This window comes from Arachis ipaensis, chromosome B3 (assembly GCF_059453495.1).
Source record: "Arachis ipaensis isolate K30076 ecotype BB chromosome B3, ASM5945349v1, whole genome shotgun sequence".
NCBI classification, from domain to species: Eukaryota; Viridiplantae; Streptophyta; class Magnoliopsida; order Fabales; family Fabaceae; genus Arachis; species Arachis ipaensis.
This window is the reverse complement of record NC_142438.1, coordinates 7,112,161-7,184,249: the sequence shown is the minus strand read 5'-3', so window position 1 is coordinate 7,184,249 and position 72,089 is coordinate 7,112,161. Positions and strand designations below refer to the sequence as shown.

Sequence of the window (72,089 nt, the reverse complement as noted above, 5' to 3'; positions counted from 1 at the left end):
CAGGTTTCGGAAAAGAAGGCTCGGGCTTGGTGTGCATCAAAAGGAAATATCCCATATTTTGAGACATCTGCCAAGGAAGGTATTAACGTTGAAGAAGCATTCCAGTGCATAGCCAAGAATGCCCTGAAAAGTGGGGAAGAAGAGGAATTGTAAGTTCTCAAATGTTATCTCTCTTCTTCTTTAGTGTATGTGAACAAATGCAGGCACAAATACATTTAGAATCTCTGATTATAGAATCAGTTGATTGGTTGGGGGAACATACTATAATTCCGTTGGTGTTTTAGCTCACAAGAGCCATGTTTGTCTCTCACTCTCTTCAAAGGGGAAGATCTATAAATGATGATTATGGAAACAATTACAAACCATTACTGACATAATAATAATAATAAGGCGGGGGCATCCTTGAATAGTTGACTACTCATTATTACACCTTGAAGTTACATTAGATAGTACCACCGCACTTTAAAGTTACATTGGATATAGTGGTTCCAGTTTATATAATCATACCCTGCAAATGAGTATAACCGATTTTTTTAAGTTAGCTCTTCGTTTCATTTTTTTCTTGATTTAGTTACCAGATATTAGGCTGCGTTCAGTTCTGAGAACAGAACAAGACAGGATAATGAGAACAAGACACAGATGACAAGGACACAAAAATGAGTGTTGTATTTTGTTTGATGATAAATTAAATATAAGAAAGAAGAAATTATGAAAGTCTAATTTAATCATTTTTTTCTTGCAAAAAATTTTAGGAAGAATAATATAAAGATAAAAAATATAATTATGTAAAGTTGATAGATAATAAAAGAAGAAATGAAAAAATAAATTGTCGTTTTTTAGTATCTTAGTGTCTTTCTTGTCAGGAAGGAAACAAAATATACTAAATTTGGAAAATATGATTGTGTCCATGTCTCTGTGTTTGGAAAATATAATAAATTGTTTTGGTGACTCTAAACACAATGTTTGTGTCCATGTCTCATTTGCCAAATATGATTGTGTCTTTATCTCGGTATCCCGTGCCTGGAAACAAATACAGCCTTATAGATCTCATATATAATTTGGAAAAACTGAGATAATCCGATATGTTATTGATTCCGCGTCTTGACCGAAGCTCTGATTGTGGTAACTTTGTTTTATTGTAGATACCTACCCGACACAATTGATGTTGGAACCAGCAGTCAGCAACGGGCAACAGGTTGTGAATGCTGAGATATAGACTTGTTTTCAATACAATAAAATTTGTCTGTGTTAGCTATTTCTGGTGTCTGAGGCTTCATTGTACATTGGTGTTTGCTCAAAAACATATTGGTCAAGACCTATTTGCATGGTGCCTGTTTGATCGGATTAATTTTTCACCTTGTATGTCATTCCATTATTGTGACAGGCTTGCACGGCTAAGATAATCCTCCAGTTATGAATACTTGATTGCTTATTTTTCTTATTAGATACAATCGCCCAGAGTTCAACGAATCAAGGATAATAATACGATTTTTCTTCGATCACTAGTTGATAATTGTTATTTCATTTAGTTTAAACATTGTTCAAATTAGATGGGTAAAGACATGGTTTGTAGAAAAAATAAATTGTCGTTGTGACTCGGTTGAGGCATGATCAGTAATTACCGTTGATTGAAAGTCGCCAAGCATGATTTTGGCACCAGGATTCCGGCTGAATCATAATTAGCTATCAGAATGAATAAATGTGAGGACACACACACATGTATAAGGTGCGCCTTAGGATTCGATAAAATTTTTACACACATCTACGAACATAATCTAAATTTGGTTCGCTCTATCATGTTTGAGCTTTGGCAATTCCACTAAACTTAGGTCAAGGAAAAACATAACCTAATGTTTGCCCGTCTGAGTAACCAAAATATTTAAGTACACCCTTTAAAAGGGAGTGGATCCTCTCTAGTGAATAAAAAACTGGATGGTGTGAATAAAATACGTCTTCAAAACCGCTTAAAGGGGAGATTCCTTAATTTTCAAAGTTCGGTTGGGAAGCGGATTTGGATAAAAGAGAATGGTAAAACAAGCAGCATTGCCTTGCTAACTTGTTGACATATTCTTTAATAAAGTCGCCCAAATTTCCATATGCTGCTCCTACCCAATAATGAAATAGTAAATACCATTTTTAAGTTACAGGGATTGAACGCACCAGTTTTGCACAACTATCCACTTGTTCAAGTTATCAAACCATCCTCAAAACTACAAAACCAATTGCCCTCTACAAATTCAAATATATATCATATCACTAAATATTTCATCCTCTCATTTCTAGCCACTCATTATATATAGAAAAGATGAGCCTACAACAATGCACTATTGTGGTCACTGAGCTCCCAATAGCTGTCAATTTAGAGTTAGTCCTCACCAGCACTTGACCTTCGTCAAATTGACTGCATCAAATACTGATCATTAGTTAATAATGCAAGCAACTAATCTATAGAAAGTAGCAAGATTAGAACCAAATAAGCAACTAGAGCAGCAAACAAGCCATTTGGGGATGTCAAATAAATTAACAAGCACAGAATGATAAATCAACCAGTTGCTCTGGCATTTTATAAGGATAAACTAAACCAGCACAGAAGGTGGAGGGAGAATGGATCAAACACATTTTTTACAATAAAGAAAAAGTAGTTTGCAATGAAGCACTGGTTAACCATTCATTCCTCTCCTAGTCTATCATAATCAGATTTATTAAATGGAATCATACTTAGAAGAATGGGGAGCTGAGGACAGTGCTGGGCAAAGAAAACAAAATCTGGTTGTAAATATCCCCAATATACCAGAGTGAAAAACAGGTTGAAAGAAGAGCAATCTACATGAAAAGGCATGATTTCTATCAATTGAAATAGGATTTTATGTATTCTTAACTAGGAATATTTGATTTCATGTATATTCTCAAGTTGTTTTGCATATGTTCATTCTAATTCCATTGCAGTTCCTAGTTCTGGTCTGTCTGCTTAACTATACACACAATTTATCTTAATATATGTCATCATTCATTTGATGAAGGAAATGAACCACGACAAAATCAAAATGTTTACTCACATTGTCAAAGTGGTGGCAGGTGATCAGTAAGTAAGACGACTATAACTATTTTCTTCCATATGTAGTCTACATTTATTTTGTCCCAACAGACGAAAGTTTTTCCTGGCTCGGTGGCCGAACTGCGTTTCCTGCTGCAGTTGCAGATGCTAATGGGTTTGGAATGGTAGCAGCTGCCGTGCTAAAAGGTCGAGGAATTGGTGGTCTTTGGGGATTCATCATCATTTGTGGTCTTGGGAGCGAGTTTGCAAAATTCATAGGAATTCTATTGGCTGGCAAGTTTGGTGGTGCACCTCTAGATGAGGAAGGTGGTATACCAAGCCGAGAAGCAATTATCATAGCACGCTCATGGAAAAGCTTATGCCGTGACCGCTCCAAATGTTCCCTTACCCTCATTACTAAGTTCTCCATATCGCTGAAAAAAGCCAACTTTGCTTGCAACTTATGCAACTGCAAGTTGATAAAATTCACCAACAAAGTCAACGAATCAGCACATATAAATACAATGCAATGAACCTTACAAGCTAAGAGATTACCTGCTTTTCTATCAATGAAGAAGCAAGTTCTCGGATTTGGTCCTCTTCCTCATTTGCTAGAATTTTTGCCTTTACTGCTGCTGCAGCAAGTGTTGTGACTGCAGCACATTTTACTTTCTCAAAATTGTTATCATCTTTCTTCTCCGTCCTATCGTCTTCTCCTTTTGCACCATTCTCTGTTTGATCTTTGCCTGTCATCATATGAAGGTTATATTCGTTTTCATTAACTGATATATTTATGACGCACCCAAAATAAAAATTAAAGAGACAAAAAACTCATACTGAATTAGACTTTTGTTTCTACATACACCCCTTATTAGTTTACAAATAACCACTGCATTCGTTTTTCTTCTAAATGTGTCTGGATGTTGGGAAAAAAGGACAGACCTGCTTTTGTGCCATTTTCAGCACCAGAAATTGATCCAACTGGATGCGAAGGAGACATCATATCCACATCATTTTCTTTCCCATTATGTTCGGTTGAAACTGAAGCACATGGTGGCTGAGATTCACTTTTCTCTGGCAGCTCAACATCCATTACGGAGTCTTTCTTTTGCAGAGTGTCACCAGCAGAACTTGAAGATAGCGTTTGTGACTTGTCCTTGTCTGAGGGCACAGAATCAGACACAACATCAGTATTCTTTGTTTTCTCTACTGGTTCTGGATGGTTTCCTGCAAGATTAGCTTTAACAGACTGCCGAAGACCATTCTTGTCCGACAGACACAAGTCCGAAGCAGGCATGTCCTTTGTTTCCACTTCTGAATGGGACAGTTCTTTATTCAAACTTCGCTCTTGTAGCTCCTCAGAACTAGGTGGATTTTCAGCCTTGGATGTTGAACCACCAGAATCATGCAGAGTGGATGGTGCTTGATCATTGGGTAGCTTCGAATTGCTGGAGCCATTACCATTGTCAAGCCCACCCTCATGGTTGATAATAGCTTGCTCCTTTGAAGTATTTGATTTTTCCAAGTCTCCATTTTCAGAAGCTAGCTGTTTCTTATCTTCTGGAACATTATCTTCAATTTCCATGTTGTTGTGATCATTCGGTAAATCTTTGTCCTCTGAGATTGGTTTATCCTGCTTTGCATTTATCCCATCCTGGCCTTCCTCATTTTTAGAATCCCTATGACAATATTGGGTACAAAGTTGTAAGTCCCAACCAATCATAAATGGAATAGTTATGGAATTTTCAAAAGTGCACACTTTCCATAACATCACATACCTCGTAGTTGGTTCCTTATTATCTGGTTGATCTCCCAGAATAAAAGAATTCCTCGCAGCAAGCTCGGTGCCAGGAGAATTTCCCAAAATGGATTTTAAGGCGGTATGAGCTGAAGCAACAGCCACATCAGGACCCACCAAGCGTGCGAGGAAAGCTGCCTGTAGAAAGAAAAGCATGACATCAATGCATAAGACTGAACATTGACAAGGAGACATATACATGACAGGAAGGAAAGGAAGTAGAAGCATAGTATTAGTTAAGCAGTAACAAATAGTATATAAGAAAAAAAATTAAATACTAGCAAGTTAGTTGTTACTTATCATGCAAGCAATAGATATAACAGTATAAAACAAGATGATAACAACAACATATACAGAAAACTATAAAAATTAATTTTAAATCATTTTTGAACTGATAAGACTTTAAATAAATAATTCAGACTAAGTTCTTGTTGACTGTCCAAAAACATGGAATTGGAAATGCAATTGTTCATACACCCAAGCATTTAACTTACCAATGCCATGACAGGATTACCAACTTCAGCAAATGAAGATGGGCCTTCGGGTTCAGGAGAATAACCAACAGCTACAAATGCTTCCTTGAGAGCAATCAGGGCACAGTCATTGCCTCCTTCTGGACAAATTTTGACTTTATCGGCATCTTCTGATTTAGAAGTTCCCTCACAGGTTTTCTCACCCACACCATCCTCTTGATTCGGAATCTCCTGATCTACTTTTGCCTTAACCTCTTCAGACTTAGAAGCTTCACCATGGCCTTCGGTATTATCACCAGTGTTATTCTCATTACATTCAGAAGCATCTTTATTTGCAGATGCATCATTGTTAGTTGCAGCTGGATCTGCTGTTTCTTTACAACTGGTTTCAACATCATCTTTACAATCCATAAAGGCATCCTCAATAGGCATTTGAACAAAGTGCAAAATGCATTGAGCTTTTGATTTTGTGCCAACGTGCTCTGCAATTTCGTTCCAATTTTCTTTATACAGTTCTAGTGCTTCAAGAAGCAAGAGGGTTTCCTGATCAGTCCATTTTCCACCACTAACTCCTGCAACTTCAGCTGGTTCCATGAGTATAAAATCCGATGAGGACATCCCGGAGCCAAACTTTCTATTACTAAAGCAGTCGGAACATAGATCAAAATCTGCCTGTCAGACACATCACACAACTGATGAAATATATAACATGAAACAAAGATGCGAATAAATAATCATCAATGGAACAAGCATTCCAACAATGCATGTTTGATAAATCAACTAAAAGTTAAAATAGTTAACCAACTAGTTGCAAACTAAACGAAAATCATTATGCCAACAAAAAACCTACATGAATAAGGACATTCTAAATCTGCAAACACCAGGCCTAATGCATTCTCTTCTAAGTTAGCCAGTATTTGAACAGGTCACTGAGTTGATTTTTCAGAACTATTGAATATGATGTTGTTCATAACATATTAACTTCTGCTTATGCTTCCGCCACTGACAGATGTTACTATAGGGCACTTAATGAACAAATATTTTGAGAGATCTAATTCAATTCAGGTAAGATTAAAATTGGTTCTGTACCATAAACCCACAAGGTATCTGAAATCTGACACAATATATCTGCTGCAGAGATGACAAATAGAAGTTACCAAATAAGATTTCTAGAAGCAAAACATGTTAAAATTTTTACTCAGATGGTAGGAAATGCAACTACACTAAACAATGTACATTACCCTGTGTTTCTACAAGAACATCAAGCTTCGAATAACACCATATTTGAGAAGTACAGTAGGAACTATAAATTAAATATATGTAGTTAAGGTTAGGCAAATGAAAAAGTCCTTCATGAACCACTTAATTACAAACTTCAATGACTAACTCAAAGTCAGATAACAACCTGCTTCTGGCAATGGTAACGCTTGCGGGAACAATCAGCCGAACAAGAGTTGCAATGATACTCAAGCATCTCAACTGCTGGCCCCTCTTGTTTCACCAATTCTTCAGCAATTGCAGACTCCGGAAACAAGCCAGAGGTCGTAGCTTGAGTCATTAGGCTAGCCTTTTGAACAACAGGCGGACGCAATTGGTGCATTCCAAAATAGTACAATTTTTCAAGCAAGGAATTCCTTTCCGCCTCCCCATCATCACTTGTACTGGCATCAGCAGAACCCATAGATGGGAAAGGGTGGTAATTAATTAGACCCCAATAGTCCAAAAACTCCATTATCTCTTGCCTAGAATCCAAGTCTCCAACATTAATCTCTGACAAATCTTTCACTTCGATTTGTGTGTTGGGATTTGCATGAAACTTCTTCATTACCCAATTCCTTATCTCCATGTATATATCAGGAGTACGACTTTCAGTTTTGCCATTAAAGAAAGAAGGCATCATAAACTTTTCAATTGGATGAATATCAGTCCATGAAAACCAACCTGAAACTCAATGCCAATTGTGAAAGGATAAATCATAAGTCAATAACTAAACATTGAAAATTTATTTTGAGAAGAAACCCGCTCAGCTTGCCTAACTCAAATTTCTGAATTCAGAATAACACATTCAATTTCCTCGCCTTCTTCAACCAAATATACAAACTAAGGGTAACATAATACAACAATTGCAGATACCAATAGAACTAAAGAAAAAAAAATCAAAATGCAAAATGGTTGAAAGTAAAATGCCAATTGACAGAGTCTATCATATCTTCAAACGCCAGTTAAGCTGAATCACTCATTTCAAGAGACCGAAGTGAACAATTATCACATGAAGTAAAATAAAGAATGTGTCATGTACAATTCACAACATTGAAACCATAAAATTTAAGTCCCAAAGCTAAACAAGAACAAATTAGGAACAAATCCTCACCGCAATGACTCGGAACGACATGAGAATCAGTTCCACGAGATCTGATAGCTTCGAACGCAGCTTCCATCGAAGCTTCCAGAGACTCCCGCTCGCTCGCCTTCCTGATCTCCTCAGCCAGCGCCACCGCGTCCGCGCCTAAACCGCGCTCCGAGTGCTTCACAGCCGGCGGAGCAGAAGCAGAAGCAGCGGCAGAACCGGGCGCGGAAGACGACGCAGCGGCGGCGGAGGCGGGGATTTGACGCGCCCTAGTGAGAGGACCATTGTGGTGAAGGGGAGGAGTGTGGTGGTGGAGAGGTGAGGGCTTGTCGCGAGTGACGCGCTTAGAAGGCGTGGAGGAGGAGGAATTTCCGGAGAGGGAGCTGGCCTTGCGCTTCTGAGCTCCGGCACGGCGGCGCGTGGATGTAGGCTCAGATGCGGGTGAATCGGCGGTGGCGGAAGGAGGTGGAGGTGCGGCATCGCGACGTTTCTCCTCCATTGGAAGCGAGAAATTGGGGGTTTGGGTTGGTTTGTGTTGTCTTCTTGAGTGTTCTCAATCTCGAGAGATATACGTCATCGCATCAAACGAAAATTTGATATTTCCACTTTTCTCCGTATTGCCTGCCCCTAACCGCTTCTCCCCTTTGCCCTTTCTTTCTCTCCCTCCCTCCTCGCTCAAAGCTAGGAGTTTATATTAAATGACTTTATTATTACAATGTAAAATCATTTTTTATATATATCTAATTTATTGCATAAAATTATATCAATAAAAATAATTATATTGAGTAAAGTATCGTTTTTGTCCCTAACATTTGAGATAAGTACCAAAGTTGTTCCTAACGTTTCAATCGTCCTATTTAAATCCTTAACATTTCAAAACTAACTCAATGTTGTCCTATCGTTAGGGATCCGTTAACAAAATTGACGGCGGGGACAAAATTGAGACGATTTTGAAACGTTAGGGACTTAAATAGGACGAAAATGTTGGGGACAAAAATGATACATAGAAATAAATTTTAATTTTATCCTTCAATAATATCAATTTTTTACTATACAGAATATTCAATTATTTTTTAATCACGTCTAAGTAAATTACATTTAATCATATTACTTTTATTTTAAATAAATAAATTTTTTTTAATTTCACTCTTAAAGATTTTTAGTTATCATGAAATGTTTGTAGAATGACTAGTATATAAATTTGCAGAAAAGAAAAAAATAATATATATATATATATATATATATATATATATACAATAAAATATAAATTATACTTTTTGTCTCTAATGTATCAAAATTTTTTAAAATTATAAAAAAATAAATTTATTTAAAATGAAAGTAATGTGACTATGTATAATTTATTTAGATGTAATTAAAAAATAATTGAATATTATGTACAGTAAAAAAATAATATTATTGAAAGATAAAATTAAATTAAAATTTATTTTTATGTATCATTTTTGTCCCTAACGTTTTCGTCCTATTTAAGTTCCTAACGTTTCAAAATCATCTCAATTTTGTCCTGCCGTCAATTCTGTTAACGGATCCCTAACGGCATGATAACATTGAGTCAATTTTGAAACTTTAGAGATTTAAATAGGACGATTAAAACGTTAGGAACAACTTTGAGACTTACCCCAAACGTTATGGACAAAAACGATACTTTACTCAATTATATTTTATATTGGCAATGTGAATTATAGATGAATATTATTTCGAGGATTACTTGAAATGTTGATTTGGGTCTGAACGTGAGGTCCATATCCCTTTGTATGGCAACGTCTGACTTATTGATGCCGATGTGTCGCATGTCCGAGTTCCTCGTGAAGAGGTCAGGTGTTTCCTGCAAGAAACTCCGATGCTTAAATTAGCAAGGACTTTAGGCAGAAATTTTTTTAGTAGATTAGAACGTGTCTTATACTTAAGGGGTGTCAGTGTATTTATAGTAGTGTCAGTAACCATATTTGTTGGAGTAGTTCCATTTTTATGGATAAATGTTTCCTTTCTTTTAGAAGTCTGTTAAGATCTCCCTTTTGGATGTAGCGGAAGGATATCCAAAAGCAGTTACTTATTTGGACAAATAGAGTTGGATCCCTCTGTCAGTGTCCGACCTCTAGAGGTCGGATATGGAATAGAGACCACCTTCTAAGGTTAGGCCATTTATTCATATTGGGCCTGACTTTATGTTTTGAGTAAGGATACGAATAAATATAATTCGGTCATATTCGAAGACTTATAATTAGTTTGGTAAAAAAAATTTCTATGCTTTGTCTCATCATTATTTCTGTTCTGCTTTACCTTGTTAAATTTTTATTCTGTATTATCTCGTGGCGCTTTTATTCTATGTCTTTATTTTTGGAACTCACGTCATTTTAGATTTATTCTTATACCTCGTTCTTCTTCTTTTTGTGACTAAATTTGACATCATTATGGACAAAATTTTCAATTTATTTCTTTTATACGAATGATTGTTGATTCTATTAGAGGTTATTTACACAAAATTAAAGAAATTTGAATATATGCAATCTGTTGTGGTGTTGATGATATTGTTTAATTTGTTATTTTGTTTGTTATGTTATTCCACATCTTTTTCAATTTAGATTCAAATTTAAATCTAGTATAGACCCAATAAAAAATTGGCCTGAATTATTGAAGTTTTGTCGAATTTAGAATCAAGTAAAAGTTTAAAAAATTGACATAGATATCGTTTGGAATTAAGTATGGGCTAAGTTAAATTCGATTTCTTCAACCTATATATGAACATCTCCTAAAATAATCTAAAAGAATAAATATAAGTAGATAATTTGATAAAATATTTTATATTATCAATATATTAAAATTAAACTCTTATTATTATATTTTTTGAAATAATATTTGTGTTTGGTAAAATTTATACTTATCAAAATAAAATATTTAATATTATTTCATGTATTAATGACTATTCAAATTTAATTACTCTTATATTTACATATATTATGATATTTTTAGATTTTAAAATTATTTTACTAAATATAATTATTATTTATTTATTAAAAATACTTTTAATTTAATTTATCAAATATAATATTAAAATATTTAAAATACTATATTTTAAAATTTAATTTTAATAAACTACCTTTAAAAAATAAGAATGTTATCAAATCACTCTAAAGATAAAGAAACTTTAATGTTCTATTATTAAAGTTGAAGCTCTAGTAAAACCATTGAAGTGTTTATGTGTTTGAACTCTCTACCTGCTAACTCTAAAAGGAAATTATCATAAAAACGGAAGAAAAACAAATTGTTATGCACTTCTAGATACATAACTAGATCTAAAATTGAATACTTGAATTTTGAGGAGAGTTTCACCTAATTCCATTATGAATTATCATCATATATCATATATACCAACTAAATTTATATTTTAATCATTTTATAGATCACTTTTAAAAGAATGTTATTTATAATATTTAAAAAGAGTTAATACTTAATTTGACTTTTAGAAGATTTTAATTTTAACAAAATGATTTTTATAAAATAATAACAAAATAATCTCTAAAAAATATGTTTTGTTTGATTAAATAATCTAAATATTTAGTCAATGGTTATTTTATTTAGTCAACCGTTCAAATTTTTACAAAAGGGTAAAGTATACTTTTTGTCCTTAAAGTTTGACAAAAATTTTAAAAATATTCCTAAATTTTATTTTGTTTCAATTTTGTCCTAGAAGATTTTGATTTGCATCAAATATACCCCTGACGGCTAATTTTTCAAAAAATTTAAGACTAATTCAATAATAACTTCATAAGAATAACCCTCAATAAAAGTAAATCAAGCATAATATTCATGTATTATTGTTAGATTGGTTTTAATTTTTTTGAAAATTTAGTCGTTGAGGGTATATGTGATACAAATTAAAAACTTTTGGGACAAAATTGAAACAAAATAAAACTTATGGGTATTTTTGAAACTTTTGTCAAACTTTAGGGACAAAAAATATACTTTATCCTTTACAAAATTATCAGTTTATCCTTACTTTCTCTTGTAAAATTCTTATCCTATTTTTTCTCTCTTTCTAAATTCCCCTCCTCTTTTTCATCATCATCAACTCGTCATCAATTCCTTTTCTCCTTTTTTTATAAAAATTACCATCATCAATCTTCATTCTTCTTCTCTTTTTCATCACCATTACTCATCACCAATTTTTTCATCCCTAACTTATTTTATTCTACTGCTACCATCTCATTGTCATTGCTTTGCACCCATTAACATCATCCTACAATTCTATCATTGTCACACTTTCTCAATCGTTGCTATTATTCTCATTGACTATTACATCCACCTCTACTTTTTAAAAATTTTCTCTTGATATATTTTTCTATTTTCTCTATCATTTTTTTTCTCTCTTAATTTTCAATTTGTTTCTTCCTCCCAGTTTCTTTTTTTTATTTATTATTATTGATGATGATAATAATTTTAAGTATATGACGGCGATAAAAGAGTTACGGTTAAGTATTTGATAATAGAGATTGGAAGTGACGATAATGGTAAGTGAGAAGCTGTAAGAAGTGAGGTGTTGATGAAGACAATAATATTACCAATGAGTGACAGGTGAGGTGGATTGGTGGCAATAGGATGGGATATGATAGTATTTTCGGTAATAATGATGATGATTTCAACCATGGGTGAGTAGTGATGGATGGGGTATAATGCGAAGTGGCAGTGAGATTGTGTGGGATAGAAGTTGATGGTGATAAAAATGGATGAAGACAATAATATAAGGTGGTAATAATAGAATAGAATAAGAGAAAATAAGAGTGATATTGATGATATTTGAGAAAAAAAAAAAGATAAATGTAAATTAAGAATATCAAAACAAATTTAATAGTTGATTAAAAAAATGAACCATAAACTAACATTTAGATTATTTTGTCAAACAGAATATATTTTTTGAGATAATTTTATCATTATCATTTTATAAGAATTATTTTGTCAAAATTAAGATTTTTTCAAAATCAAAATAATTATTTATTCTAAAAAAGTAAATTTTCCTAAATAATTATTTACTCTAAAAAAATAATTGTACGATTGTTGTGTTAATAATTTATTCGATCGAATAATAAGATTATGAACTAAACCAATATTTATAAGATGGGAATAATGGTGATTATATTATGAAAAATTGAAATAATTGAAGGAACTAGTGTACTCAAATAATAAGTTAAGGATTAATAGTATAAGCCAAAAGGAGGAGCTAATTGTCACAGCCTTGGACACACTTTAACGCTACCGTGTCGACACTCGAACTTACTCAACCTCTTGAACTAAGACCAAGTCAGTCTAACCCTCAATATTTAGCAAGAAAGCTAATAACACAAGAGAACACAAGAGAAATGAAGTTTTGGTGGAAAGAACACTTTATTACTCAAGTGTTGGTTACAAATCACTCACACATGACTCACACTAACTCTCACCTCCTATTTATAGCCATCCACCTCCTCAATAGATAGTTAGGATTAAATATAATCAACAGTCTATATTAATCATCTAGAACCTTCATTACAAATATCTGCCCTACCACAACTTTCTAAATACTTCTAGAGTATTCCATACTACTCTTCATACTTCTATATACATTCATACTCTTCTAGAATACTCTATGACCTTCTAGAGTCTTTTAGAACCTTCTAGAGTATTCCGGGACCTTTTAGGATATTCTAGAACGTTCCGGAATCATCTAGAGCATTCTCAAACACTCCAGAAAATTATACAAACACGGTTAAATTTAACTTTCTAAAATTTAATGTGACATTCTCCCCCACCTAATGCGCAAACGTCCTCGTTGTGTTCTGTTCATGATAGCGCTCTAGGCGTTCTTGGAATTGTCACAGATCTTCACGAGCTTCCCCACTAGCTTCAGTTATCAGGAGCCCTTTCCACTTGATCAAGTATTGGATACTTGGTGGTACTCCTCTTCGTCGCACGACGCGATTAGCTAAGATCTCTTCGATTTCTTTATCAAAGGATCTAATCACCACGGGTGGAGCACGACTCGAGTCACCTCTACTCGGTTCGTCTTGGTCTCCATGATATGGTTTAAGCATACTCACATGGAAGATCGGGTAGATCTTCATAGAGGGAGGGAGTTGTACTTTGTAAGCAACCTCCCCAACACGTCCAATGATCTCAAATGGCCCTTCGTATTTGTGGATTAAGCCCTTATGAACCTTGCGAAAGGCTTTGAATTATTGTGAAAAAAGTTTAATCATTACCTTGTCTCCCACTTGATAACTTGCATGCCTCCTCTTCTTATCTGCCTATTTCTTCATCCTCTTTACAGCTTTGTCGAGATAAGAATGAGTGACATCTGCTTGTTCTTCCCATGACTTAATCATATGATAAGCTCCAGGGCTCTTCCCTGAGTAAGAGGAAGAAAGAGAGTGAGGTATAAGCGGCTGTTATCCAGTCACAATCTCGAACGGACTCTTCCCTGTAGACTCACTTCTTTGCAGATTGTATGAGAATTGAGCAATGTTTAGGAGTTTTGTCCAATCTTTCTGATTAGCACTTACGAAATGTCTCAAGTAATACTCGAGTAAGGCATTCACTCTCTCAGCCTGCCCATCGGTTTGAGGATGGAAGCTTGTTGAAAAATGAAGTTCCGACCCAAGGAGTTTGAACAGCTGTGTCCATAGTCGTCCTGTGAAGCGTGGATCTCGATCACTAATGATGCTCTTAGGCAATCCCCAATATTTCACCACATTCTTGAAGAATAGTCGTGCTGCCTCCTCTGCAATGCAGTCAGTAGGGGCAGGTATAAAGGTAGCATACTTCAAAAATCGATCCACTACCACGAGAATAGATCCAAACCCCTCAGACTTCGGTAAGGCAGAGATAAAATCTAGAGAGACACTTTCCCACAGTCGCCCTGATGGAGGCAAAGGTTCCAACAACCCACTTGGTGCCTTATTTTCAATCTTATTTTGTTGGCACACAAAACAAGTCTTCACATAGTTCTCCACTTCATCTCTCATTTGAGACTAATAATAGGAAGATTCAATGAGTGCTAAGGTCCTTCGTTGACCTTGGTGACCAACCCACTTGGTGTCGTGGCATTCTCTTACCAACTTCCTTCTTAGATTTTTCCACTTAGGGACGTATAGTCTTCTCCCTTTAGTGTAGAGAAGGTCGTCTTCTAGCCAAAATCTGTTGGTCTTACCTTCTCTAGCCAACTCCACCAACTTCTTGACTAATGGATCATGGTGCAACCCTTCTTTGATGGTATGCACAATATCTCCTTCGACTATGAAAATGGCTGCCATCTCAACCTTGCGGCTCAGTGCATCAGCTACCACATTAGTCTTGCTAGGCTTGTATTCAAATTCGAAATCAAACTCAACTAAGAAATCTTGCCACCTAACTTGTTTGGGACTTAACTTCTTCTGAGTTTGGAAGTAGCTTGTAGCCACATTGTCTGTCTTGACGATGAAGTGTGAACCAAGCAAGTAGTGACGCCAAGTTCTCAGACAAAGCACCACCGCGGTCATCTCCTTCTCTTGGACAGTGTATCGCCTCTCAGTATCATTCAACTTGCGACTCTCATAGGCAATCAGATGTCCTTCTTGCATCAGAACCCCTCCAATAGTGTAGTCAGAAGCATCAGTGTAGACTTCAAACACCTTTGAGTAGTTAGATAGTGCTAGTACTGGTCCTTCTATGATGGCAATTTTCAACTCATCAAAGGCCTTTTGACACTCCTTTGAACATTCCTAAGAGTGATTCTTCTTGAGAAGATCAGTTAATGGTGCAGCCTTGGAGGAGTATCCCTTGATAAACCTCTGATAGTAATTAGCTAACCCAAGGAATGACCTCAATTCAGATACCTTGTTTGGCAGCTCCCACTCTTTGATAGCCTTCACCTTTCCTTGATCTATGCAGAGAGTTCCACCTTTAATGATGTGTCCCAAGAAGTAGACTTCCTCCCTTGCAAAGGAACACTTTTCCTTCTTCACATATAGGTTATTCTCTCGCAAGATCTTGAACACGGTTCATAAGTGTTTTACATGTTCCTCCAAGGTATTGCTATAGACAACAATGTCATCCAAGTAGACTACTACAAACTGATCAAGGTAAGGTCGAAAGATCTCGTTCATCAAGGTACAGAAAGTCGCAGGAGCATTGGTCAAGCCAAAAGGCATCACCAACCACTCATACGATCCATACCTCGTGACACACGTGATCTTAGGCTCATCACCATCAGCAATTCTCACTTGGTGATATCCTGATCTCAAGTCCAGTTTTGAGAACCACTTGGCTCTACCAAATTGATCAAACAAATTGGCTATCAAAGGAATATGATATTTGTTCTTAATGGTTACCTTGTTAAGTGCTCGATAGTCGATGCATAGTCTCAACAAACCATCATGCTTCTTTTGGAATAAGAATGGTGCGCCATAAGATGCCTTCGATGGACGGATAAATCCAGCATCTAGCAAATCCTTGAGTTATTTATTCAACTCCTCAAGTTCTGGCGGTGCCATCCTATAAGGTGTTGAAGCAGGCGGCTTTGCTCCTGACTCCAATTTGATCTTGTGGTCCACCTTCCTCCTAGGTGGTAGTTGTTTTGGCAACTCAGGAGGCATCACATCCTTATTTTCTTCAAAGACTTTCTTGATTTTCAGAAGGAACGTCTTCTCTTTCAGATGTTAACTCCTCTTGTAATAGAGCCAAATATGTAATCTCTCCTTTCTTGAACCCTTTCTTGAGTTGCATAGTAGAGAGTATCGGTGGTCCTCCAACTTTAGAGACTGTATAGACCATGCATGGAGACCCTTTTTCCATGACGCATACTATGTCATAATATGGCATAGGTATTATATTTGCCTTCCTTTGCAAATCAAGCCCGATGACTATTTTAAAATCATCTATGGGTGCTATTGAGAAATCCACAAGGCCCTTCCAAGAACCAAGAGTCATCTCAACCCCTTTTGTTACTTTCTTAAGGGATTCACCCTTGGTATTCACGGGTTTGAACCAACCATTCTTTTCGGTGATCTTCAACACAAGCCTCTTTGCTTCATCAGGCATGATGAAGTTGTGTGTAGCACCAGTGTCGATCATAGCCATGACGGGTTTTTCATTGATAAAGGCTTTGACATACATCAAGCCTTTCTTTTCTGCAGTGCTTGCCTCTTTGCCCTTCACAACATTCATGTGTTGGATCTTACTTGCGATTGAACCTCTCGTTCCTTGGCGATAGATGCCAGATACCTTAACTTGGGACAGTCCTTCATTTGGTGTGGTCCCTTACACACGAAACATCCTCCTTTGGTCACGAAAGCCTTCTTCTTTTCCTCGTACTCTTTCTTTGAAGAGTATTTTTCTTTCTTCTTGGTTGAGAAACTCTTCCCCTTGTCTTTCTCCACCTTTAGTAGAACTAGGCTTGGAGGAAGACTTAGGTTTAGAATCTCCCCTATGATATTCATTGAGTGATTCAGCCACTACGATGGCCTCATCGACATCCTTAACATTCCTTCTTTGTAGTTCTTGCTTTGCTCAAGGTTGGAGTCCATCACTGAAGAAGAACAATGCATCCTCTGATGCTAAGTTGGGGATTTGAAGCGTGAGAATAGTGAACTCTTTTACGTAGTCGCTAATCGTACTCTTGTGCTTCAATTCTCTCAACTTCTTCCTTGCTTCATAAACCACATTCTCAGGAAAGAATTGTCTTTTCAACTCCCTTTTGAAATCTTCCCATGTGGCTATGTTGCAAGTACCATTTTTCATATCTATACACTTTCTCCACCACCACAAAGTAGCATTATCAGAAAGGTAGAGAGCTACAATGCGTACCTTTATTGCTTCTTTGACCACCCCTTGGCCTTCAAAGTACCTCTCCATTTTCCATAGGAAGTTCTCCACCTCTCGAGCGTCCCTCACGCCCTTGAACTCCTTTGGCTTGGGGAGATCAATCTTTGTCGTCTCCCTTATAATGGTTGGTCGAGATTTTGCCTCTTCGAACCAAACTCGAACTTCCTCAAATAGCTTCAAGGAATTCTCAAGTTTCTCTTCGATTTGGAGCATGCTTTCTTTGAAAGCATCTAGTTCTCCTAACACGTGAGCCTCGAGGGTCTCATTTTGGAAGTGCTCATCCATAGATGATAGAACATTCTCTAACATAGAAACTCTCTCTTTAAGAAGTTAAAGTTCTTACCTCTAGGCTCACTTGAAGAGCGCACCTTCTTGCTTTCCCATTGAGAAGGAATAGTATCCCTTCCCCTTTGAAGCTCAAGATGCTCCATGGTTACACTAGAAGCCATACCCACAAACCACTTATACTCCCTCTCGAACCTTGCTCTGATGCCAAATTGTCACGGCCTTGGACACACTCCAATGCTACCGTGCCAGCACTCGGACTTACTCAACCTCTTGAGCTAAGACCAAGTAAGCCTAACCCTCAATACTTAGCAAGAAAGCTAAGAACACAAGAGAATACAAGAGAAAGGATGCTTTGGTGGAAAGAACACTTTATTACTCAAGTGTTGGTTACAAATCACTCACACATGACTCACACTAACTCTCACCTCCTATTTATAGCTATTCACCTCCTCAATGGATGGTTAGGATTAAATCTAATTAACGGTCTAGATTAATTATCTCGAATCTTCATTACAAATATCTATCCTACCACAATTTTCTAAATACTTCTAGATTATTCCATACTACTCTTCATACTTCTATATACATTCATACTCTTCTAGAATACTCTATAACCTTCTAGAGTCTTCTAGAACCTTTTAGAGTATTACGAGACCTTTTAGGACATTCTAGAACGTTCCGCAATCATCTAGAACATTCTCAAATATTTCAGAAAATTATACAAATACCATTAAATTTAACTTTTTAAGATTTATCGTGACATAATGGTGTATATATATATTGAGATGTAATTACGGATAGCCCAAACCCCAAATAATGCTATGCAAGCCATCTTCGTATATATAATCAACTAATATTATCAAAAAATTATTTATATACTCATTCTGTTCCTTTGTTATTACTTGTGAGAACTATTGAGTAATGATTTCACGTGCAAATGTATGTGGCTGAAAAACAACACTTTGGAATTTGGATTCTAGTTCCACTCAAACCAAGGGACAGTCAAAGATTCGATATTTAATGTTGTTAGGCCATGGCAGTTGCCACTTTTGCAACTGAAAAAAACCGAAACAGTGAAGTGTATATATGTGCGTGTGTGTGTGTTAGTTTGTTGTCAATTCTCAACTGTCCCTTGTGAAATGTAAAGCTTCCACAAATCACAATAATGATAATGATAATATATATTGATAGGTCAAATTATTGCAAGTGCTATTGGTCTCAACAAGTGATTGGATAATGCAAAGTTTAATTTATTCTTACTTTAACTTACTACCATGCTCTAAGTGTATATAAAAATAGTTTCTTGGAAAAGATGTTGGTTTTGAAAATTAGAAAGTAAAATCTTTACAAATATATCATTCTATTCCATGTGTAGCCAACATCTAAAAAAAAAAAAAGTAAAAAAATAAATAAATGAATGAAACGTAAGCAATTTTTTTTAAATAACCTAATATATAGATGCAAAAGGCTATAATTGTTAATGTAATAACATTAAATAAGTTTACATGCTAGCTAATTGAGTAAGTTTCTTCTTTGTTTAATTTGTATGCTTCAATTTTTTTAATATATATAATATATATTCTTGAGTTTATAGTTTTGGGTGATTTTTGTATTTGTATTTTGTGGACTAGACATAGGAAGATATAAATAACTTAATGTTAGTGTATAATAAATGTAAAGTTATCATGATTCATAATATATTTTTATGATTATTAAATTTAACAAATTTATCAAAAAATTTCAACACCCTTAATTAAGGGTACCAATATTTTTTTTTCATATATATTTAAGATTAATTCAATAATGAGTTCTAGTACATTTTAAATTTTAAATAATATACTAAAAGGAAGCTAATGATTAATATATATAGCACATTAATGTATTTTAGAATAATGATAACATAGATCAAGTATGCATCAAGACATCATATTACCTAAAGGGTGGGTACCTAAATTTAGAATGTTCTACCCTCTTTTTTATTTTTTTGTGACACTCTACCTCTATTTTTTTTTCGGTTTTTAAAGGGGCTAATGGCCCAAATAAAAGAAACTACACTCTATTGGTTTCTCTGAACCTAGAGATCGTAACGGCATCACCTAGCAAATATTGACCCAGTCTTAGATATTCCAGATGGATTAGACAACTACCAATTTAAGTTACATAACACACCCACACATTTTTCACATACTTATTTGATTTTTCTCCTCGATTATAATTGATAGAATTTAAACCCAAGACTTTTAAAGTAGAGAGAGAAATATACCATGTGAGATAAGGCTCATTGGCATAATATTGTCTTGTTCAAGACTATAGTTTACTAACCAGTTTACACAAGAGTTAACCTCACGATAGATATGATTGATAAGGACTCGCCAATCTCTAGACAGAAGATTTTGTATTCTGCAATACAGGACTGAACCGGATAAGTACCTCTTATTTTTGTATGTCAAAAATTCAGGTAAGACTACGAGAGCCATTTCTATACCTAAACTCGAGTGATATATGTTTTTGGACAAAAGACTTGACAAAAGGATTCCCTTAGTTCTCTTCCACATAATGGGCTTATCATGATCTTAATGAATTTACTTGGGGAAAGAGGAATGGACCTTCATGTGGTTTGGGTTCGATACTTAATGGACTGGGCTTCCAGTTCAATATATTTGGATAAAAGAAAAAGGAGGATGGCCTTAGGGCCTTTTTTTATAAGCAGAGGCTGTACGGCCCAAGAAATAAAAGAAAACTAAATTAGGGAAGAGCGATAAGTTTGCGTTGTTGTTGCGATTCTTGGCTAATTTTGTTTTCTCTTAACATGATCATTCAAACATAAAATTACACATATTCTTTTTAGTTTACACAACTTTTACCAACAAAATGCTATTGCTCAATGAGCATGAACCATGAAGCATGCATATTCTAATTAAGATCTGTCGATGCATATAAATATAACACCATATTATTTATTATTGGATACAAAGAAAGTTACTACACACAAGTTTCCAATTGTGCGTTAATCCATCTAATCGTTATACTTGGTGAGGCTTGGAATGGGTTCAAATTCTTTATTGAACGCAATAGCATTTGGGTTTGGCTCAAATTCACTGTTTTTCAATTTGAAATCAATATTATCATTGTTGTAAGCAGTAGCACTTGGTCTTGGCTCAAATTTAATGTTCTTTAACTTGGAATCAATATTGTCATTGTTGTAAGCTGTAATACTTGGCCTTCGTTTAAAATCTTCTAATATCACCTTCTTTTCTATGATCACTTTTTCCTCTTGAGTATTTGGCTTATTCTCAGTCTTCACTTGGAGAAGGCTTTGAAATCCTTCTACCATTCCTGCTGGGTCTTTTCTTGACTCCACAGAAGCAACAAACTTATCCACAAAAAATTATGAGAAGATCAATACTACTATCACAACGTACGTACTCCCAATTCAGGAAGGTTACATAGATTAGGTAATTTTATAAACAAATATAAAATTGAATAATTCAAAAATAATTTCAATAATTAATTATAAGTTCCATGGTAGAATTATTTATGCATGAATTAGAATTTAATGAAGCATAATGACTAGATAGAAAAAAAAAATAGAGTGAGTTATATATGCTATGTTATTCCTCATACTATTTCATCCATCTCATTTTTATCTTATATATTCATCACTTCACTCTAAGTTACTATTTAGTGTGAATTGATTATTGATGTTCATGAAGGAGCATTAGAAGGCGAGAATAAGACAATAATGAAGTATATTATTATCACGGTAAAGTGTTATTTTTATCTTTTTAAGGTTTAAGTCCATTTTTAATTTAATTCTTAATATTTTATTTATTTAAAAAAATAAATATCTTATTCCAGTCTCAAAAAAATTTAAACGAATTTAATATTTTTACCCTTAAATTTGACATAAATAATTAGCATATTGAAAAACTAATAATAATGTTTGATTTTAATATATAATAAATAAAACAAATTCATTAACTATCACCAATATAAAAACTTATTTCTTTGATGCTAGAGTGTTAATTGGTGATTGATTGTTAGAATTTGAGACTTTTTTGTTACAAAAATGAAAGAGTTCAAAAAAAAAAAAAGTGTTACAAAAAGTTTTGATTATATTTTTTTATATGACAAAAAAAATATATGACTTAACAATAATGTTATTAATATTTATTTTATTTATTATGTTAATTATTCATGTCTAATTTAATAATAAAATAATATTAAATTTATTTAAAATTTTTTGAAATATAAATAAAATAATTAAAATATTAGAAATTAAATTAAAAATTGAGTTGAGAAAATAATATTTTACCCGTTATATTATAATGAAAAGTGCAAAAGAATGAATGAAAAGGAAAGCATACCAAAAAGAGGAAGAGGAGGGAGAAGAGAAGGCTTGGCTTCGGCATTATTCTCAAGCCTCACTACTTGTATTGCTTTGTTGATTATTAGTAGTATGTAACTATGTATGAGTATGGAATGATAGGTCACCACATCATGTATTTATAGGAGAAGTAGCATGTGATGGTATGACACATATATTGATTTGAATAAAGATTTTTTTTTTTTTTTTGGGTATCGGTCCAAAATTATCTCAGAATTTGGATTTAGTCCCTAAAAGTTCTGATAAATTGATTTTATTTAGAAAGCTCAAGTTTTTATTTGGAATGAGACTTGAACTAAAATATATATCATAATTAATCTTGTAGGGATGTTTGAAGGAAATTGACTTTATTGCACAAAGAAAAAATCAAACAAAACAATGATATATTGAGATTTAGATCCAAATGTTTTCAGCAATAGTTGAACATAATAAGAATAAGAAGAATATTAGTGACTAAAAACTAAAATTTGCAATCTACCAAAAATATATTTAAGCTAAATATTATTACTAATGTATCGTTTTGTTTAATTTAAATTATCATTAAATTTAACCAACAAGAATATAGTTAGCGGTAGGTATGTTAATTAGTTTCTTAATAAGAGTATCAAGGTACAATCTGAGTATAATTAATTTTAGAGTAATTACCCAAATCAGTCCTGAGGATTTTAGAATCGGACATTTTAGTCCCCAAGAAAAATTAATACACGGATCAGTCCCCAGTTCATTTTCCGGCAGAGTAATTACCCAGATCAGTCCCCAAAGATTTTAAAAACGGACATTTTAGTCCCCAAGAAAAACTAATGTACAAATCAATCTCCAACTTTCTCTCTGTTAGACATAATAGTCCCCCGTCCAAAATTAATAAAATTATTATTATTATTATTAATTGCACAATAATATTGTACTATATTTTTTAATATTTTTTAGACAAAAATAATGATAAATTTATTCATTAAATTCTTATATATATATAGTCACTCAATAATAATAATAATAATAATAATAATAATAATAATAATAATAATAATAATAATAATAATAAAGATTATTTTACAAGAAATTCAAAGTTAAAATCATTTGATATTTTTGTATTTAATATAATCAAAAGATGTCTTATGTAAAAAAATATATATATATATGTTTATATTAAAAAATATGTATTAAAACAAAATATTTTAATTTGAATTTATATTAAATACATATTTTTTTTAAAACAAACATATTTTTAAAATAGTACATCTTTTGATTATATTAAATACAAAAATATCAAATGGTTTTAACCTTAAATTTCTTATAAAATAATCTCTAATAATTTTATTGATTATTATTATTATTATTATTATTATTATTATTATTATTATTATTATTATTATTATTATTATTATTATTATTATTATTATTATTATTATTGAGTGACTATATATATATATATATATATATATATATATATATAAATATAAAAATCTAATGAATAAATTTATCATTATTTTTATCTAGAAAATACAAAAAATTATGGTATAATATTATTATGTAATTAATAATAATAATAATAATAATAATAATAATAATAATAATAATAATAATAATAATAATCAATAAAATTATTAGAGATTATTTTATAAGAAATTTAAGGTTAAAATTATTTGATATTTTTGTATTTAATATAATCAAAAGATATACTATTTTAAAAATATGTTTGTTTTAAAAAAAATATGTATTTAATATAAATTCAAATTAAAATATTTTGTTTTAATACATATTTTTTAATATAAACATATATAATTTTTTTTACATAGGACATCTTTTGATTATATTAAATACAAAAATATCAAATAATTTTAACTTTGAATTTCTTGTAAAATAATTTTTATTATTATTATTATTATTATTATTATTATTATTATTATTATTATTATTATATATATAAGAATTTAATGAATAAATTTATCATTATTTTTGTCTAAAAGATATAAAAAATATAGTACAATATTATTGTGCAATTAATAATAATAATAATTTTATTAATTTTAGACGGGGGACTATTATGTCTAACAGAGAGAAAGTTGGGGATTGATTTGTACATTAGCTTTTTTTGGGGACTAAAATGTCCGTTTTTAAAATCTTTGGGGACTAATCTGGGTAATTACTCTGCCGGAAAATGAATTGGGGACTGATTTGTCTGCCAGAGTAAAACCTTGGGGACTGATCCGTGTATTAATTTTCTTTGGGGACTAAAATGTCTGATTCTAAAATCCTCAGGACTGATTTGGGTAATTACTCTTAATTTTATTATTGGAGTAAAGGTTCAATTTTAACTATGTCTATTTTTACAAAAGATAAAATATTTTTTGTAAAAAAAAATGACATTTCAGTCCTTAATTTTTTATTTTAGAATAATGACTTTTTTATTAAAAAAATCTGTTAAATAATAATAAAAATTAATTTTGTAGAGATTTTATTTGTAATGTGTGGGAGTTTAAACTCCCACAAACTATTAGTAGTTTATTTTTGAAAATTTTTTTTATCGGCGGTGGTTAAATAGAGAAAGACCATTGTTAGAAATGATGTCGCAAGAAAAAAAGTAATTACAGTACAAAAATTTTTTAAATAAAAAAAAATAGCATAGAACAAGAAATGAAATAAGATAACATTAATGTTGATGATATTTGTATTGCTGATGATGAAAATAGAAGAGATAATGATGATGATAAAGTACGGTTATATAATAGAAATAGTAAAAGTAAAAGTAATAATGATGAGAATGAAGAAAGTGGTGGTAGTAGCGGTCATAGTTGGTTATATTAGGAGTGTTCATTGATCGGATCCGATTCGCATATCCGCGGTGTTTATCTGATCTGAAAATTGCGAATTTTGTGTTGGTATCCGCATATCCGATCCGCATATCCGCGTATCCGCAAAAATAAAGAAATAAATAATAAAACATTCTTTTTATGTTTTATTTCAATTAATAATTATCATATATGTTGTATTATTTTAATTTATTATTTAAAAAAAGTATACATAATATTTTAAGAGTAAACATATTTAAAAAATAGAAAAATGAATTTTTGTTGATATTTTTTTAATAAAAATAAGCTTTTAAAAATATTTTTGTGTTTTGCGAATATATATGATATCTGATCCGATCCGATCCGCAAATGTGCGGATCGGATCAGATCGGATCCAACCTAAAAAACTGCGGGTATTTGATCTGATCCGATGATTTTAGTGCGGATCAGATCGAAATTTTGGCCATATCCAATCCGCGTGCACCCCTAGGTTATATTGTTAAAAAAAAATTGTAGGAATTTAAAACTCCCACAAACTACAAATAAAACTTCTACAAAATTAATTTTTGTTATTATTCAATAAATTTTTTAATAGAAGAGTCATATTATCCTTAAATAAAAAGACTAAGAATCAAAGTGTCTCCTTTTTTTTGGGTAAAAGATGCCTTATTCTTTATGAAAATGAACAGAGATTGAGTTGAATCTTTACTTTTATTATTGTGAAAATAGGATAAAACAAGAAATTGAAAATATGACAAAAAAATAGAAATATAAAAATTAATATTTTTGTATTTTGTTTAGTAATAAATTAAAATAAATTATGAAAATTTAATTTATTCTCATTTTTTTGGAAAATTAGGAAAAAATTATAATAATAAAAAGTATAATTATAAAAAATTACTAAAAATAATAAAAAAATAAAAAATAAGTGATATTTTTTATTAGTGTTTCTGTTAAGGGTGTTCAAATTCAAATCGATCTAAATTAAACCGCTCATCCAATTCAATCCAAACTGAAACCGATTAAAACCGTACTAATTCAGATTTGATTGGATTATATTTTTTACAAACCGTTGGATCGGATCGAATTTCGGATCCACTTTTCATAACCGATCCAATCCAATCCAAGCCGCACAATGTGCTATAATATTATTATTTTATTATTATATTTACAATTATACTTATAAAATATTCAATTTGTTATGCATTTTTATATTATTCATGTATTATTATTATTTAATAAATATTTTATGTTCAAAATATTATTTATTTATTTATTTTAACTAACCTATAATTTTATTTCGATTGTCATATTATCGTTGGCTTTTTAAGATATTGTTGAAACTTGTTACGTTATTGTTAATTATTTAAAATTTGATGTTGAAACTTATTATATGTATTATTTTTTTTTAACTTACAAAACCGCAAATCTAATCCAATCCAAACTGCTTGAAATTGGATCGGATCGGATTGGATTTTTTAAAAAACATCATTCAATCCAAACCGCACCACAAGTAAATTAGTGTTCGAATCGGATGAATTTTTGACTCAAAACCAATCCAAACTGCACCGCAAACACCCCTAGTTTTTGTGTCGTTCATATCAAAATGAACACAAAATATATTAATTCAATATTATTAAACACAATATTAATTCAAAATCAACACAAAATATATTAATTCAATATTATTAATACAACCAAATATATACAATCAGATTTCTAGCACCCTCATCTATCTACTCCTTTGTCCCATATTCTTGATTATTTCTCTAATTTATTATTGTTTTATCTTGTTATTAGTCTTTTAGCTGGGAAGAGTATCAATATTCAAATCATGCATGATGTAATGTGGGGAAAGCCTTCTAATAATGGTCGACGACAACAATATATTTCATTTGTAGCAGAGATATCCTAACATAAAACCCTCCAAAAAAGAGCCATGCCTAACACAAACTTGATACAATAATAATAATAATAATAATAATAATAATAATAATCAAAATCAAAATATTTTATCAGTTGTTAAAAAAATAAATTTAAAAAATTCAACTCATGTGATCTAAATAATTTAACACAAAAGATAAAATACTTTAATGATTATTTTATCACAGATAATAATAAGAAGAAATGAGAGTCGAATACACGACTATATTCGATTGCCAACTTTTTTAACAGCCTATAAGTTACTCTTTAAATATTTCAATTCTCATATTTATAATTTTGGTCTCTCATTATTATTTAAAACAAAAATATAATTTATACACCAAAATCAAACTTAATTATAAATAGATGCATAATTAATTTATTTTTAATATATTTCTTTTATTTTAATATGTATTCTACTCTATTAATTAATTAATTTTAATATATACCTAATATGTTATTTAAATTATAGATTTCTCCCTAATTTTAGAATTAGTTCAATTTTATTAGAGATATAATTATTTTAAGGTTAATTTTTCTTATCGAATTAAGTTATTGAAAAAAGTGGTATCATCCCATGATATTTATTACCAATCAAAGCAAGGTCATCGTTAGCCATCACAGGCGGAGTTAGACTAAATTTTTAGAGAGAGACAAAAATTAATTTTATAATATAAAAAGATTATACTAAGACTCAGTTTGGAAAAATAATTTAATTAATTTTTTTTTGAAAAAATAACTTAAATAATAAATTATTATATTAAAAGTAGCTTATAAATAAGTTATTTTGTATTTGGATTTTTAGTTTTAAAAGTGCTTATTTTATAGAAATATGATAAAAAGTAGAAGTATTATGAGAGAAGTTATTATTTTTAACTTCTGTATAAACTCCTAAATAGCTTTTTAGAAAACCGTAATTTGGTTTTGAAAATTGTACCAGACATTAATACTACTATTTTTCATAAGTCAAAAGCTAAAAAAAATTACTTTTTAAAACTTCTCAAACGGACCTAAATATTTTAGGAGACTGAATTAAAATTTTTATATAATTTATGAAAAAACAGCCTAAGATTTAGAGGGAATCATTGTCCCCCTTTGTAATTTACATGAGACTCCGATTCTGAAGCATTATTATTTGGACCACGAAAGAAGTGGCCGATTTATTATATATTCAATACATAGAAAGTAATGCACTCAATTTTCCAATTGTGCGTTAGTCATTATACTTAGTGACACTTGGAATGGGTTCAAATTCTTTATTATAAGTAGTAACACTTGGTCTTGGTTCAAATTCATTGTTGTAAGCTGTAACACTTGGTCTTGGCTCAAATCCACTATTTTTCAACTTGGATTGAATATTATCATTATTGTAAGCTGTCATACTTGGTCTTGGCTCAAATTCATTGTTCTTTAGCATGCCATGAACGTTATCATTGTTGTAAGCAGTAACACTTGGTCTTGCCTCAAATTCTTTATTATTCTTCAACTTAGAATGAATATTCTCATCATTGTAAGCTGTAACACTTGGTCTTGGTTCAAAATCTTATAGAATCATCTCTCTTTCCATGATCACCTTCTTCTCTTCACATTTCTGCTTATTAGGACATTCATCAAGTAATATCTCTTTTCTTGATTCCACAGAGGTAACAAACTTATCCACAAAAAATTATGAGAAGATCAATACAATAATCTCAACTCCCAATTCAGGAATGTTACATCAGATAATTTTATAAACAAATATAAAAATGAATAATTAAAAAAATAATTTCAAGATTAATTATTAAAAATTCCACTGTAGAATTATTTATGCATGATTTTAGAATATAATGAAGCATATAATGCCTAGCACAAAAAAAAAAAGGGGTGTATATGCTATGTTCCTCGTAATATTTCTTCAATATATATTAATTTTTTTTTTACAAAAAATAGGAGACTCGAACCCGCAACCTCTTAATTGAGTACGGGGAAACTATGCCATTTGAGTTATAACTCATTGGCTTCAATATATATATTAATTACTTTGTTAGTTTCTATAATTTTATTAAATTTATAATTAAATTTATAATTAAATTTTTATAATTTTTTTTAAATTTAATTTTTAGGTTATTTTTTATTTTATAATTAAATTTTTGTCAATATAAAAATTATTAGAGTTAACGAAAATTTTTTTTACAAATTAAAGATATTCACAATTAAAAATTTAATTAGATATTTAATCATATATTTTTTAGAAGTAATATTCTATTATTTTTAATATTTTTTATATAAAAAAAGATCTAATTACAAAATTAAAGCTAATGTAAAAATTCAATTATATATATATATATATATATATAAACTTAATTATAAATTTAGTCAAATTATAAACACTAACATGAATAATTAAATTATATATATATAGTCTACGTTACTATTGAGTATGAATTGATTGTTGACGTTAATGAAGGAGTACTAGAATGCGAGAACAAATAATGAGTTAAAGACAATAATGAAGTACATCATTAAAATCAAAAGTGGAAATAAATGAATGAAAAGGAAAGCATATACCAAAAGGAGGAAGAGAAGGGAGAGGGAAGCAAGAGTAGTTGGCTTCATCATGATTCTCAAGCCTCACTTTTTCTATTGCTTTGTTTGTATATATAGTATGTATGAGTGTGGAATGATAGGTCATCTAATCATCTATTTATAGGATAAGCACCATATGATAGTGGAATAGCATATATATTATTACTGGATGACTATTACTTGTAATTAACTCATGGAAAATTCAAAAGAATTATTTTATTTTCATCTGGATAAATATTTTGTTTTGGTATATATATGTAGGTCCAAAAAATTGTTAAAGAATTTGGATTTCTGTAAATTGATTTTAGAAAGCTCGAATTGTTATTTGGAATGAGTTGAACTAAAAATTTCATAATTAATCTTGTAGGGATATTAAAAAATGACTTTATTGAGATTTAATCCAAATGTTTTCAGAAATATTTGTGTTGAATAATGAACAAAAGAATAGAAAAATATTAGTGACTAAAAACTAAAATTTGCGGTCAATATACCCAAAAATATATTTAAGGCAAAGTATTATTACTAATATATTAAGTATTTGTATAATTTAAATTATCGTTGAATTTAACCAAGAAGGATATAATTAGTGGTAAGTTAACTAGCTTCTCAATGAATAAGAGTATCAAGCTACATTGTAAATATCACTACAGCAAATAGGAAGGATAGCAGCAGTTAATTAGTGGCTATTTATCAAACCATTACAAATTAATAAGATAGGATGGTTATGATAGCGGTTTAGACTTCTGCTATAAAAGGAGCTAAGATAGTAGCAGTTAGCTTTTTAATTGTCGTAAGCCAATGTTCTAAGTGTCTCGTCATCCACTCGACCAGAACTCCAAAGCTCTAAAGTCTGAACAATCCTCTTTCTCCAACCTAGTTTCTCTTCGACCAGCAACATAACGCCATCATCGATCATCACCCCAGTATCTTCGTTAGAACCATATAACCACCACAATCGATCATCCTTCACCGAATAACCACCGCGAAAACCCTTTCTCTCTTTCTCTTTTCCTGTCTCCTGCCTTCTCTTCTGTCTTGCTGCCGGCTACCATCCAGTGCTGCCGTGACCATCTTTTTTTTCTCCTCACAACTTCGCATTGTGGTTCTCTAGCTCACCCTTGCCTCCCTCATTCCCAGTCGCAGAATCAGAACAGAGCTATTCTAGTTCCAGCGAGTTCAGACGCAGCAGCGACTAGTCACTGCCACTGCATCCCTCTCTCCTGATTCTTGCTCTGTTCTTTGCCTCAGGTTTTCAGATCACTTTTTTTTTCTGATTTATTTTAATTAATTTAGGATTAGTTATATGTTGATTGTAGTGTTAATTTGATTTGGTTAGGATTATTTGTTGCTGTTAGTTGAGTTTAGGTTAGAATTAATGTTAGTTTATGCATAATTAAACATATTTTTAAGAGCTTTTTGAGTTTAAATTTCAATTTGTTTAGATTTATTGACTAATACTTTGTTGAATCTCTGCAAAATACTACTGATTTTTTATGTCATTGGTGCTGAATTTTAATTTAATGTTGTAAAAAATATTTGTTAGTATTATTTTGTGTTGTTTATATTTTTATATGCTAAATATTTGATAATATACCAAGTATTTTAAATATGTTTCACCATATTAATCCGAATAATTTCGATAATATTTTGCTATATTTTGGCACTAGTAAGTACAATTGTAAAAGTTTAATTCCTGTTGAGTACTTTAACTTCTTGATACTCTTTTACATTTTTTGATATTCAAAATGTGGTGTTTTATGCGAAAAATATATATATATATACACTGTGAAGAGATCTTTTTGCAACAACAAGGTTTTTATATATACAATTTTTTTAGATTATTTACAACAATTATACCCATAAAATTAAATAGGAGAAACGACAAAGCAACTCTAAAATATAATTAGTCATCTCCATCGATATTATCATCAAAGATAATTAAATACTCATGAGAGCCCTGTCAAAAAACAAAACAACAAATTAACCAAAAAAATAAACATATACATTAAATTAATAAAGAAAATTCATTGCATAATGAAGAGATAAAAAAAGAGATAAATATTAAATTGGTATCTGAAAGATTTTGATACTGACAAAATGATATTTGACTTTTGTTATTGACAAAATAATTCCTAAAAGATTTTAAAATTTGACAAGCGTATTTCCCAACTTGTCGGAGCACATCTCCGACAAGCACGCTACTGGTGTGGCCACTGTATTTTGTTGAGATGGCAAAAACCCTCTCCAACCCTAATCCCTCCCCTCCCCAATGCATTCTCTCCCTTCCCCTCTCCAACGCACTCTTCCCCTTCTCATTCTCACACATACACTAAAAGTTATTAGCAACAAACTACCAAGAATCCTACTCCAGATGAGAATGGCTAAATATCAGTGTAAAAGGTTCTCCTCTTAATTTCTATTATGATGGCGATGAAAACTTGAAAATATGTTCATAAGTTTTCCTACTAAAGATAAAGATCTCTCATCTAGCCACATTTCTTATTTTATTATAGAAAAAGTCTAGAGCCAGCAATTTTGTTAAATTCTGGCCAGCATGTAACCAGCAAAGAAAAGTGAGCCATTGGATGAAATTTCACACCAATCTCACACCATTAAAACCATAATTGATAGCTACTTGATGGCTATAAATCACAAAAGTTGCTAGCCCCCTAGCATTCCTCTTTCATTATTAAGAAAGTACCAAACCCAGAAGGATCTTTCTATGTCCAGTACCAAACCCTAAACACAATTCACTCTCTTCCAAAGTGAGTCAAAGATCGTTGCTTTAATGGCTAAATACTTACTACCCCACAGCAATTTCAAAAAAAAAAAATGAGAAGCCACAAATTATATTCTTTCCTATTATTGTTGTTCTTAATCTTTTGAGAAGGTTGAGAAGCACGACACGCAGAAGCAGAGGCGGAGCCAGAAAAGGCAAGTCACAGTGGAGCCAAGATAGCTGTTTCAACACAGATAGAAGAGGCACGGCAAGGCAGCGATTGGCAGCGAGCATCGAGCAGATACGAGCGGCAAATAGAGGTGAGCAGCAAGCTGTTGGGAGCACGAGCTATATCGAGAAACGAGCTGTTGCGAGCAGCGATTGGCGGCAGGGAGACGAGGCACAGCTACCGGCCAGAGGCACGGAGACGAGGTCGATGAGTGAGGCGCCGCTGCTGTGTGTCCTGTTTTTTCTGCTTGACCGCACAGAGAGAAGCGAGATGATACAGGGACGACGCGACAAGACGGTGACTATGCGGCTCTGTGAGGGTGGGAAGTTGAGGCGCCGTTTTGGCCTGTCTCACAGTAAGAGAGCGAGAGTGTTTATGGTGGAGGAAGGGAGGATTAGGATTGGAAAATTTTCACTTATTATTGATCTAATTTAATTATTAATTACATCTAAGTAATTAGTCTAGGAATGCTGCAATCTCGGCAAAACACGGTGACCACGTCAGCAGCGTGGTCACTGGAGATGTGCTTCGGCGAGTTTGGGGGCACGCTTGTCAAATTTTAAAATCTTTCAAGAATTATTTTGTCAATAACAAAAGTCAAGTACCATTTTGTCAGCTTCAGAATCTTTTGAGTACCGATTTGATATTTGCCTCGAGAAAAAAATTACAAACTTAACTTAAAAATCTTTAGTATTAATTTTCTTTTTGTCTTCCACAAACTCATCAAGCCTGTCAGAATATATCAGAATGAATTAGCATCCATTAGAATTATTTAGTATATCTGAATATTTATTATAGAATATTACGTCTTTATTATTACGATTCTTTTGACACCTATAAATATCATTTTATATTGTATCAATCTAGACAACTTAAATATACTCAATAATACACAATTTTTTTTTAATTCAGTCTCTTATTTCTAACCAAGCCAAAGAAAAGAATTAGGTCGGAGACCTCGAGGATGTCATGGCCATCGCTATCTCAAGCTGGTGGAACAAAAAGTATTATTAATGAAGAATTATTCAATGATACAATCAATTCTCTAGGATCCTCATCATCGACGATCTATCTAATCCCCTTGTCCCATATTCTTGGTCAATTTTTAATTTACTATTGTTGTTTTATATTGTATGTTTTAGACTTTTAGCTAGAGAGAGTATCAATAATATGCAATAATGCACGATGTAATTCTAGGAAAGCCTTCTAATAATTTGGTCCATCATTATTTAAAATTTAGATTTGTTCGTAATTTTTTTTTAGAGAAAAGAAACTCAGTAGAACAAGGTAGAACGAAATCATATAAATTATCTAAATAAAAACGCAATAAGAAAGCAAATTAAAATGACAAGTTTTATGCCTACCAAATATACTAGACCGACCTAATAACAAGACCTACCAATATATATACTAGATCTAATGAGACTATCATCGATCTCCAATTTCATCTTTGACAAAACCATCAAAAATCAAATGTTACACCATTCTTTATATCTTACCAATGATTTATGTGAATAATTTCTCTAACTTCTCACTATACCATAGAAGGCTTTTAGCGGCAAATTTTTCTTTAACTGCCGCTAAACAGCTTAGCAATGGTCTTCATCCTTTAAGGAGCTGATAAATGATTTTGCGACGATTTTCAACAACAGCTAATATAATCACTGCTAAATAAATAACTGATTTGCGATGATTTATAACTGATATTATTTTTTACAAAAAGATATTCTCCTATCTACCAATCAAATATATATTCTAAATAACAACAAAAAATTCAATAAAGCAACAACTCAAACAACAAATAATGTTCAACAATTTCAATATTTTTTTTAGGTAACACACACATATATATAATTTCTATGCTGAATAATACCTAATTTATTCAATTTCTCTTTAACAAGACAACTAAAACAAATCTGGTGATCAGAACCCTAATTATATAGTCTATATTTTAAATAATATAAAATTGAATAAATCTTAAAATGTTTAAAATAAAATTGGAATAAAAAAAATAAATTTAAAGAATAAGATTAAAATTTTGACAAAAGGTGAGGGTATGTAAAACTTTTGCTTTTTCCCTTCCAAAAAATTAGTATCTTAATCTCATCATTAAGCACACCATAAACGTTCTTCGCACTGCACTAAATTATCTTCACTTTGTATAGATTTTAATCAATTTAAGTGTATATTAGAATTAATTATTAAAATTAATTAATAATATAAAATATATATTAAAATATAAAATATATATTAAAAAAATTAAAAATATATATTTATACAAAAATATATAACAAATAATTTTAATAATTAATTTTAATGTATAAATAATATTTATTGTTAGAATAAAATACAAATTAAAGCGTGGCAGCTTCAAATACATGATCAAGTTATTAACGATCTGGGAAATTGTACAATCATATACACGTGACAAGATAAGATTTAGTGAATCTCTTCGATCAGAAGATTCGCTTGAAAATAATACGATTTACGATAAATTTCACAAAAAAAAAGGTGATTACACACACATATATATATATATATATATATATATATATATATATATATATATATATATATATATATATATATATATATATGTTATTATTATTACGTAAGTAATTTGGGATAAGATTTAGTGAATCTCTTCGATCAGAAGATTCGCTTGAAAATAATACGATTTACGATAAATTTCACAAAAAAAAAAGTGATTACACACACACATATATATATATATATGTTATTATTATTACGTAAGTAATTTGGGATAGGTTTGAAGGATCGGTCCAAGTGTCAATGGAAGATGGCCTCCGACTTATTCACGTGCGAGAGCCGCCGTCTGAGTTACTTATTTTGAAGAATAGGGAGTTGGTACCTACAAAGACATTTCAATGTTTAAGTTAGCAAGAGATTCAGCAGGTTTAGAGAGTATTGGAACTTAGGGCTTGTTTGGGTGAACTTTTAAGAAAAGATCTTTTTTTGAGTTATCTTTTTTTAAAAGATTTTATAGAGAAGTAAAAGTAATTTTATATTTGGATATCTCATGTAAAAAGGTCTTTTTATCAATCAATTATATTTGGGTATAACAATATAAAAGTACTTTTTTGTTTATTTATTACATGAAAAATATCTTTTTTTTAAGAAAAAATATCTTTTAAAAAAAGATGTAAATTACAGCTTCTCAAAAAAGATCTTTTTTTATTTTACTAGTACTTTTATTTTTACTACTAGAAATTTACCAAACATGTTAAAAAATAAAAAAAGATCTTTTTTCATTGAAAAAAGATCTTTTTTTAACAAAATAATGGCACCCAAACATGCACTTAGAGATACCTGAGGGGTGTCAGGGTATATATAGTGGTGATCTAATAACCACCGTTGGAGTAATTCCACTTTTGGAGGTGGATAACCATCTCTTTATCTTAGGGTTGTTGAGATATTGCTCCTAGAAGTGGGTTGAGAGATTTTTGGGATAGTTACTTATTTAAATAAGTGTTATCTGCCAACTCACCTCGAGCCCGACCTCTTTAGGGAGGAGTCTCCGTTAGGGGTGTTCAAATCCAAACCGATCCAAATTAAACCGCTCATCCAATCCAATCCAAACCGAAAACCGATTAAAACCGCACTAATTCGGATTTGATTGGATTTTATTTTTTGCAAACCGCTGGATTGAATCGGATTTCGGATCTACTTTTCATAACCGATCCAATCCAATCCAAACCGCACAATGTGCTATAATATTATTATTTTATTATTATATTTACAATTATACTTATAACATGTTCAATTTGTTATACATTTTTCTATTATTCATGTATTATTATTATTTAATAAATATTTTATGTTCAAAATGTTATTTATTTATTTATTTTAACTAACCTATAATTTTATTTCTATTGTTATGTTATCGTTGGCTTTTTAAGATATTGTTAATTATTTAAAATTTGATATTGAGACTTGTTATATGTATTTAATTTTTTTTATTTAAAAAACCGCAAATTCAAACCGATTTAAACCGCTTGTAATCGGATCGGATCGAATCGGATTTCCAAAAAAATTTCATCCAATCCAAACCGCACCGCACATAAATTAAGCGTTCGAATTGGATGACTTTTTCCCTTAAAATCGAACCAAACCGCACCGCGAACACCCCTAGTCTTCGTCAAACCCGATCTCTTTAAAAGAGGTCGAGTTAAACTAAACCTTTTTAGCTTATTTAGACCTAGATCATAGTATTGAGTTAGAGTATATATATATATATATATATATATATATATATATATATATATTCACAGATAATAAATATTATACCTACACAATTGGACATTATCAATGTGTTTGCTATATAGCTACTATATTCAATCGCATAATTATATTGCTTATATATTGATTATTGATTATTTACCAAGTATTTCCGTTTAATGATTAATTACTAGTTTAAATGATTATTCACACATGGAAAAAGAGATAAAATTATACCTAGTGCGTGTTTCATTTTCACTTTTGCTTTTTCAGCTTTTTCCTTTTTTCTTTTACCTCAAAACATAATTTTCACGTTTTTTTATTGTTTGTTGTTTTATATGTTTGTTAGACTTCTTTTTAGCTAGGAAGAGTATCAATATTTTAAATCATTCCTAATGTAATGTTAGATGTAGTTAACTTCACGTGAAGTTGATAGTTGAAATTTATTAAATGATTTAATTAATTTGAGTCCACTCTCTAAAACCGTCTATTAAATGATAGACTGATTTCGTGGGTTAATAAATGAAATGGAAAAGTCTAAAAGGCCAGCAACTTTGTTAAATTCTAGCCAGCATGTAACCAGTAAAGAAAAATGAGCCATTGGATGAAATTTCACATCAATCTCACACCATTAAAATCATCATTGGTGGCTATTTGATGGCTACAAATCACAAAAGTTACTGACCCCTAGCATTCCTCAAATGAAATAACCAAAATTTAGAAATTCAACTCAAGTATCTAAATAATTTAATACAAAAATAAAATACTTTTTAATGATTGTTTTATCCCAGAAGATATTAAGAAGAATGAATGAGATTTGAATACACCACTAGATTCAATTGCAAACTTTTTGACAGCTTACTAGTTACTCTTTAAATATTTTAATTCCAATGTTTATAATTTTTGTCTCTCGTTACGTGAATTCTGGATTTGTTCCAAATAATTTTAGAATTGGTTCAATGTACACTTTACTATATCCATCTTAAATATAAAACTGAACTAGTCATAAAATATTCATAACAAAATTAAAATTAATTTAAATTTTAAGAATAAAATTAATTAAAATTTTTACAAAAATTGAGAGTAAAAACTCCCTTTGGAAAATTCATTATTTTAACCACAGCATTAAGACGTCACAAATATTATATGAATTTAATTTTGATCTATTGTTACATTATTAAAAGTAACTATTATTTATTATTAATTACATAAATGATCATCTAAAATAACATATATGATTGTACAATTATGTAAAATATTTGACATTATTAATACATTAAAATTAAACTCATATTATATTTGCATAAAAAAGTAACATCATGCAAGAGATTAATTATGATAATACGCTTGAGGAGCTATGAATATTTAGTTAGGGATGGCAATGAATAAGATAGAATATGATTTAAATTCAACTCTAATTCTACTCGCGAGTTAAATTTGTTACTAAAATTTAATCTTATTTATGGGTTGAGAACAACCCAACCCTAATCCTACCTACGGTTAATCCATTAGTATCCAATTTTACCCGCAAAATTTTATAAATATGCAATATTATTATATAATCTAATGAGCATGCAAATTAAAATTAATACAAATAACAATCATTCCATAAACAACACAATTGTACTATAAATAATATAACCATCAAATGTTTAATTCTACATAAAAATCTTTGATTAAATTAATAACACAAGCACAAATAAAATATTGTGATGTAATATTATACTTATATATCACTAAAATAGAATTAGTTTTTATATATGCAAAAGCGTTAAATTATTAATTGATGATATTGGCAAGTAAAGACTTTTTGCACTTACTTATAACATATTTTTATAATATATTATACATATATAGGGTGCGGGTTGATCGGGTAGGGTTGAGACTCAACTTGCGCTCTACCCGATCCACGCTCAAACCTACTCCGCACTCAACTTTACCTGCAACAGTTTGGGTTGGCAATTCTGCTCAACAGAATTGGATAGAGTTGAATACCTGTAAATAGAGTGTATGTTACCACTCCTATATTTAGTTTCGGGTTAAGTACGATTTTGGTCCCTAATGTAGAGGTCGAAAATTTATTTCGTTCCTAACCTTTTTTTCGCTATAAAATGGTCCCAAAGGTTTCAGTTTGTTTTAACATCGTCTTTCGGACGAAAATACCCTCCACCTTCTTCCCCAAAATTAACCAAATGCAGAAACAGAAGCAGGTAGAAGCAGAATGCAGAGACAGAAACAGAATGCAAAAGCAGAAAACAGAAACAATGAAACAACAACAACAATAAAACAACAACAACTAGAAGAACAACACCAACAACAAAATGGATAATGTAGCAACAACAAAAGTAAAACCAGAAACAGAACCAAAAACAAAAACAGAAGCAGAAGCAAAAATGGCGAGCGGTGCGCAAATGGCGACGGCGGCACTGAACGCGGTTTTCCGTTCTCCATCACAGACGGCGGCGGGTGCAGCGGCGCAGGGCGCAGGAAGCGGTAGCGCTACCTTCCCTTCCTGATTCTCTTTCTTCCCTCCTCCCTCCCATTCTCTTTCCCGCTTGTTCTCTTTCTTTTCTTTTTTTTTTTGTTTTTTATTTTATTTTATAATTTTTTTATGAAAGAATAATTTGGTAGTAAAAATAAAAAATTTGATAAAAATGACAATTTTAAAATAAACTAAAACTTTTGAAATCATTTTATAGCGAAAAAAAAAATTAAAGACAAAATAAATGATCGGCCTACAACCAAAATGGTACTTAACTCTTTAGTTTCTTATTAGAATGCTTTATCTTGAAAATAAGTAAACAAATAAAAATGCTCTATTTTTTGCATGACATTATTTTATAAATTTTATTTTCGATTTGAATAAAATACAAGTCATTAACAGGCTCGGAAATTGAACAGTTATAAAATTACATGAGAAGACAAGATTTGGTGAATGTTTTCGATCAGCGCTCCGTATCTGAACCACTCCTATATTATTATCAGGCAACTAGCATGCGTCCAGCGTGCTTGAAATTAAAATAACAAGAATTTATGACAAATTTCACCAAGAAAGTGATGAGTTACGACGGTAATAACTAATTTAATTTATACTACACCATATCTATGTCGCAGATGATAAAATATTCAATCATATTACATGTATATAAAAAAAATCAGCAACTAATTAATCATCACTTATGAAAAAAACATATATTTAGTATTTCAAAAATTCTATTATACTATTATAAATAAATTTGCTTATTTAGTTTGTTGCATTATTCTACAATATCTGTTGGAATATATATGGCAAAAAGGTTGTCGGGCCAATCTAACTTTAGTTGGCCGATGGTGGGGGAGATTGAGGGAAGTACAGTGGTGACTTATTGAGTATACGAGAATTCTTTTTTTTTTTTTTTTTGAAGAAGTGAGAAGAATAAAAGAAAATAAAAAATTCTATTTGTATATTAAAATCAGCCACTAAAATCAGTCATTAATATATTTGTGTATAAATATATGTGTAGTTTAATTTATTTTTAATGTATATTTATATTTCAACATATATTTTATATTAATAATTGATTTTAGTAGTTAATTTTAATGTATACATAACATAACTCAAAAAAAAAAATATTATAAATATAACTATTTATGCTGCTTCCTCCTTTAAACTTTTAAAACGAGTGACTTCACAGCATATTTCATTTTCACTTTTGCTTTCTTGACCTCTCTCAAATCAAAACATAATCTTCACGTTTTTTGTTATTTGGCTGTGCATTTGTAATTATTTTTAAATGCAAAACCAAAACACATGTAACTTCTTTGTTGATATAAATTTTTATTATTTTTTTATTAAAACTTATCTTAATTTTTGGTAATCTAATCTTTCTAAGCAAAATTTTCAGCTCATATTTTCCATTTAAAACGTGAATTTATTTTTTATTTAAAAGATCTTAAAAGTTAGCAATAATAGTTACAATATCATGAAACAACTCTTTGGTAAAAACTTAAATCAATAGAAACACCCATAATTGATGATATATAAAAATCTCTCTTAAGTTTGCGTTTCTTTTTTTTGTATAAACATTTTTTTGTCTTATACAATTTTTTTATTTGATATACCATTTTATAAAATTATTTTATTCTAAGAAACTAAAAAGAGATACATGAAAGATTATTCCTTTACCTAGCTATCAAACATGTGTCTCTATCAGATAATTCTGTATATGTAGTTGTATTTTTGGTGTGATCTTTATTTCAATGAAAAAATGACGTGCAAATAAGATATTATATTATTAGAAGAGTTTAAAGTGTACCGAAAATATCGATATTCTAGTTGTTTTAACCGTTGATCTGTAAAAAATATATATAATATATATTAATTGAAATCAACAGATAAAACAACTGGAATATTAGTGTTCCAGTACACTTGAAATTTTTCCTATATTATTATACATATGATATGATGTATCGCTGCCGGCCTGAAATTATTTGCTTTGTTTTTTATCAATAATTTAGAATTAAATAATAGATTTAATGCTAACGGATCATATTTTTGCATTTTTTTACTTTAACTAATTTGAACCACGTAGTACAATGGACCCTGCCTGATATCACTGTTCTTCATCTGAATTTAGTATCAAAGGGTGTGTATGTGGTAGTTGAAAGTAACAAAACTGTTCAATGCATTATTCAGATACAAACATGGCTGAAAATTTTCTACCATGGATCCTCTTGCTCCATTTCCTACTTATCATGGTATAATAAATTATGTTCAATTATTCTTAGATTCATGCAATTTATGGAATCTTTTAGTAATCTTATTATTGTTTTGCAGTGTTCATCTTATGGAATCATTGGAAGGGAATTGGGTATGAATCATGGAACAATAATAACATCTAATGATGATCACAAACATGATCATCATCATCATCATGACATAGATCCTTCTCTAATGGTGTTCTTGACAATGAAGGATTTGAAAGTAGGTCAAAGGATGCCAATTTATTTTCCCAAGAGAGACCCTTCAACTTCACCAAAGCTATGGCCAAAGCAAGAAGCTGATTCACTTCCTTTCTCGTTGGAAAAACTCCCACAACTCCTCCAACTCTTTGGCTTCGCCAGCGATTCTGCGCAGGCGAAAGCCATGGAAGATACCCTGAGGGAATGTGAGAGCAAGCCCATCAAAGGAGAGGTCAAGTTCTGTGCAACTTCCTTAGATTCCATGCTTGATTTCGCTCAAAGCATTCTTGGAAAAGATTCCGGGTTTCGAGTACTTTCAACTTCTCACAAGACTAAGTCTAGTGTGAGTTTCCAGAATTATACAATGTTAGAAGACATTAAAGAGATGGAAGCTCGGAAGATGGTGGCTTGTCACACCATGCCTTACCCTTATGGTGTTTTCTATTGCCATAGCCAGACAACTCAGAACAAGGTTTATAGTGTGCCACTTGAAGGTGACAATGGTGATAAGGTGGAAGCTATCGTTGTTTGTCATTTGGATACTTCGGAATGGGCTTCTTCTCATCCTTCATTTCAAGTTCTTGATGTTAAGCCTGGAACCTCTTCAGTGTGCCACTTTTTCCCTGCTGATAATCTTATCTTTGTTCCAAAAGTACTTCAATCCCATGCTGGATTTTCTGCCATGTGATGTTAGCAATTAATGTATGCATATGTTCCACTTACATAAAACTATTATCAATAATGTATGGATGTTGTGTGGTAAACTATGTGCCTTCAAGGTAAAAAAACCTCTTTTTTATTATCTTCATAACTCATAAGCATAGCGTTGAATCTTAATAATGGTCTATCTAGTTTATCATTTTGAATAGAAACCTGGTTTTGTGATATGTAGTAATCAATTAGTTATTATTAATATTTTTAATAGTATAAAATTATATTTAATAGTGTGAAATTATTATTTATTTTTTATTAATTAAGTACTAGTCGAATTTTAATAAAAGTACTAATCCTTAGATTTTATCTTTTGAATAATTATATCCTATAAATAACTTTTATCAAATACTATTAATTTATTTATTTATTTTTTTTTTGTCATAGGATTGGACAACCCCCAATCCTAGGTACACAACACAACCCACACACTCCTCACACATTTATCACATTTTTTCCCTCAAATGCATTCTCTAGAGTTTGAACTCTAGACCTTAGTGGTGGGGAGGGGTGAAATGCCACTGAGCTAAAGCTCTTCGGCACTATTAATTTTTTAAGTCGATAACAAAAAATCTGATAACATGAATAATGGACCAATTTTTTGGCCCACCAAAAATAAAAAAATTTCACCCTAATTATGTAACAAAAAACCTTTTACTTTACTTTTTAAAATTTTTAACATTTACATTATTCACCTATACTTTTTCTTATTCATTTTAATTACCACTAGCCACTTTCACTCCCAACCACAATAATATAATAATAACAAAGGTGTATGTGGTCGTGTATGTCCTATAGATTTACCCGTCAACTCTCTTCCTTAGGTTAATGGATATTGAATCAATCGAACGAACTTTTAGACAATAGTTAGCTCAGTACAAAAAAAGAATCCTCAAGAAATGCTGAGAATTTTGGTTATATGAAGGTTTTTTCCCGTACTGGTTCGAAAAAAAAAAAGTCGACTGGATAATTTGAGAAGGTACAATTGTCCGAGATGAATTTTTAATTTTCAAATTTTTATTCAATTTACCTTTTAATAACTCATAATCAGATCTCGATGAATAAAAATTTGAAACTTGACAAGTTAAAAAAAACTTGTCAAGCATTAAAAATTTTTTTAATGGACGAAATTACAGTATAGAAACTCATATAGTTATATACATGTAGAAAAACACGTATTGCATAATCATTTGTTGTCCAATGACCCCAACATACTTATTCCACATATGATTTAACAGATAGAGTAAGACTTTTAAAGACAAAAGCTGAAAGGCTACTACAAAGTGGTTAGAAGTTGCAGTGAATTAATTAAAAAAATTGCAGTGGATTAGTAATTAAATAAATGGAGTTGAAACTCATTTTAACTCTTGAAATTTGGACTTGGCCTTTATTTCGATCCCCAAATTTTTAGTTACCCAATTAACACCCCCAAATATTGGATCGTGCCTCACGTTTGCTCCTATAGTTATTTCCGTTAACGGAGAGCTGATGTGGCACGTTAATTTGACACAGTGTGCATCTACGTAACACCCAACTTGCCAGAATGAATGCGTGATGAGTGAATGATGTGGCAAAAAGTTGTTTTCACTTAATTTAACTTCTACGCAGATGTTAAAACCCTAATTTGCATGGACTCATATTGAGTGAAAACAACTTTTACCACATCATTCACTCATCACACATATATTCTGACAAGTTGGGTGCCATGTAGATGCACATCGTGTCAACTTAACGTGTTACATCAACTTTTCGTTAACAGAAATAACTATAGGAACAAACGTGAGGCACGATCCAATATTTGGAGGTGTTAATAATTGGGTAACTAAAAATTTGGAGGTTGAAATTGAGGCCAGCTTTAAATTTCAGGGGTCAAAATGGGTTTTAACTCAAATAAATGATTTATTAAACGGTATAAACAGCATATTTTTTTTATTCAGGTGGATTAGACAACCCCAATCCTAGGTACCTCAAATGGATTGAACAACATCCAATCCTAGGTAAACAGTATAATGAATTCATTGTTTTTATTGTGGGCCATGGGTCGTAATTGATTTTTGGACCATGGGTGTATTTTATGCTTTTAGTTTTATTTTGTTGGGTTAAATTTATTGTGATTCATATTGGTTATTGTTGCGTTGTACTACTTGGGCAAAAAATGTATAGACTTTTTGGTGGAATATTGAGACATGTCCTAAGATAAAATAAGTCTTTGTTTGTCTGAGCAGGAATTTATGAGCCCACTCAAATAAACTAGAACATAAAGAGTTGTAGCAACCCAAAGCAAAAACAAACAAAAAAAACGATTGTAGCTACAAGAGCAAAACAAAAAAGAAATTACCCAACATGTACTCTTATAGTCTTATTACATCAATTTTGTTTTGCTCTTATAGCTAGAATCGTTTTTTTTTTTCCTCCACCAAAAAGCTAATATATTTTCTGCTCAAGTAGTACAACGCAACAATAACAAATATGAATCACAATAAACTTAATCCAACAAAATAAAACTAAAAGCATAAAATATATCTATAGTCCAAAAATTAATTACGACCCACCGCTCGCAATAAAAACAATGAATTCATTATCCTGTTTATATCATTCAATAAATCATTTATTTAATTACTAATCCACTGTAACCAAAAAAATTAATTCACTGTCACTTCTGACCATCTCGTAGGAGCCTTTCAACTTTTGTCTTTCAAAATCTGACTCCATCTATTAAATCATATGTGGAACAAACATGTTAGGATTATCGTGGAACAAACATGTTAGGATTATCGAAATACGCATTTTTCTACATGTTTATAACTATATGAATTTCTGTACCGTAGCAACACCCTAACAACAAGCCATTAATAAAACGAAGGTACACTTTATACGAAAACATATATCAACCATGAGATCTCAAATTGCCATCGCAATCTAAGTTCTAATAATCTAAATAATTGTTTAACACTGAACTATTATTTCAGAACCAAATTAAAGATCTCACAACATATCTTATTATTAATACACTAATACATAGATAACTAGGAACACCATAATATACGACGTTTTTTTAATCATCATCATAAACTTAATTCATTATTTCCTGTTAGCTTCACCGTAAAGAAAAAGATTTGGTTTCGGTTCAAAATTCTTCGCACAATATGTTGCTCCTTCTCCTCGGCACTAATAATTAATGTCCTCTTTATAAACAGAAACGTTTGGTATGGGTTCAAAATTCTTCACAATCTTTTGCTTCTTCTCCTCGGCACTAATAATGTCCTCTTTATAAACAGAAACATTTGGTATGGGTTCAAAATTCCTCAGAATATTTGTCTTGTCCTCTTCACATTTGTGCTTCAATCCATCAACAAGAAGGCCTTCGATTCCTTCAGAAATTTCATTATCTTTCATCACCATTTTCCCATATTCTCCAGGCTCTTTTCTTGATTCCAAAGTAGTAGCAAACTTATCCAACAAAATAGTGAGAAGGAAAAATTAGTAAAATGAAGGCTACACAATGTGTTCAAGTTCAACACATCGATTAATAATAAATTTAATTTACTTTTTAATATTTTAACTTGTTACAAAAATATTTAATTAAATTTTTTTTTTATAGATTCTTGATGCAAGTTGAGCTTCAAGTCTCAAAGGTAAAAAAATAGTAAATATATATGCTGATGATCCTCGCATTATTTCATCAATCTTATTTTCATATTGTATCATATATTCATAACTCTAATTAAGTTACTATTGAGTATTGATTGGGTTATTGGTGTTAAAGAAGGAGAATGCGAGAACAAATTAGTTAAAGACAATAACGAAGTGCGAATTATTATAATAATCGAAAGTGTGAAATAATGAATTAAAAAAAAAAAAGCATACCAAAAAGAGGAAGAGAAGGGAGAGAAAAGCAAGAGTTGGCTTCATCATTCTCAAGCTTCACTTCTGATCTATTGCCTTTCTTTCTGGTGTGAGAGTGATGGCTCATCTCATCATTTATTTATAGGATGTACTGGATAATTAGCCATGGAAAATTATAAAATTATAAGAACTATTTTTTTTCAACTAATAATTAATTAATATGCTTATTATTTCTTTTAAATTTTGCTTCTTTTGATAGAGAATAATGTTATATGCACCAATTTTGTGTTTTTTTTATGCTTTCTATTCTTAGTATTAAAAATAAGAACTATATTACTTGTATATTAAAATTAACCACAAAAGCCATCGGCATAAAATACATGTTAGAATACAAATATATATTAAAAATAAATTAAATTATATATATATTTATAGACAAATATATTGATGACTAATTTTAGTATACAAATAATATTTTTGTAAGAATAATTAATAAAAAAAAAGAAAAATTGATTTTGATATTATATAAAACAAGAAAGATTATGTTATGTATACATTAAAATTAGTCACTAAAATTATTTTATCCTAAAAAACTAAAAAGAGATACATAAAAGATTATTTCTTTACCCTAGCTATCAAACATGTCTCTATTATATAATTCTGTATATGTGGTTGTATTTTTGGTGTGATCTTTATTTCAATGGAAAAATGATATTATATTATTATATGATACGATGTATCGCTGCCGGAAATTATTTGCTTTGTTTTTTATCAATAATTTAGAATTAAATAATAGATTTAATGGTCACGGATCATATTTTTGCATTTTTTTACTTTAACAAATTTGAGCCACGTACGTAGTACAATGGACCCTGCCTGATATCACTGTTCTTCATCTGAATTTAGTATCAAAGGGTGTGTATGTAGTAGTTGAAATTAACAAAACTGTTCAATGCATTATTCAGTACAAACATGGCTGAAATTTTTCTACCATGGATCCTCTTGCTCCATTTCCTACTTATCATTATGGTATAATAAATTATGTTCAATTATTCTTAGATTCATGCAATTTATGGAATCTTTTAGTAATTTTATTATTGTTTTGCAGTGTTGATCATACCACTATAAAAAAAAAAAAAATATTTATAACAAAAAAAGTTATTACAAAAAATTTGAATTTTGAAACAAAACAAATTTATGATAAAAAAAAAACGATTGTAATATGTTTTATTATAAAAAAAAATTTGTAACAAAAAATGAAATTGTTACAATAAAAAATAATATTTTGTAATAAATTTTTTTAATATAAAAATTAAAATTTATTACAAAAGTAGTAATAATTTTTTACCTTTAAAATATTTTTATAAAAATATAATTTTTTCTATCTTAAAATTTTGTTACAAAATATAATTTGATTTTGTAATATTTTTTATTCTTTTAATTACAAAAGCATAATTTTGTAACAATTTTTTTAATATAAATTATACACATAATTTGTCAACTTATTTTATTTTTTAATTAATTGATATATTCAAGATAATAAACTCGTAATTTTTATCCGGACTTGCTAAGCTAGTTCATAATTGTAATTCGTTGAATCGTAAGACAGAACATAAATGTAACTTGTAAAATATAAAAGTTATGAAATTTTTTATAGCAAAAATTAATTTCACACGTAATGAAATATATCTCAAATAAATCAAATTATCCATAGGATTATAACTAATATATACCATAACCAGTCAAAAGTGACAACTCATAAAACAAATTCACAACTCAAATTAAAACACAAATTCATAATTCACAAGTTTATATGACGCTAAAATAAATTCAAATAGCAAATAAACCAACCAAACTACTATAATGAACAACTAATTAACTAAAATTTAAACAAGGCATTCAATAGTCACTCTATTCTTCATCAATCATAAAATCTTCACAAGTTTCACAAACTTCTGCATTACCATCTTCATTATTACAAACTTTATTTATTTACTATTTAGTACTTTCTACATGTTAGGTAATATAAATTTGAAAAATAATCAAATTATGGATTTTTTGGCTTTCTCCTAATAAAACTTCAATAGAGGTACATAACATGATAATAATTAATAACTTTAATTAAGAATCTAATATGGTAATCACTAAACACTTTATTGGGTGTATTTATATTTATTTTGGACTGGATTAAGTTTTTTTTTTTTGTTTCTCGTGATTTTTTAGTCCGATAGATTAATGATTAATTCGTCGTATATCGGAACTTTATTTAAGAGTTTATTATTGATAAATAAATTACTGCATAAGTAAAATAGGATTCGAACTCTAAATACTTATTTAAGCGAATTGAATTGAGCGATTGATTTATTCGAAGAGCTACTAATCCAACGGTATGATCCAGTTATCATTTTATTTCAGGTAATGATCCACTTATCATTTACTAGACAATACAATAGTATTGTTTTATTCACATGGGCTTTTCTAACCATTGCGAGAATTTAAACTCAAGAGAATTAAAAGCCTAATTTCTGCTTAGGCCGTGATCCAAGAACTTATTATGGGCCTTTAAGTAGACTAGAAATGGTGAAGGCCTGACCGCCAAAAAACAGATCTGTTTAAATCCAAAAACTGACTTTTTAAAGCCATTTTTTACTTTATTTATTATTTATTAAGTACAATTAAAATAATTATGTAATTTTAGATGTAATTATTGATAAATTTTTTACTTTATCACTTTATTAATCTTCTCATTTTAGAAGACCTAAATTCATAAATTACACACTTTGAAATTTTTTAGATGGACATAATTTGGCTCTTGAATAAAAACTCACTATTGTATTTTTTATGAGAAATTATGATAATATGAACATGCATAAAATATTTAAGCTATATAAATACTACGAATTAATCTATTATTTTAATTACCACTAGCTACTTTCACTCCAAGTCTGCCAACAACAGCAATAATAATAATAATAATAATAATAATAATAATAATAATAATAATAATAATAATAATAATAATAATAAAAAAAAAGAAGGTACACTTTACAGGAAATGAGATCTCAAATTGCCATCGCAATCTAGGTTTTAATAATCCAAATAATTATTTAACACAACTATTATTTCAGAACCAAATTAAAGATGTCACAACATACCTTACTATTAATACACTAATACACAGATAACTAGGAACACCATAATATATATCACGTTTTTTTATTGTTAAAGCCAATACATTCTTCTTTTTTGTTCAGCCATGTGATGATAATAATAATAATCATCATCATCATAGTCATCATAAACTTAATTCATTATTTTCTGTTAGCTTCACCGGAAAGAAAAACATTTGGCTTCGGTTCAAAATTCTTTACAATATTTTGCTCCTTCTCCTCGGCACTAATAATGTCCTCTTTATAAACAGTAATGTTTGGTATGGGTTCAAAATTCTTCACAATATTTTGCTTCTTCTCCTCGGCACTAATAATGTCCTCTTTATAAACAGAAATGTTTGGTATGGGTTCAAAATTCCTCGCAATATTTGTCTTCTTGTCGCCTTCACATTTGTGCTTCAATCCATCAACAAGAAGGCCTTCGATTCCTTCAGAAATCTCATTATCTTTCATCACCATTTTCCCATATTCTCCCGGCTCTTTTCTTGATTCCGCGGTAGTGGCAAACTTATCCACAAAAATAGTGAGAAGAAAAAATTATAAAAATGAAGGCTACACAATGTGTTCAAGTTATCAACACATCCCTACTAATAAATTTAATTTACTTTTAATATTTTAACTTGTTATAAAAATATTTGATTTAATTTTTTATATATTTCATGATTAAGGATAACAAATTAAAAATAAATAAATAAAATATATTATAATAATATATTTTATATTATTATTTTTACTACTATAATAAAATTTTTTAATTTACAACAAAATATTGAATTTTATTGCAACATATATAGAATTGATGGGTTATTCTTACTTCAATTGATTTGATTGGTTATTGGTGTTAAAGAAGGAGAAGGCGAGAAGAAATTAGTTAAATAAAGACGATAACGAAGTGCACATTATTATAATCGAAAGTATGAAAGAATGAGTGAAAAGGAAAGCATATATACCAAAAAGAGGAAGATAAGGGAGAGAAAAGCAAGAGTTGGCTTCATCATTCTCAAGCTTCACTTCTATTGCCTTTTTTTGTGGTGTGACTTGTGAGTGTGATGGCTCATCTCATATCTATTTATAGGATAAGCAGCATATGATATAGCATATGTATTGGATAATTAATTAGCCATGGAAATTAAAATTAAAAAATTTATGACTAATTTTTTCAACTAATAATTAATTAATATATTTATTTTTCTCTTTTAAATTTTGTTTTTTTTTTCTTTTGATAGAGAATAATGTTATATGCACCAATTTTGTGTTTTTTTTTTTGTATACTTTCTATTTTTATTATTAAAAATAAGAGAACTCATACAACTAAGAAATGAACCGAAATTACTTAAAGAATAAAAAATTTGGTCAATACTTATCAGCAGTATCAAATGAACCAAAATTAGTTCAATTTTAAACAAACAGTCAAAAAACTCAATCATCAATAAAAAACACATACAATTTATTTCTGGATCTAAATGAACCTCAATTAAACTAAGAAATAAACTAAAATTACTTAAGGAATAAAAAATTTGGTCAATACTTATAAGCAGCATCAAGTAAACCTCAATTAATTCACAATTAAACCGAAATTAGTTCAATTTTGAGCAAACAGTCAAAAGACTCAATCATCAATAAAAATACATCGAATTTATTTCTGTATTCAAATGAACCTCAATTAAAAGGAGGAAAAGAAAAAATACAGCAACAACAACAATAATAAAAGAATGACAATTGAGAGAAAACACACGAAGAAGAAAAAGAAAGAACTCAGAAAAAATAGGAAGAATGCGAAGACAAAAGAACGCCAAAATAAACACAAAGAAGGATATGTTTTGCGTTATTGAAACACATGTGTACATACTAATGTGATAAAAATAAAGGTAAAGTACTAAATTGATCCTCTACGTTTACGTTTGGGCGTAATCCTATTTTGGTTCTTAAGGTTTAAAGTGTCCTATTTGAATAAAAAAAGTTTCATTTAGCTTCAATTTAGTCCCACCGGAGGTCAAAGATAAATAATTAACGAAATGTCCTACATTACAGCAGTATAAGAACAAGGTCGATAATTTGGAGAATAAGTACAAGCTCCAAAGGCACAAAATCAACCGTGGATGCATCAATACATTTATTTATCATTTTTCTTATAATTAAAATGAAATATTTTCTATAAAACTAAAAAAAATGTTAAATACTTGTATTGATGCATCCACGGTTGATTTTGTGCCTCTAGAGCTTGTACTTATTCTCCAACTTATCGACTTTATTCTTATACTGCTATCATGTAAGACATTTCGTTAATTATTTATCTTTAACCTTACGGTAGGACTAAATTGAAGCTAAATAAAACTTTTTTGGATTCAAATAGAACACTTTAAACTTTAAGAACCAAAATAAGATTATACCCAAATTCAAAGGACTAATTTAATACTTTACTCTAAAATAATTTTGTTAAGTTTAGACTAATTTAATTAGATTTAATTACCAAAAACACTTGAATATATAACTAGACTGTTTTATATAATACCAATTATAAAATCTTAGGTAAAATATTCAGCTTAAGATTATTCTAAAATATCTTTGTACATTTCAATTATTTTCTCAATGTAGCATTGGCCGGGCCCCCTTTATATGTAATGATTATCTATTCACCACAAAAAGCGAAAATAAAAATTTTAGAAGCATGAAGCATTATTTGACGATTCCAAAGAAGTTTTGTCCATTTCAATTATTTTCCAACAACATGGGACCTTTTACATGTTATTATTACTATGATGATGACTATCTATTTCACCACAAAAAGAGAAAAATAATTTTTTTTATTAAAGAACATTTCAATTGATTAAAAACTTAAAGTTCAATCTTGAATTAATTTTAAAAAATAAACCTACAATAATATCAATTAATAAAATATTTAATCATACATTACTAAAAACTAGAAACTATTAGACGACGATCCTATATTTATTGCTCACAGTCTCACACTAAAGATAACAAAGGATAAACTCGGCCAATAATCTCTAATCTTTTATAAGCACGCACGAAATATTATTTAACTAGTCCAAAAAAAATTTGTCCATTTCAATTTTTAGGACCTTGATGGTCATAACGAAGTAATAATTTCAACTTAATTAAAAAAAAATTTTAAAAAATAATTTCATGATATGTTATTAGAATTTTTGTACGGTAATTTATAATAGATTTTTTTTTATCAGTAGATTGGACAATTTCTAATTCTAAATACATAACATATTTATACACTCCTCACATATTTTATTATATTTTTTTCTCAATTACAATTTCTAAGATTTAAATTCTAAGACCTTTAAAATAGAAAAAAAGAGATATACCATATGAACTAGTAGGCAATAAACTTATCATGATTTTAATAAACTTACTTGGAGAAAGAGGAATGGACCTTCTAGTGGTTTAGTTCAATACTATCAAAATATATTTAGATAAAAACAAAAATATTTGGATAAAAAACAAAACAAATCCCACGATGCTGAGAGAATAATTGTTTTTTTTTCTTGGGTTTAGACTCCGATGATTGACTTAATACTCAATTTTGTGCTTAAAATTTGAAGTCAAATTTAAATTGTCCCATCAAATTATAATTGGTTCAATTTAGATTCCAAAATTATAATAATAATTCATGTTAGCTCTGAATTAATTTTTGTGAATAATGTATTAATTTTACATGTTAACTTGCTAAAATTTAAATTTTTGCATAGATTTTATGTGGCTAAAATTTATTAGACTTCTTATAAATTTAATTGGCTTTTCAATATTCTTACAAAAACGACAATAACAAGTTCAATTTATAAAATTTGGGTGTCTAAGAGCAGCAATAAAGTTTTTAAAAGCTTAGTCTCGATCACATAGAATTTGAGGGAGGAATCCAAATTACAGCAAATTAATGCACCAAATCAACACGTCGTTAACGAAAATCAGCTCAAGGGTTAATGTGAGTTAAGATTATAAATTCAGAATCATGTCTACCAAAATTTTGAGGATCAAATTGGTTAATTTTATTTTCTCTCAACATTACCAGTTTTTTCCCAATAATTATAGAATTTGTTGTATATAATAAGAGTTGTTTTATGAAACTATATCAACTTGCATGCTTTTTTTTTGGGTGACTAGTTGACTACCAACTTGCATGGTTTGACATTAATTTTGATATATTATTATTATTCAGTAATATATATATATATATATATATATATATGACTGATTGAAATGCACACAAAAGTTAATACATGATCAAATTATACTAGAAAGAATATGTATGATTTGAGGTATGATTCATCACCGAAGAAAAATGCTAAATGACTAGCGTTTTTTTTTTCTTGTATTTAAATCATTAAGCACTTCTCTATTTTTATTTATTAAAAGTGTCGATTCTAACATTTTTTTCACGAAAGCTCGTTTTGTTCATGTATATTTGATCTGTCTGTATGTAATATACTAATATGTATGCACACACTCCCTGTTATTAGTTATCTACCCACATATATATTAGTTATTTTTTTATTCTTTATTATTTTTCTTCTATAACTATATTTATATATCTGATCAAGTTGAGTACGAGCGAGTTTGATTATAACTAGTAGAGAATCAAAGTACTTTTATGCCATATAATAAGATAGTTTACGCACAACTTTAATTTTAACCATTAGACTATAGTTACACTACAACAGAAGCGGGAGTTAGCGGCGATAAATTTGGGGCAGTTTAAATAAATACCACTATGCTGCAGCGGTTTAATTCCTCAGCCACCATATCATTTGATTTATGGCAGATTTGGAACAAACTGTCGAAATTATCATCTATCTTATTATATTAGATAAAAAGAAAAAAAAAAACCCAATTTTTATTAGAGAAAAAAAACTCCAATCTTCATTTTCATTTTCTTTGTTACATCTAGCGAAACTCTCCATTCTTCTTCTTCTCTATCTCAGTCGAGAGATACCTAGGTTCCTTTTCCCTCTTTTCTCGAATGGCGTCATCACGGCTTCCTCCGTCGAAATCGGCTGACCTGGACCTCACAATCGTCTCAGCCAAGCACCTAAAAAATGTGAACTGGAAGAACGACGTTCTCAAACCCTACGTCGTGTTCTGGGTCAGCCCTGTTCACCGATTGGCCACTAAATCCATCTTCCTCTGTCTAGTGTCGTGCTTTCGTGCTTCTTCCACGGTGCATGAAACCCATACTCCTTCATCCACGGTGTGTGAAACCCCTAATCTCCGATCCACCCTGTGCCTCTGTGTGGTTGTGGAGTCGCGCGGCTGCCATCCGTCCTTATCTCCCCGGCGTCGACCTTTCACCTCTTCGCCACAGTTCATGAAACCCATGTTTCCCCTTATATCTCCTATTAGTTGGGGTTAATTGTGTCTTTTTAGAGTTAGGGATTTGAATGTACTGAATTTGATTTGTGCTTTCTGTTTTTAATTTATACAAGTATATATGGTTATGGAACATGGGATTGAATGATTCAATGAAATTTATTGGTGGATTCTTTGATTTTGATGGGCAGGAGGAGGCAGAGGAGGATGTTGATAACAATAAAAATGAAGACATAACTGGAGAGCCTCTTGAGATCGATGACAAGGAAGATGAACAACCAGTGGAGTGGCCTCGAAAGAGTTCGAAGTACATGACCAAGTGCGAGCGTGCCCGGATTCTGGGTACCCGTGTTCTCCAAATCAGGTTTCATTCTAACTCCCTGATATTTAGGGTCTGTGTAGCTTTAGAAAGAATTTGTTGTGTTCAATATTTACCACAAGAATGCCATCTCATGGTTCGTTTATCTTGCAATCAGTAAGCAGATTTGGGGATAAAAAAATGAGATGGTAGTTTTGCAGTTAGAATTGAAAATAGAAGATGAAAAAGAATTAACCTTAGGGTTAAGGTTTTGCTTATTATTTTTTTCTTTGTGATGACATAAAATGCTCCTTCTTAAATGGCAGTATGAATGCTCCTGTTATGGTGGAACTGGAGGGAGAAACTGATCCACTTGAGGTAATACACTTACTTTTATGTTCTTTTTACTTGATCTTTGCTTTCTTCTTGTAATGTTACGATATTTGAGTACATTGTGACTTTGTGAGTGTTTTCATTGCTGAATTTGTTATGTTAGATGACAAATATTAGATCTCCAAATATGTGTTAGTGTGGTCATATCCCCTAACATTTCATTAAGAATCTTCACGACACTGACCACCTTAATGCTTTTTTTGTCAATTTCGATATCCTTGAAATGCATATTATAGTATTTAGGTTCTTGCCCTGTAGTTTGTTATACAGTTGTACAAATAAGTTGCTAATACACAGATGCATAGATTGTTCATATAGTAGCTCAAATTTCACCAGACATTGGTTTATCTTGATCTATCACGTCCCATGTGTTTCTCTTGTTTTTATGTTTGGCATGTAAACAAGTTTTACTGTCATTGCATGCCTTCTCCTAGCCTTTCCCTTGAAATATAAGTTCTCAACTTTAGATATTACACCATAAATTATAGTTTTTAATTCAGTTTGATGATGACATGGTTATTTTAATATAGAAATGTAGAACTATGGATTTTATTTTGATCTGCAATGAGTAGAATTTTATAAGTTATTTGGAGCAGGTTTGTTTGCATTGAATATGCCATGCTGCACATTCTCTTTGTTCTTATGTTATCCTTATTTGTTAATGTGCTGCCAACAGCTTTGATATTTCCTCTAGTTCTGAGCATTCTTTCATAGGTCTAGTTCCAACTATTTTCGTTATATTAATTATTGAAGATACATATTTTGTTTGAGCTCCTCTGTGGTTTCTTCCTTTTACTTAATCAGTCGTTTGATTGCACTAGCTTTGGATTTATTTGAACTTTTACCTAGATCATATTTATAATCTCTTGTTTATTCTCTTAATGTATTAGATTGCTATGGAAGAGCTTCGAGAGTGGAAGATACCCTTTACCATCCGTCGCTACTTACCCGATGGAAGGTAACTACATAATGCATTTCCCAAGTTTTGGGACCTGATTTTTCTTGTTTACGTCTTCTTGCAAGCCATTGTAAGATCTCAATTGTAATAGACTCAAAATGGAATTAACAGCGGATTGAAGGCAAGTAATTAATTAGCTAATGAAATTAACAATTATGAATCCTTTGTGAATTTCAAGAACCAGAACATACTTTGGTCTATGTTGTTGTGTGTAATAAGTAAAAACTCCATAATTAATTGGACTAGGATAGCTATGTATATCTCAATAACGACAACATAATCTTAAGAATAGGCACCAAATGGCAATTGTTGAATTTGTATGATGTTTAAGTTATCTGTTAATAAAGCAGAAGATTTCATGGAAAACTATATTTGCATGATAATTTTACAAGTCCAACCCTGCTTATATTTTTATGATAATTTTACAAGTCCACCTCCTTTTTAAACAAACCTGTTTCTTTTTTTTTTTCTTTTTTTTTTCCCATTGGCAGGCACAAGGCCTACCGGCTGTAACTGTAACTGTAGGGCCTTGACAAAAGGTAACTACTTTTATCTGGCTTATACTTTATTGAGATCCATAGTAAGGGGCTTGGTTGCAAATTTTCTTATGGCATAAATGTTTGTGTGGGTGCGTGAGCAAAGAGAAAACATGGAATTTACATCCTTGTGGTTTTATCATTTATTATGGATATTTTGTTAGTATTCACTTATGGTTTGTTCTTTTTGGTTTGATTTATTCTGAATTTTCTTTCTATGAACTTTGAAATTGGTTTAGCTCGTTTTTTGTATCCATTAATTGTTTTGCTTCATCGATGAAGGAAAAAAAAAGCTCAATAGAAAATCTGTCTTGTATATTTAATTTCCATCAGTAAATTATATACCATGATGCTGTTGTGTTGTGTGCTGCTAAATTTTCATTTCAAAGCTTATGAGATTCTGTTGAATGTAGAACATTGGACAAAACTATTTCAAACTTGGATACGGAGTTAGCTTCTGCAAAGGCAGCTCAGGAGTCAATTCGCAATAGCGCTTCTCTATCAGAAGATATAAAAGCAACTTAATCAACTCCTAAGAGAAGGTACGTCATGGTCATAGGAATCAACACTGCTTTTATTAGCAGGAAAAGAAGAGACTCTGTCCACCAATACTGGTCATGTGTAAACTATGTTATTTCTCTTTTGTAATTTCTATAATTTTGTAATTAGTTATAGGAAGAGAAATGCTTAAATTATATCATGATTGCAATTTCTAAATGTAAAACTAGAGATTGGGTAAAAGAACTCTTTGTGGATTGATTTTGTAGGATCATGTTGAAGGCTATCAGCAAACCAAATGTATCTTTAAAATTAAAAAAAAAATCAACATTTTTTAAAAGGAAAATCTAAATTTTTTTTTTAAAATTGTATTGAAATTAGCGGCGGTTTTAACCGCCGCAAACAATTCTAATAGGAATATGTCTGAACATTGTGGCAGTTTGAAACCGCCGGTAAAAATGAACTGAATTATAATACATGTATATCGCGGCGGTTTAAGACTGCCGCTAAATTAGTTACCGCAAAATACTGATTCAGCGGCAGTTATACCAGCGGTTGCTGAAAACCGCTGCGGAATCATCTCCCGGCGCCAATATCCATGGCGGTCTAATAAACAGCCAACATTTGATTTTGCGGCGGTTTAAAACCGCCGTTAATAAAAAAACCGCCGCGATGTCGCGCCTCTCTTGTAGTGTTAATTTTGTATTTTTATATTATATAAATATATATTTATTTTATGTAAAAAATAGGATTTGACGTGCTTGAAATGCCGGACATGATACTAGTATATATAATGATTGAAAAAATATAGGTAGACAATGAAAATGTTAAACAATGTGAACAATGTATATATTGGATATTTAATTTATTAGGTGGGCAGATGGTTATTCTAATATTATGATTTAGGTAAGTAATTTAAAGTGTAATGTGCTTTATTTATATTGGGCTAATTTTAAAGCCCATTGTTCATGTTGTTCAAAAAAGTCATTGGTTACCTAGCATCATCCATAATGATTTTACCAACAAAATATTATTATTCAATGAGTATGAAGCATGCAAATTCTAATTAAGATCTGTTAATTCATAAATATAACCTCTTATTTTTAGATCCCATCCAAGAAAGTTACTACACACAAGTTACTACACATTTTTGTTTTTCAGCATGGTATGAATATTATCATTGTTGTAAGCAGTAGCACTTGGTCTTGGCTCAAATTCATTGTTCTTCAGCATGCCATGAATGTTGTCATGGTTGTAAGCAGTAGCACTTGGTCTTGGCTCAAATTCACTGTTCGTCAGCATGGCATGAATATTATCATTGTTGTAAGAAGTAGCACTTGGTCTTGGTTCAAATTCAATGTTTTTCAACCTAAAATGAATATTGTCATTGTTGTTGGTTGTAATACTTGAACTTTGTTCAAAATCTTCTAGAATCATCTCTTTTTCCATAATCACCTTCTTCTCTTCACATTTCTGCTTATTCTCAACCTTCACTTGGAGAAGGCTTTGAAATCCTTCTACCATTCCTGATGGGTCTTTTCTTGATTCCACAGAAGCAACAAACTTATCCACAAAAAATTATGAGAAGAAGATCAATACTATTACTATCGCAACTTTATTAAAATTTCCACGGTAGAATTATTTATGCATGAATTGGGATATAATATAATAATGAAGCATATAATGACTAGAGAATAGAAAAAGAAAAGTGTATATGCTATGTTCCTCGTATTATTTCATCAAACCTTATTCTCGTCTTATATATTCATCACTCTAATACGTTACTATTGTGTGTGAATTATTTATTGATGTGAATGAAGGAGTATAGAAGGCGAGAACAAATAAGTTAAGAAAAATGTTACATATACAAGTTAAGTCTTTTTATCAACTAAATTCAATTTAGTTGAATAATAAAATTTTGACTATGTTATATTTATATTAAAATTAGCTACTAAAGTTAGTTATAAATATAAAATATATCTTAAAATATAAATACTATTAAAAATAAATTAAATCACATATATATTTATATATAAATATAGTGACAACTGATTTTAATGATCGATTTTAATGTACGAATAACATTTTTATAAAATTTAGGCAAATGACTAAGTGAAAACGATAATAAAAATAATTTTTATTGATATTAAATAAATTTAATTAAATTTAATTGACAAAAAAAATTTGTACATGTAATATTACTCGTAAGTTAAAGACAATAATGAAGTAGTACATTATTATCATAATGAAAAGTGCAAAAGAATGAACGAGAAGGAAAGCATACCAAAACGAAGAAGAGAAGGGAGAGGAAAGCAAGAGTAGTTGGCTTCGTCATTGTTATTTTCAAGTCCCACTATTTCTATTCCTTTGTTTGTAGTATGTATGTGGAATCAGAGGTTATCTCATCATCTATTTATAGGCGATAATAAGCAGCATATGATGGAATAGCATATATATTATTGGATGACTCGTATTTTTTTTTTCTCAAATATAGTAGGTTATATTTCATTAATTATTGAAAAATGAAATATAAAGATGTCTAAAAGCAGGACAGCATAATGAAAGGTGGGGATTTCCCAAAAACACTACACTGAAGGTATTCATCCAACGGTGCGTGGTCGAAAAACGAAGAAAAATCTTAAAGAAGAAAGAATGATAAATCAAATTGAATGCAACTAAGAGCTTGCCTCATGGAGATGACGACCTAAACTGGGAGTTCTTTGGATTTCACGGAGCAACTTGACAGAGCTTGCTAGAATGGCAGACGGCATTGAAGTAGAACCTTCAAAAATTAACTGATTGCGAGCTTTCCAGCAGTTCCAGCAAATGATGGCAAGCAATTAAGGATTACGGTCAGCATTCTTCAACGGATTAAGCATCTCTGTTGATGCAGTCCACCATGTCCAAAAGTCGTTAGGACTCTGAGGGGGAAGACAGTCACGAAGATAACTCTGAGACCATACATCTTTAATTCTAGAGCAATCGATCAAACAATGAGTGACTGTTTCGGTTGCTTCATGCCAGCAGGGGCATATTTGTGATATAGATAGGATGTGGTGATGAATCTGAGCAAGCACCGGAAGCCGGCCATGGAGAACTTTCCAGATAAATAGCTTAATTTTGTGAGGCAAGTTCAACTTCCATAGCTCAATCCACGGTTTTTTCTGCTGCATATAATTAGGGCAAAGCTCCAGAGACGGATGGTAAAATAAATAGCCAATTATATAACCTAAAGCTGTATTATATTGCTTGGATTTGTTCAAATCCCATTGCAATTTGTCCCTACTCTGCTGAATTTTAACTGACAAAATCCTGTTTGCAACGTCTTGGGGAAATAATTCTTGAATGAGATTCTGATTCCAATTCCTATCTTCAATAATTAGATCTTTAACTCTTGGAACCAACTCAAAAATAGCCTGTATATTTGGCATGTCAGAAATCATTAAAGGATACAGAGGAGGCAGCCAAGGATCCTCAAAGATTCGGATATTCTTTCCAGTACCCACAGCCCAATTAAGACCTTTTTCAACAATCTTTCGGCCTTCCAATATGCTCCTCCATCCCCAAGAAGGTAAGACTCCAATTTCTGTCGTTATAGCATTACCATTGCTAAAGTATTTACCTCTTAGGATTTTGGATAATAAGGAAGTAGGCTGTGTTACGAGTTGCCAAAACTGTTTGCCTAAAAGCGCCAGATTTTGGATTCTGAGATCTTAAAATCCAAGGCCTCCTTATTTTCGTGGGCGAGTCATAGTGTCCCAGCTAATCCAAGCCATCCGCCTTTCAGAACCTTTTTGTCCCCACCAGAACTGAGAAAGTAGAGAGTGAATTTTCAAAATTAAACCATCAGGCAACTTGAAGCAATACAATGTATAAATAGGAATAGTTTCTCCCACTGCTTTAAGCAATACGTGTCTACCACCCGACGATAGAAGATTGCGCTTCCACCCTTGGATTCTTTTCCGAACCTTTTCTTTGACCATACTAAAAGAAGCTTTTTTCAATTTAGAGACTGTAGAAGGCAAACCAATGTATTTATCCTGAGCCCCAATGTGATTAATATTCATAGAGTTAGCCAGTAGTGTACGAGTAGTGGAGGGAGTGTTGTGGCTAAAGAATACAGCAGATTTATTAAGATTTACCCTCTGACCACTGATGCTTTCATAAGAATTCAATAAATGCAGGATATTTGAACATGCTTCAGGATTAGCCTTACAGAATAAGATGAAATCATCAGCAAAGTTGAGGTGGTTGACCTTGGGACATCGCCTATGTATCTGAAGATCCTGAAGTAGTCTGTTTTGTTCTGCCTTGTGTAGCAATAAGGAGAGACTTTCTGCACAAAAAAGAAAAAGATAGGGAGATAGAGGATCTCCTTGTCGAATATCTCTATTTGGTTTGAAGAAACCATAAGGTTGTCCTTCCACAATAACAGAATAAGAAACAGTTGTCACTAATTCTCGAATCCACATGATCCACCGTGAGTCAAAACCAAACTTCTCCAATATAAACTAAAGAAAGTGCCATTCCACCCTATCATATGCCTTACTCATATCTAATTTTAGCGCCATTTCATTTTCGAGTCCCCTTTTTTTGTTCTTCAAGTAATGCATACACTCGTGAGCAATTAGGATATTATCAGAGATTAATCTGCCTTTAATAAAAGTACTCTGCGTAGGGCTAATTAGTCTATTCATTATACCCTGAAGTCTATGTACAAATACTTTGGAGATAATCTTGTAAAAGACTGAAGATAGGCTTATTGGTCTTACCTAAGTCATATCTTTAGCATCAGAAATCTTGGGAATAAGACAGATCTGAGTGTGGTTAAAACCCTTTAAAATTTTGCCCCCTGAAAAGAAGCTCTTAACTGCTCGAAACACATCACCACTAAGTATGTTCCAGAAGCTTTGAAAAAATTTTGCTGTCATACCATCATCTCCTGGAGCACTTTGAGGATGAATGCTAAATGTTACACGTTTCACTTTCTCCATAGTCACTGGTCTTTGAAGCCTACGGTAATGTAAGCTATAACCTTAGGTTCAAAATCAGTAAACAGAGGTTCAGGATTCTCATGACAAGTGGAGAAAAAGATGTCCTTGAAATAAGATTCAGCCACAGAAGCAATACCAGCATTTGAAGTAGCTACTTCACCATCCCTGCCAGTTAGTTGCCAAATTCTATTCCTTCGGGTTCGATTTCTAAATTTCTGATGGAAGAAAGCTGTATTCTGGTCACCGGATTTGAGCCATTTGACTCTAGACTTATCTTTCCAATAAGATTCCTCATTTTGCAATGCTTTTTCAAGTTTGTCCTCTATTTCTGAAATGATGTTGCATCCATGAATTCCCGCTAAACGAAGTTCCTCTAATACAGACTGTAGTAAATCAATCTCCACCTTTGAATTAGATCTGTGTTCTTGCTGCCATCTGACAATCTTATGCCAACAACACTTTATCTTTTGAGCTAGGATATACATGGATGAACCATCAATCTGTTCGTGCCAAACCTCTCTAACAATCTGCCTTATTTCATCATTGGAACACCATCTTTCTTGGAATTTGAATCGGCGTTTAGATCTCTCAGTTCTCGGATTAGAGTCTAAGAAAAAGAGGGGAGTGATCCGAGCCTAATTTTGATAGTCTAAGAACCGTTGCATTGGGATAGAGTTGCTGCCAATCAACTCCTACCAGGAATCGGTCCAGTCTTTCTTGTATCAACTCATCATCCCCCTGTCTATTCGACCAAGTGAATGGTCTTCCGACCATACCAATATCAATCAGAGAATTATATCAATAAAACTGTTAAAGGTTTCAATAGAAGAAGGAGATTTAGCACCCCCACCTGCTTTCTTCAATTGATTAGAAATGGCATTAAAATCACCCATTAACACAATCTTACCATCGAACTGTTGGGTGACTGAAGTTAATTCAGCAAACTGAGCCATTCTATGTTGATCATTTGAACTGAGATAAACACCTAGAACACCATAGGGATCATTAGAACCTGCTGTCAGAACTGATGCGACAATGAAGAATCTACCATGATGTAAAATCTGAACAGTGCAACTATCCCTCCATGCCATTGCCAAACCCCCTGATAATCCATCCGGATCCACAATAAACCATTCCTTGAAACCACAAGATCTTAGTTTTCCTTCAACTTGTCGAGATTGATTTTTTATTTCACAGATAAAACCAACTTCGGGGGAGTAGGATTTGCAAATCCCTTTAAGATTGTGGATTGTCAGGGGTCTCCCCAAATCCCGATAATTCCACGAGAGCAGTTTCATATTTATTTGGGTGCCACTTGAAGGCTGGCACTTAAACCATTGAAAATTCAAAAAAAGAATTTTATTTCGATGTAAACAAATAATATTTTATTTTGGTATAGGTCCAACAAATTATTACAGAAATTGTATTTAGTCCTTAAAAAGTTCTGTAAATTGATTTTAGAAAGCTCAAATTAAATTGTTATGTATTTGGACTGACTTAGAAATAAGACAATATTAGTGAGTAAAAACTAAAATTTACAATATACCAAAAATATATTTAAACTAAAGTATTATTACTAATGTATCAAATTTTATTCATATAAGTTATGAGTTCAACTAAACTTCAATTTTTAATAGTTAATAATATCAACTCATTTTTATAATTCTAAAGTTTAAATTCTAAACTCAAAATCTTATATTATAAATCTTAAATTTTAAATTTAAATTCTAAATCTTTCAAAAAAAAAGGATTTCAAAAAATAAATTTACAATAAAAAAGTTGACTAATATTTAAAAGTTTATTCCCTATATTTCTTCTTTAAATCATCATTGAATTTAACAACAAGGATATAGTTATTAATGGCAAGTTAACCAGCTTCTTAACAAGAGTATCAAGGTACAATCTTAATATAACACTGTTATTTGGGTAAAGTATATTTTTCTAAAATTTATGATTTTTTTTAAATATTTCTAATGTATATAATTTTATTCAATTTTATTCCTAATATTTTAGGTTCATTCAATTTTATTCATAATGTTTTTTATTTGTGTCAAAGTTATCACTGAATATTTTTAATTTTATCTCTAACATTTTTTATGGAATTAGCATTTAGGAATAATTTTGACACAAATAAAAAATATTAAAATAAAATTAAATAAAATTAAATAAATATATTTTTTTAAAAAATCACAAACATTAAAAAATATATATATACTCTACTCGTAGTCAAATAATGCATAATGTAATTAATGTCAAGAAAGCCTTCTAATATAATAGTGGATGCTCGAGAGAGACTGAGTGCTATCGATCTCGCAACAATATTTAATTTGTAGTAGAAATATATATCCTAATAACATAAACTCTTCAAGAAAAATGCCCTATAGGATGGTAATAAAACAGGCTTAATTAAGTATTTTAATCCTCATGCGTATAATTTTGGTCCATCATTATTTAAATTTTAGATTTGTTCGTAATTTTTTCAGAAAAAAACTCAATAAAATAAGGTAGCTACCATATATATAAATTACCAAGAAAGCAAATTAAATTAAAATCACAAGATTTATTTAGGTTTAATTACTCTGTTGGTCCCTATAGTTTCGTAAAATTTTTAATTTGGTCTCTATACTTTTTTTTCTTTTTAATTGGGTTCCTCCACCAATTTTTTTTCAATTAAGTCCCTCATAGTAATAATTGACTTAATTTTATAGGGATCCAACTAAAAAAAAATTGGTACAGGACCTAAATAAAAGAAAAAAAAATTATAGGGACCCAATTAAAAAAAAAATTTGGTGTAAGAACTCAATTAAAAAAATATAGGGACCTAATTGAAAATTTTGTGAAATTATAAGAACAGCAGAGTAATTATTTACACCAACCAATATACTAGATCTAACAAGACTACATCTCCAATCATATCTCTTCTCTGACAATCAATATCATCAACAATCAAATGCTGTACCACCTTTTATAGCTAGGTTACCAATTATTTATGTCAATACTTTTTTGTAACCTCTCAGTCTCTCACTATATCATAGTAGGATTTTAGCCACTATTTTTTAATGGTTTTGTGACGATTTTAAACTGCCGTTAAACAATTTAGTGATATCCACCTTCCTTCAAGAAGCTGGCAAACAATTTTGCAGTAATTTTCAACAACTGCCAATATAACCGTCCCTAACAAAATAACTGATTTTGTGGCCTGATCATTTATAACTCGAAGCCAAACGCACCACACACTTACTAAGTAATCATTCATAAACAACAAATATATTTTCAACATTTTTAATAGGAAAAGTCTAGGGGGCCAGCAGTTTTGTTGAATTTTGGCCAGCATGTAGCCAGCAGAGAAAGGTGAGTCATTGGATGAAATCTCACACCAATCTCACACCATTAGATCATCATTGATGGTTATTTAATGGCTACCAATCACAAAAATTGCTGGCCCCCTAGCATTGCTCTTTTTAATATCCTTTTTAGACAATACACACTAAATATTAACTCAGACAACTAAATCGAACCAGATAAATAAAACCCTGATTTTATCATCTCTATTTTAAATATTATAACTGAATAAATTTTAAAATGTTGCAAATAAAATTGGAAAATTTTTAATTTTAAGAATAAAATGAAAGTTTTGACCAGGTCACAAAGCTAAGGTTGATCGAGTGTATAAATTTTGCTTACGATTTGAACGCTGATTATATCATCTCTGTTTTACACTATAAATGTTTTACATAAAAATTAGGTTTAATTATTCTGTTGGTCCTTATAGTTTTGCGAATTTTTTAATTAGGTCCTTATATTTTTTTTCTTTTTAATTGGGTCCTTGCACCAAAATTTTTTTCAATTGAGTCTCTACACTTTTTTTTTATTTGAGTTTCTACACCAATTTATTTATTTTTAGTAGGGTCCCTATATAATTAAGCTAATTACTACTAAGAGGGACCTAATTGAAAAAAAAAATTGGTGTAAGAACCCAATTAAAAAAATATATATAAAGACTTAATTAAAAATCTTGCAAAACTATAGAGACCAACAGAATAATTAAAACTAAAAATTCAAATACGCAACATGCTTCATGCAAAAGATTTCTTATGATATGTGATGTGGGGGCCTTCGGGATGCACTAAGTTGTCTTCATTTTCTATCGATTTGAATTAAATACAAATTAAAGCAGCATCAAATGCATTATCAAATATCAAGTCACCAACAGGCTGAGAAATCGTACAATCATATACACATGATGACTAAATAAGATTTGGTGGGACTTTTCGATCAAAAGATTTTCTTCAAAAAATTAATACGATTGACGAATTTACTATAAATTTCACAAAAATAAAAAAGTTGAAATGGGCTTACGGTAATAACTAATTAAATTTTTTACTATTATAATATAAAAAGAATTTTAAGTATATCAAATATACTAGTGTTGTAATAACTTAACCGTGGATCATAATTATAAAAAATATATATAATATATATTAATTAAATCAACTATTAAAATTATTAAAATATTGGTGTTCTGAATATATTTAAAAAATTTTCTATAATATATATTTGCAGATTATAAATATTACATACAGAATTGGACATTATAATTTATAAATGTGTTTGCAATATATTCTCTACTATATTAAATGGCATAGTTATATTGCTTGATTATTGATTATATACCAAGTATTTCCTTTTAATGATTAATTACCAGTATAAATGATTATTCACACATGAAAAAGAGAGAGAAAATTATACCTTTTTAGCGCGTGCGTGTTTCGTTTTCACTTTTTTTTTTGTTTTCGTTTTTTATGTTTGTAGTTTTGTACCTAGGAAGAGTATCAATAATATTCAAATCGTGCATGATGTAATGTTCGGAAAGCCTTCTAATAATGGTCGACAACAATATATAATTATTGGTAGAGATATCCCAACATAAACTAACGCTCCAAAAAAGAGCGATGTCCTAACACAATACAAACTTGCTATGGTTTCAGTATTAATTAATTTACATTAATTAATTAAGTACTGATCCATGGTTAGGTGATAAAATGGGCTTAATTAATTGTACTATTTCACGTAATCCATTAAATAAAATTCTACTAGTATTTGCCAAGTGAAATAGACTGATTCCAGAGGTTAAATGAAGGCTTTTTTACCTAAATAAGAAAAAAAAAAACAGAATTACACAAATTCACTAAATTAAATTTTAATACATGAATATCTTCTTTTTATAGTTATATAAATCGTTTCAAGATACTTAATTTTATGTTTTAACGTAATACACCATATTTTGAGATGATTTATATCCAAAAATTGATCAAGGATCGAATGTTAATTGCTACAAAGAGAAATGTTTTCAAATTACACATTAATCGTTCTAGAATGAGAGGGTTTATATATATTTCAGAAAGTTAACACTACAACAATTCTGGCAGATATCGGCGAAAATTTTGTGGCGGTTTTTATAAAACCCCGCAAAACAACAACCTGCGGCACATATAGCGGCAGTTATTGGTTGGGACTGCAATCAGAACAATATTTAACGGCGGTTTTTCTCAAACCGCCGCTATATTTCAATCAGACTTATATTTAGCGACGTCTTTTCGAAAACCGCCGCTATATGTAACGTCGGGTGAGTTATTGTTTTACATTTTGCGGCGGTTTTGTTTAAACCGCCGCAAAATGCGTATTACCAAATATTGCAATGTTTTCTTTAGTAATAACCATCTGGGTATAATCTAGTTAAGTAAACACTACTATTTTAAGCTACATATGTTTAAATCATTGTTACTTAAACTCGTAACACTTTTTCTACATTTGTTTTACGTAAAAAAAAATTCACAAGTTAAATAAGCTATATATGTTAACTCATGTTAACAACTTTACCAATAAGATTTTCTTATTTACTTTATTGGCATTTAAATTTGCATTCAAACATTGATGTAAAAGACGAAAATAAAATCATACTCTGAACTAATTAAAAATCAAACATTTTCTAAAAATAATAATTATAAATATTTTCTATAAAATATTAAAAATAATAATTAAAAATATTTTCTACAAGTCATTAAAAATTCAAAATTTTATAATTTTATCAAAATTATAATTTTAAATTATAATTTTTTTATTTTAATAATTTGTTGAGTATTTATTAAAATAAAAAATTTAAAAATTTTTTAATAACAATCTTAACTTGTATTTTTAGATATAAGAATTCATAATAACTAAATTTAAAATTAATTAATATTTTATCAAAATTAAATATTAAATAGAATAAAAACATTTTTATATGAAAACCAATCAATCATCTGCATATTATCGTGGTTAATAGATTCAATAATGCTAACTGACTAATAAAATATAATTTTTTGGCAAATATTTCACTAATTTTAAATATTAAAGACTAAATTCTAAATCTTAATAAATATTTTTAGATAATAATTTATTTTTAATAATTTATAAAAAATATTTATAATTAGTATTTTTTATTTATGATTGAATGTACTCTTTATTGAATTCATTATGGATATTATTAAATGTACTCTTTATTGTACTCTTTATATACGCTTGGATCATATATAAATAGATGTAAATTAATTCGATCAACTATGGTCCAAAATTAATTCGAAGCAGACCCATTCGAATTACTAGGGACATCCTAACGTGCATAATTCGAATCACCCTGATTCGAACTACTCTAAGACTACATGCAAGCATAATTCAAATTGGACAAATTCAAGTGTTGGTTTGTCTAATTCGAATTACATAAGAATGTACTTTTGGGAGATCCTAGTAATATTTTTCAATTTGGTAGAATTGTGTAATTTGGTCCTCCATTTGATTTAATTGTGCATTTTACCTAATATATAAAGTGCCTATAATAACTATGATCAGATATAAAGTATACAACAAAAAATTGTATGGCAATCAATTGTGTTCATATGATATATGTAATTATTAGCGCTATATACATTGAAGAGACATTTGGCTTGGTGGTAACATGACACTGTTAAAGCTTTTCCTTCTTCCAGTGATCCACACGTTGTGGGTCTATTGGTGGAAGTGCGGGTTTAATGATTGAGTCGGTTGGACCACTGGACGATCCGATTTGATTCTAATAAGTATGAAGGGAAATGCTAAAATTTGGCGGCGGTTTAGAACCGCCGCAAAATAAATGTTATTTTCGTTTATTTGCTATTTAGTGGCGGTTGCAAACCGACGCAAAATTAATAGACATTATCCGTTTACCCGCGCCCATCTTCCAGCATTTTATTAAACCGTCGCTAAACGGCTCCAAAAACCGCCGCTAAATGCTGCTTTTATTATAGTGTAAACACATAAGGTGAGACGATTATTTACCTGAGAAAATTAAAACTCAAAGAATTAGGACGATTTAGGCTAAAAAACTAAAACTATAGAGGCAAGGATGATTTATGTGTATAAAAGTAAATCTCAAAACTTAAGATTGAGTAAGCTTAATTCAAATTCAAAAGTTAAATCATTTAGAGGTTTTATCTCTCAGAGATGTGAAACTTATAATATACTTCTTTTACATTCTAGAAACATTATTATTATTATTATTATTATTATTATTATTATTATTATTATTATTATTATTATTATTATTATTATTATTATTATTATTATTATTATTATTATGCATGTCAATTGAATCTTAATCATAGTTATAAAAATCAGATCGGATTGATCGGTCAAATCGGTCCAACTATAAATCGTTAGTATAGACAGATCAGTTTGTCTCGTAAATTAAAACCGTTGTCTCTAAAACCGAACATGAGCCTCGGATCGGATAAAAAATTGGTCGGTTCTTCCAAAACAACGATGTTTCGTTCATATTCAAAAAGAAAAATAAAAAAGAAATCACTTCAGTTCAGTAATGAGCCAAGCCCCTTCCCCCCTTCTCCAGAACTCAGAACCAAGGTTTCAGAATCCTAGCCTCTCTTCGTCCGTCCGTTCGTCCTTTCGTCGAGCCACTGCCGCCATCCGTCACACGCAGGGGCTTCTCTTCGTCCGTCGAGCCACTACGCCCCCATTCCCTTCTCCAATCTTCTTCCGTCAACACAACTACTGCGTGTAGCTCTATCCCCTCACTCAACCTCGCAGCTTCTTTGTGGAGCGTCCGTCGTCTTCGTCCTATCTTTTCTCAACTTTTGCTACCTCTGCTCTGCTTCATGCCTCTGTCTCAAACGTCCAGTCTGTCTCTGTTGCAGTTTCCCCCCGGCCATTGATAAATCGCTATTTTACGATTTATTTTGTATTGAATTGAGTGAATTTTATCCATTATTCTCACACTTATTCATATAATTTGCATGTTTTACAATTTCCTTCCTAATTTTTTACTATGATTGAAAACATGCTTCTTTGGCCTTAAATTCGCTAATTTTAATCTTCTCTTATTACCATTCAATGCCGTGATATGTGTGTTAAGTGTTTTCAGGGTTTATAGGGCAGGAATGGCTTAGAGGATGGAAAGGAAGCATGCAAAAGTGGAAGGAACACAAGAAGTTGAAGTTTTGAGAAGCTGGCATCGACACGCACGCGTGGACGACGCGTATGCGTGACTAGTGAAGCAGACAAGCGACGCGTACGCGTGGATGACGCGTACGCGTGGATGACACGTACGCGTGGATGACGCGTACGTGTGACCAGGGATTTGTTCAGCGACACGTACGTATGGCTGATGTGTACGCGTGACGAGCGTCACGTGCTGCAATTTACAGAAAATGCTGGGGGCAATTTCTGGGCTGCTTTGGACCCAGTTTCAGGCCCGAAAATACTGATTAGAGGCTGTAGAATGGAGCTGGATGGGGGAATGAATCATTCACACATTCATTCACATTAGTTAGGTTTTAGATGTAGTTTTCTAGAGAGAGAGGCTCTCCCCTCTCTCTAGGTTTTAGGATTTTTAGGTTTAGCTTTTCTCAAATTCAGATTTCTACCTTACTTTTATTTAGTTTTCTTCTACTTTCATTTGTTCTAGTACTTTAGTTTGTCTACTTCTATCATTGATTCCCTTATATTGCCAATTTAGTTTATGAACTCTTATGTTTCCTTTGATCCATATTAATACAATTTATGTTTCCATATTTATGATTGCTTTCTTTAATTTGTGTTATTGATGCTAGCAATTAGTTGTTTAAATTTAATATTCCTTGTTACTTTTCTATGTTTTTATGTTATGCCTTCTAAGTGTTTGATAAAATGCTTGGTTGGATTTTAAATTAGATTTTTATATTCTTAGCTTGGATTGATCAATTAGACACTCTTGAGTTATCAAAATTCCTTTGTTGATTGGTGATTGAGACTTGCTAGTTGGCTTAGACTTCACTAAATCTAGTCTTTGATTAGGACTTGTGAACTTAAGTTGATTTCGCTCACTTGACTTTCCTTCATTGTTAGAGGTTGACTAAGTGAAAGCAAAAGGCAATTACCATCACAATTGATGATGATAATGAGGATAGGAATTTCAATTCTCAATCCTTGCTAAGACTTTTCTTAGTTGTTATTTTATCTCCTTATTATTTACATTACTTGTTTCTTATCATAAAAACCCCAAAAATACTTTTCCATAACCAATTATAAGTACACTTCCCTGCAATTCCTTGAGAGACGACTCGAGGTTTAAATACTTCGGTTAATTTTATTGGGTTTGCTTAAGTGACAAACAATTTAAATATTGATTGAGGTCTAATTGTAGGTTTAGAATTATACCTGCAACGTAATATTTTTTGTGAAAATTTTTACTGACATTTTTC

At 30.8% G+C, this 72,089-nt stretch overlaps 5 protein-coding genes and 1 long non-coding RNA gene across 7 annotated transcripts in view; 3 read left to right on the top strand and 3 right to left on the bottom strand.

Moving 5' to 3' along the window:
- LOC107628898 (ras-related protein Rab7) overlaps window positions 1-1,505 on the top strand; it is a 3,832-nt gene extending 2,327 nt beyond the window's left edge. The window contains exons 6-7 of the mRNA XM_016331529.3: window positions 4-149; window positions 1,143-1,505. Of these exons, the coding sequence (XP_016187015.1) occupies window positions 4-149; window positions 1,143-1,209 (213 nt within the window). The 3' untranslated portion in view covers window positions 1,210-1,505. The remainder of the gene's footprint in view (window positions 1-3; window positions 150-1,142) is intronic.
- Window positions 1,506-2,163: 658 nt separating this feature from the next.
- CHB3 (DNA-binding family protein) lies at window positions 2,164-8,358 on the bottom strand. 2 transcript variants are annotated; one of them, XM_016331531.3, is made up of 8 exons: window positions 7,677-8,358; window positions 6,711-7,246; window positions 5,327-5,977; window positions 4,813-4,970; window positions 3,977-4,713; window positions 3,590-3,780; window positions 3,057-3,503; window positions 2,164-2,413 (listed from the first exon to the last, which is right to left on the bottom strand). In XM_016331531.3, the coding sequence occupies exons 1-7, from the start codon at window positions 8,149-8,151 to the stop codon at window positions 3,129-3,131; spliced, it is 3,123 nt and encodes a 1,040-aa protein (XP_016187017.1). In that variant the 5' UTR covers window positions 8,152-8,358; the 3' UTR covers window positions 2,164-2,413; window positions 3,057-3,128. The 2 variants fall into 2 exon arrangements, with proteins under 2 accessions (XP_016187017.1, XP_016187016.1); XM_016331530.3 differs by having other exon boundaries at window positions 2,164-2,401.
- Window positions 8,359-27,894: 19,536 nt separating this feature from the next.
- On the bottom strand, window positions 27,895-29,530 carry LOC148569722 (uncharacterized). The gene is made up of 2 exons (XR_015907562.1): window positions 29,436-29,530; window positions 27,895-28,539 (listed from the first exon to the last, which is right to left on the bottom strand). It is a non-coding gene; the product is annotated as an uncharacterized LOC148569722 (long non-coding RNA).
- Window positions 29,531-41,218: 11,688 nt separating this feature from the next.
- LOC107628900 (BURP domain-containing protein BNM2A) lies at window positions 41,219-42,466 on the top strand. Its single transcript, XM_016331532.3, has 2 exons — window positions 41,219-41,377; window positions 41,457-42,466. Exons 1-2 carry the CDS (start codon window positions 41,303-41,305, stop codon window positions 42,267-42,269), a joined length of 888 nt encoding a protein of 295 aa, XP_016187018.1. The 5' UTR covers window positions 41,219-41,302; the 3' UTR covers window positions 42,270-42,466.
- A 12,310-nt stretch (window positions 42,467-54,776) lies between these two features.
- Window positions 54,777-57,352, top strand: LOC107632292 (DNA-directed RNA polymerases II, IV and V subunit 6A-like). Its single transcript, XM_016335989.3, has 5 exons — window positions 54,777-55,006; window positions 55,267-55,318; window positions 56,224-56,291; window positions 56,783-56,800; window positions 57,241-57,352. Exons 1-5 carry the CDS (start codon window positions 54,777-54,779, stop codon window positions 57,350-57,352), a joined length of 480 nt encoding a protein of 159 aa, XP_016191475.2.
- Window positions 57,353-62,097: 4,745 nt separating this feature from the next.
- On the bottom strand, window positions 62,098-62,804 carry LOC148569721 (uncharacterized). The gene is made up of 2 exons (XM_088506606.1): window positions 62,456-62,804; window positions 62,098-62,360 (listed from the first exon to the last, which is right to left on the bottom strand). The coding sequence occupies exons 1-2, from the start codon at window positions 62,802-62,804 to the stop codon at window positions 62,098-62,100; spliced, it is 612 nt and encodes a 203-aa protein (XP_088362732.1).
- Between the last annotated feature and the right edge of the window lie 9,285 nt (window positions 62,805-72,089).

Excerpts from the sequence above, each read along its gene's own strand:
- LOC107632292 (XM_016335989.3), top strand. The coding sequence starts at position 54,777 with ATGGGATTGAATGATTCAATGAAATTTATTGGTGGATTCTTTGATTTT. Across the intron at positions 55,007-55,266 it reads ACCCGTGTTCTCCAAATCAG|TATGAATGCTCCTGTTATGG; the intron begins GTTTCATTCTAA and ends CTTAAATGGCAG. Across the intron at positions 55,319-56,223 it reads GAGAAACTGATCCACTTGAG|ATTGCTATGGAAGAGCTTCG; the intron begins GTAATACACTTA and ends TTAATGTATTAG.
- LOC148569721 (XM_088506606.1), bottom strand. The coding sequence starts at position 62,804 with ATGTATATCCTAGCTCAAAAGATAAAGTGTTGTTGGCATAAGATTGTC. Across the intron at positions 62,361-62,455 it reads AGTAGCTACTTCAAATGCTG|GTTATAGCTTACATTACCGT; the intron begins GTATTGCTTCTG and ends TTTGAACCTAAG.
- LOC107628900 (XM_016331532.3), top strand. The coding sequence starts at position 41,303 with ATGCATTATTCAGATACAAACATGGCTGAAAATTTTCTACCATGGATC. Across the intron at positions 41,378-41,456 it reads TCCATTTCCTACTTATCATG|TGTTCATCTTATGGAATCAT; the intron begins GTATAATAAATT and ends ATTGTTTTGCAG.
- CHB3 (XM_016331531.3), bottom strand. The coding sequence starts at position 8,151 with ATGGAGGAGAAACGTCGCGATGCCGCACCTCCACCTCCTTCCGCCACC. Across the intron at positions 4,971-5,326 it reads GTAATCCTGTCATGGCATTG|GCAGCTTTCCTCGCACGCTT; the intron begins GTAAGTTAAATG and ends TTCTTTCTACAG. Across the intron at positions 3,504-3,589 it reads CTTCATTGATAGAAAAGCAG|TTGCATAAGTTGCAAGCAAA; the intron begins GTAATCTCTTAG and ends ATCAACTTGCAG.